The sequence below is a fragment of the Salmo salar genome, chromosome ssa22 (genome assembly GCF_905237065.1).
Source record: "Salmo salar chromosome ssa22, Ssal_v3.1, whole genome shotgun sequence".
Classification (NCBI taxonomy): Eukaryota; Metazoa; Chordata; class Actinopteri; order Salmoniformes; family Salmonidae; genus Salmo; species Salmo salar.
The window spans coordinates 51,794,087-51,866,175 of NC_059463.1; the positions used below are offsets into that span (position 1 = coordinate 51,794,087).

Sequence of the window (72,089 nt, forward strand, 5' to 3'; positions counted from 1 at the left end):
ATGTTCATTAATTGTTCATGGTTCATTGAACAAGCATGGGAAATAGTGTTTAAACCCTTTACAATGAAGATCTGTGAAGTTATTTGGATTTTTACGAATTATCTTTTAAAGACAGGGTCCTGAAAAAGGGACATTTCTTTTTTTGCTGAGTTTAGTTGAAGATCCCTGTCATAGGAGAACCGTTTTTGCTTCCAGGTAGAACACTTTTGCATTACATGTACCCCTCTGTGTAAAGGGTTCTACATGGAACTCAAAAGGGTTCTACCTGGAACCAAAAGGGTTCTACCAGGAACCTAAAAGGGTTCTTCAAAGGGTTATCCTATTGGGACAGCCAAAGAACCATGGTATCAGGTTCTACATAGCACCTTTTTGTCTAAGAGCATAGTCATCCTCTGTGTTCCCCGATAGGAAAGTGTTATTATGCGTCATGTGTGCCAATTGCTAACTAGCTAGACTATCACTAGTTAACAAATATCAAACCAGAACAGGGTTTACTTTGGAAAATACTGCCTCATTTACTAAAACAAGCATTGGGACCGCAGGCCGGTAGTTTTAGACCCCTGATCTAGGCTAAGGCCAGTTAACTTGGCTAATGGTGTGTTCAGATGGTTCATGGGATTTCGTCTCTACCAGTCGATGAAGTCATAACTACCACATAAATGCATTTGAGTGATTTTGAAATCAGAACAACTCTTCAACAAATGTGATTTGAGCAAAGCTACCTAATAAGAAGTGAATTTGCTTGCATTGACAATTTGTCAAACCATATTTTACATTTTAGCAGACGCTCTTATCCAGAGCGACTTACAGAAACATTTAGGGTTAAGTGCCTTGCTCAGGGCACATTGTCCAATTTTTAACCTAGTCGGCACGGGGATATGGACCAGTGCTCTTTTGGTTACTGGCCCAAGGCACTTAACTGCTAGGCTAGCTGCTGCCCATATAGACCATTTAGGTCAAATTAGCTTAAAAATGTGACAAGTGAAAAATCGTGAAGATGACTGATAATAATAATAAAATCGTACTTAAAGCTTATGTTAATTGGTTTTATTGTAATGGATCCATTGGGTGAACTATCACTTTAATATTAAACAATTGAATTCAGTCTGTAATATCTTTCTCATTGCCATGTGGAATAAAACAAAAATACAGTATTCGATAATTCTCATTTTGTTATCATACTGTCCACCGATAAACAAATGTTTTCATTTACATACAATAATCTTGTGGAGTTGAGTAGCAGCAATCTGATTGGTCAGTAAGAGGTGGATGGGTGCAGGACATGAACAAGATAGATGAGTATAACCCTCGCAAGGCTGCCGGCCCAGACGGCATTGCTAGCTGCGTCCTCAGAGCATGCGCAGACCAGCTGGCTGGAGTGTTTACGGACATATTCAATCTCTCCCTATCCCAGTCTGCTGTCCCCACTTGCTTCAAAATGTCCACCATTGTTCCTTTACCCAAGAAAGCAAAGATAACTGAACTAAATGACTATCGCCCTGTAGCACTCACTTCTGTCATCATGAAGTGCTTTGAGGTTAGTTAAGGAGGATCATATCAGCTCTACCTTACCTGCCACCTTAGACCCACTTCAATTTGCTTACCGCCCTTATAGATCCACAGACGATGCAATCGCCATTGCACTGCACACTGCCCTGTCACATCTGGACAAGAGGCATACCTATGTAAGAATGCTGTTCATTGACTATAGCTCAGCATTCAACACCATAGTACCCTCCAAGCTCATCATTAAGCTTCGGGCCCTGGGTCTGAACCCCGCCCTGTGCAACTGGGTCCTGGACTTCCTGAGGGGCCGCCCCCAGGTGGTGAAGGTAGGAAGCAACACCTCCACTTCGCTAAACACAGGGGCCCCACAAGGGTGCGTGCTCAGCCCCCTCCTGTACTCCCTGTTGACTCCTGACTGCGTGGCCATGCACGCCTCCAACTCAATCATCAAGTTTGCAGATGACACAACAGTAGTAGGCCTAATTACCAACAGTGACGAGACAGCCTACAGGAAGGATGTGAGTGCCCTGGGACAGTGGTGCAAGGAAAATAACCTCTTACTCAACGTCAACAAAACAAAGCAGCTGATCGTGGACTTCAGGAAACAGCAGAGGGAGCACGCCCCTATCCACATCGACAGGACCGCAGTGGAGAAGGTGGAACGCTTCAAGTTCCTCGACATACACATCACTGATGATCTGAAATGGTCCACCCACACAGACAGTCTGGTGAAGAAGGTGCAACAGCACCTCTTCAACCTCAGGAGATGAAAAATTGAGAGCATCCTGTTGGGCTGTATCACCGCCTGGTATGGCAACTGCACCGCCCGCAACCGCAGCGCTCTCCAGAGGGTGGTGCGGTCTTCCCAATGCACAACCAGGAACAAACTACCTGCCCTCCATGACACCTACAGCAGCCGATGTCACAGGAAGGTCAAAAAGATCAAGTACAACAACCACCCGAGCCAATGCCTGTTCACCCCGCTATCATTTTTAAAATGTATTTAACCTTTATTTAACATCCAGAAGGCGAGGTCAGTACAGGTGCATCAAAGCCGGGACCGAGAGACTGAAAAACAGCTTCTGTCTCAAGGCCATCAGCCTGTTAAATAGCCATCACTTGCCGTCTTCCAGCCGGTTACGCAACCCTGCACCTTAGAGGCTGCTGCCCTGTATACATAGACATGGAATCACTGGCCACTATAATAATTGAACACTAGTCATTTTTATAATGTTTACATACTGCTTTACTCATCGCATATGTACAGTTGAAGTCGGAAGTGTACATACATTTAGGTTGGAATCATTAAAACTCAATTTTCAACCACTCCACAAATTTCTTGTTAACAAACTCTAGTTTTGGCAAGTCGGTTAGGACATCTACTTTGTGCATGACACAAGTCATTTTTCCAACAATTGTTTACAGACAGATTATTTCACTTATAATTCATTGTATCACAATTCCAGTGGGTCAGGAGTTTACTAAGTTGACTGTGCAATTAAACAGCTTGGAAAATTCCAGAAAATGATGTCATGGCTTTAGAAGCTTCTGATAGGCTAATTGACATAATTTACCTGTGGATGTATTTCAAGGCCTACCTTCAAACTCAGTGCCTCTTTGCTTGACATCATGGGAAAATCAAAAGAAATCAGCCAAGACTTCAGAAAAAAATGGTGGTCTCCACAAGTCTGGTTCATACTTGGGAGCAATTTCCAAAGGCCTGAAGGTACCACGTTGATCTATACAAGCAATAGTACGCAAGTATAAACAACATGGGACCACGCAGCAGTCATACCGCTCAGGAAGGAGACGCATTCTGTCTCCTAGAGATGAACGTACTTTGGTGCGAAAAGTGCAAATCAAACCCAGTACAACAGCAAAGGACCTTGTGAAGATGCTGGAGGAAACAGGTACAAAATGATCTATATCCACAGTAAAACGAGTCCTATATCGACATTACCTGAAAGGCCGCTCAGCAAGGAAGAAACCACTGCTCCAAAACCGCCATAAAAAAAGCCAGACTGCACATGGGGACAAAGATCCTACTTTTTGGAGAAATGTCCTCTGGTCTGATGAAACAAAAATAGAACTGTTTGGCCATAATGACCATCATTATGTTTGGAGGAAAAAGGGGGATGCTAGCAAGCTGAAGAACACCATCCCAACCGTGAAGCACGGGGGTGGCAGCATCATGTTGTGGAGGTGCTTTGCTGCAGTAGGGACTGGTGCACTTCACAAAATAGATGGCATCATGACGAAGGAAAATTCTGTGGCTATATTGAAGCAACATCTCAAGACATCAGTCAGGAAGTTAAAGCTTGGTCGCAAATGGGTCTTTCAAACGGACAATGACCCCAAGAATACTTCCAAAGTTGTGGCAAAATGGCTTAAGGACAACAAAGTCAAGGTATTGGAGTGGCCATCACAAAGCCCTGACCTCAATCCTATAGAACATTTGTGGGCAGAACTGAAAAAGTGTGTGCGAGCAAGGAGGCCAACACAACTGACTCAGTTACACCAGCTCTGTCAGGAGGAATGGGCCCAAATTCACCCAACTTATTGTGGGAAGCTTGTGGAAGGCTACCCGAAACGTTTGACCCAAGTTAAACAATTTAAAGGCAATGCTACCAAATACTAATTGAGTGTATGTAAACTTCCTACCCACTGGGAATGTGATGAAAGAGTTTAAAGCTGAAATAAACCATTCTCTCTACTATTATTCTGACATTTCACATTCTTAAAATAAAGTGGTGATCTTAACTGACCTAAGACAGGACATTTTTACTAGGATTAAATGTCAGAAATTGTGAAAAACTGAGTTTAAATATATTTGGCTAAGGTGTATGTAAACTTCCGACTTTAACTGTATATTCTACTGTATTTTTGCCAATGTCACTCCTACATTGCTCTATCTAATATTTATATATTTCTTAATTCTATTATTTTACTTTTAGATTTGTGTGTATTTCTGTGAATTGTTGGATACTACAGAACTGTTGGAGCCACGAATCCAAGCATTTCGCTACAGCCTGCTAAATAACATCTGCTAAATATGAGTATGTGACCAATACAATATGATTTGATTTCTAGCAGGGTTGATCTCTGAGTTTACAGAAGAGGCTCAAATGACCATCCCATGTCCAACTGGCCGCCCGTGTGGCTGGCAACCCTCCCAGGGGGCAGTGGGGCCATGGAGTGACTGACCTCCTATAGGTATTACACATTGATGTGTAATCATCGCTGATGGTTAACTGCTCGCTGCGTAATCACGGCAGCAAGGACACTGTCTCTTGAACCTATTTTGTGTACTGTATTACTATTTAGACTTTGTAGCCATAAACTTGTTATTCCGCAGCGACCATGGATGACACATACCTGCAAAACAAACCCAGGGTGGGACATTTGAGTTTTGACATCTTTATTTGGTCACCTTGATAGGATCAGATTATTGTAAGGTTAATGGCATGGCAAATGGGTTTTCTGCAATCTACACTGTGGTGGGTCCTGGTGAAAACATGAATCTACACTGTGGTGGGTCCTGGTGAAAACATTAATCTACACTGTGGTGGGTCCAGGTGAAGACATGAATCTAGTATACACTGTGGTGGGTCCTGGTGAAGACATGAATCTAGTATACACTGTGGTGGGTCCTGGTGAAGACATTAATCTAGTTTACACTGTGGTGGGTCCTGGTGAAGACATGAATCTAGTATACACTGTGGTGGGTCCTGGTGAAGACATGAATCTAGTATACACTGTGGTGGGTCCTGGTAAAGACATGAATCTACACTGCGGTGGGTCCTGGTGAAGACATGAATCTACACTGTGGTGGGTCCAGGTGAAGACATGAATCTACACTGTGGTGGGTCCTGGTGAAGACATGAATCTACACTGTGGTGGGTCCAGGTGAAGACATGAATCTACAGTGCGGTGGGTCCTGGTGAAGACATGAATCTACACTGTGGTGGGTCCAGGTGAAGACATTAATCTACACTGTGGTGGGTCCTGGTGAAGACATGAATCTACACTGTGGTGGGTCCTGGTGAAGACATGAATCTACACTGTGGTGGGTCCTGGTGAAGACATGAATCTACACTGTGGTGGGTCCAGGTGAAGACATGAATCTACACTGTGGTGGGTCCAGTTGAAGACATGAATCTACACTGTGGTGGGTCCTGGTGAAGACATTAATCTACACTGTGGTGGGTCCAGGTGAAGACATGAATCTACACTGTGGTGGGTCCAGGTGAAGACATGAATCTACACTGTGGTGGGTCCAGGTGAAGACATGAATCTACACTGTGGTGGGTCCTGGTGAAGACATTAATCTACACTGTGGTGGGTCCAGGTGAAGACATGAATCTACGCTGTGGTGGGTCCTGGTGAAGACATTAATCTACACTGTGGTGGGTCCTGGTGAAGACATGAATCTACACTGTGGTGGGTCCTGGTGAAGACATGAATCTACACTGTGGTGGGTCCTGGTGAAGACATGAATCTACACTGTGGTGGGTCCTGGTGAAGACATGAATCTACACTGTGGTGGGTCCTGGTGAAGACATGAATCTACACTGTGGTGGGTCCTGGTGAAGACATGAATCTACACTGTGGTGGGTTCTGGTGAAGACATGAATCTACACTGTGGTGGGTCCTGGTGAAGACATGAATCTACACTGTGGTGGGTCCTGGTGAAGACATTAATCTACACTGTGGTGGGTCCAGTTGAAGACATGAATCTACACTGTGGTGGGTCCTGGTGAAGACATTAATCTACACTGTGGTGGGTCCAGGTGAAGACATGAATCTACACTGTGGTGGGTCCTGGTGAAGACATTATTCTACACTGTGGTGGGTCCTGGTGAAGACATGAATCTACACTGTGGTGGGTCCTGGTGAAGACATGAATCTACACTGTGGTGGGTCCTGGTGAAGACATTAATCTACACTGTGGTGGGTCCAGTTGAAGACATGAATCTACACTGTGGTGGGTCCTGGTGAAGACATTAATCTACACTGTGGTGGGTCCAGGTGAAGACATGAATCTACACTGTGGTGGGTTCGGGTGAAGACATGAATCTAAACTGTGGTGGGTCCTGGTGAAGACATTAATCTACACTAAGGTGGGTCCTGGTGAAGACATGAATCTACACTGTGGTGGGTCCTGGTGAAGACATGAATCTACACTGTGGTGGGTTCTGGTGAAGACATGAATCTACACTGTGGTGGGTCCTGGTGAAGACATGAATCTACACTGTGGTGGGTCCTGGTAAAGACATGAATCTACACTGTGGTGGGTCCTGGTGAAGACATGAATCTACACTGTGGTGGGTCCTGGTGAAGACATGCATCTACACTGCGGTGGGTCCTGGTGAAGACATGAATCTACAATCTGGTGGGTCCTGGTGAAGACATTAATCTACACTGTGGTGGGTCCTGGTGAAGACATGAATCTACACTGTGGTGGGTCCAGATGAAGACATGAATCTACACTGCGGTGGGTCCAGGTGAAGACATGAATCTAGTATACCCTGTGGTGGGTCCTGGTGAAGACATTAATCTACACTGTGGTGGGTCCTGGTGAAGACATGAATCTACACTGTGGTGGGTCCTGGTGAAGACATTAATCTACAGTGTGGTGGGTTCTGGTGAAGACATTAATCTACACTGTGGTAGGTCCTGGTGAAGACATTAATCTACACTGTGGTGGGTCCTGGTGAAGACATGAATCTACACTGTGGTGGGTCCTGGTGAAGACATGAATCTACACTGTGGTGGGTCCTGGTGAAGACATGAATCTACACTGTGGTGGGTCCTGGTGAAGACATGAATCTACACTGTGGTGGGTCCTGGTGAAGACATGAATCTACACTGTGGTGAGTCCTGGTGAAGACATGAATCTACACTGTGGTGGGTTCTGGTGAAGACATGAATCTACACTGTGGTGGGTCCTGGTGAAGACATTAATCTACACTGTGGTGGTTCTTGGTGAAGACATTAATCTACACTGTGGTGGGTCCTGGTGAAGACATGAATCTACACTGTGGTGGGTTCTGGTGAAGACATGAATCGACACTGTGGTGGGTCCTGGTGAAGACATGAATCTACACTGTGGTGGGTCCAGGTGTAGACATGAATCTACACTGTGGTGGGTCCTGGTGAAGACATGAATCTACACTGTGGTGGGTCCAGGTGAAGACATGAATCTACACTGTGGTGGGTCCAGGTGAAGACATGAATCTACACTGTGGTGGGTCCTGGTGAAGACATGAATCTACACTGTGGTGGGTCCTGGTGAAGACATGAATCTACACTGTGGTGGGTCCTGGTGAAGACATGAATCTACACTGTGGTGGGTACTGGTGAAGACATGAATCTACACTGTGGTGGGTCCTGGTGAAGACATGAATCTACACTGTGGTGGGTCCAGATGAAGACATGAATCTACACTGCGGTGGGTCCAGGTGAAGACATGAATCTAGTATACCCTGTGGTGGGTCCTGGTGAAGACATTAATCTACACTGTGGTGGGTCCTGGTGAAGACATGAATCTACACTGTGGTGGGTCCTGGTGAAGACATTAATCTACACTGTGGTGGGTTCTGGTGAAGACATTAATCTACACTGTGGTAGGTCCTGGTGAAGACATTAATCTACACTGTGGTGGGTCCTGGTGAAGACATGAATCTACACTGTGGTGGGTCCTGGTGAAGACATGAATCTACACTGTGGTGGGTCCTGGTGAAGACATGAATCTACACTGTGGTGGGTCCTGGTGAAGACATGAATCTACACTGTGGTGGGTACTGGTGAAGACATGAATCTACACTGTGGTGGGTCCTGGTGAAGACATGAATCTACACTGTGGTGGGTTCTGGTGAAGACATGAATCTACACTGTGGTGGGTCCTGGTGAAGACATTAATCTACACTGTGGTGGTTCCTGGTGAAGACATTAATCTACACTGTGGTGGGTCCTGGTGAAGACATGAATCTACACTGTGGTGGGTTCTGGTGAAGACATGAATCTACACTGTGGTGGGTCCTGGTGAAGACATGAATCTACACTGTGGTGGGTCCAGGTGTAGACATGAATCTACACTGTGGTGGGTCCTGGTGAAGACATGAATCTACACTGTGGTGGGTCCAGGTGAAGACATGAATCTACACTGTGGTGGGTCCAGGTGAAGACATGAATCTACACTGTGGTGGGTCCTGGTGAAGACATGAATCTACACTGTGGTGGGTCCTGGTGAAGACATGAATCTACACTGTGGTGGGTCCTGGTGAAGACATGAATCTACACTGTGGTGGGTACTGGTGAAGACATGAATCTACACTGTGGTGGGTCCTGGTGAAGACATGAATCTACACTGTGGTGGGTTCTGGTGAAGACATGAATCTACACTGTGGTGGGTCCTGGTGAAGACATTAATCTACACTGTGGTGGTTCCTGGTGAAGACATTAATCTACACTGTGGTGGGTCCTGGTGAAGACATGAATCTACACTGTGGTGGGTTCTGGTGAAGACATGAATCTACACTGTGGTGGATCCTGGTGAAGACATGAATGTACACTGTGGTGGGTCCAGGTGAAGACATGAATCTACACTGTGGTGGGTCCTGGTGAAGACATGAATCTACACTGTGGTGGGTCCTGGTGAAGACATTAATCTACACTGTGGAGGGTCCAGTTGAAGACATGAATCTACACTGTGGTGGGTCCTGGTGAAGACATGAATCTACACTGTGGTGGGTTCTGGTGAAGACATGAATCTACACTGTGGTGGGTCCTGGTGAAGACATTAATCTACACTGTGGTGGTTCCTGTTGAAGACATTAATCTACACTGTGGTGGGTCCTGGTGAAGACATGAATCTACACTGTGGTGGGTTCTGGTGAAGACATGAATCTACACTGTGGTGGATCCTGGTGAAGACATGAATGTACACTGTGGTGGGTCCAGGTGAAGACATGAATCTACACTGTGGTGGGTCCTGGTGAAGACATGAATCTACACTGTGGTGGGTCCTGGTGAAGACATTAATCTACACTGTGGAGGGTCCAGTTGAAGACATGAATCTACACTGTGGTGGGTCCTGGTGAAGACATTAATCTACACTGTGGTGGGTCCAGGTGAAGACATGAATCTAGTATACACTGTGGTGGGTCCTGGTGAAGACATGAATCTACACTGTGGTGGGTCCTGGTGAAGACATGAATCTACACTGTGGTGGGTCCTGGTGAAGACATTAATCTACACTGTGGTGGGTCCTGGTGAAGACATGAATCTACACTGTGGTGGGTCCTGGTGAAGACATGAATCTACACTGTGGTGGGTCCTGGTGAAGACATGAATCTACACTGTGGTGGGTCCTGGTGAAGACATGAATCTACACTGTGGTGGGTCCTGGTGAAGACATGAATCTACACTGTGGTGGGTTCTGGTGAAGACATGAATCTTCACTGTGGTGGGTCCTGGTGAAGACATTAATCTACACTGTGGTGGTTCCTGGTGAAGACATTAATCTACACTGTGGTGGGTCCTGGTGAAGACATGAATCTACACTGTGGTGGGTTCTGGTGAAGACATGAATCTACACTGTGGTGGGTCCTGGTGAAGACATGAATCTACACTGTGGTGGGTCCAGGTGTAGACATGAATCTACACTGTGGTGGGTCCTGGTGAAGACATGAATCTACACTGTGGTGGGTCCAGGTGAAGACATGAATCTACACTGTGGTGGGTCCAGGTGAAGACATGAATCTACACTGTGGTGGGTCCTGGTGAAGACATGAATCTACACTGTGGTGGGTCCTGGTGAAGACATGAATCTACACTGTGGTGGGTCCTGGTGAAGACATGAATCTACACTGTGGTGGGTACTGGTGAAGACATGAATCTACACTGTGGTGGGTCCTGGTGAAGACATGAATCTACACTGTGGTGGGTTCTGGTGAAGACATGAATCTACACTGTGGTGGGTCCTGGTGAAGACATTAATCTACACTGTGGTGGTTCCTGGTGAAGACATTAATCTACACTGTGGTGGGTCCTGGTGAAGACATGAATCTACACTGTGGTGGGTCCTGGTGAAGACATGAATCTACACTGTGGTGGATCCTGGTGAAGACATGAATGTACACTGTGGTGGGTCCAGGTGAAGACATGAATCTACACTGTGGTGGGTCCTGGTGAAGACATGAATCTACACTGTGGTGGGTCCTGGTGAAGACATTAATCTACACTGTGGAGGGTCCAGTTGAAGACATGAATCTACACTGTGGTGGGTCCTGGTGAAGACATGAATCTACACTGTCGTGGGTTCTGGTGAAGACATGAATCTACACTGTGGTGGGTCCTGGTGAAGACATTAATCTACACTGTGGTGGTTCCTGGTGAAGACATTAATCTACACTGTGGTGGGTCCTGGTGAAGACATGAATCTACACTGTGGTGGGTTCTGGTGAAGACATGAACCTACACTGTGGTGGATCCTGGTGAAGACATGAATGTACACTGTGGTGGGTCCAGGTGAAGACATGAATCTACACTGTGGTGGGTCCTGGTGAAGACATGAATCTACACTGTGGTGGGTCCTGGTGAAGACATTAATCTACACTGTGGAGGGTCCAGTTGAAGACATGAATCTACACTGTGGTGGGTCCTGGTGAAGACATTAATCTACACTGTGGTGGGTCCAGGTGAAGACATGAATCTAGTATACACTGTGGTGGGTCCTGGTGAAGACATGAATCTACACTGTGGTGGGTCCTGGTGAAGACATGAATCTACACTGTGGTGGGTCCTGGTGAAGACATGAATCTACACTGTGGTGGGTCCTGGTGAAGACATGAATCTACACTGTGGTGGGTCCTGGTGAAGACATGAATCTACACTGTGGTGGGTCCTGGTGAAGACATGAATCTACACTGTGGTGGGTCCAGGTGAAGACAGACATGAATCTACACTGTGGTGGGTCCAGGTGAAGACATTAAGCTACACTGTGGTGGGTCCTGGTGGGAAACTAAGTAGTTGACACGTGTTTAAAGGCTCATTCTGTCAACAACAGGCTTATCAGTGAACTCTCAATTACTTTTTTCCTGATGCCTGTGTGTGTGTGTGTGTGTGTGTGTGTGTGTGTGTGTGTGTGTGTGTGTGTGTGTGTGTGTGTGTGTGTGTGTGTGTGTGTGTGTGTGTGTGTGTGTGTGTGTGTGTGTGTGTGTGTGTGTGTGTGTGTGTGTGTGTTTGTCATCTGATGATCCCTGGCAGGGTATCTTGTCATGTGATAGTAGCTTCTCATGTCTTCTGAAACTAGAGCCATCATGCCTCCTACTGGTTACAGGGCTGCTATCCATGCAGGGCCGTATTCATAAAATGTCTCAGAGTGAAGTTTGGTGGCTGAGTTCCAAAACTAGAGTCATTATGTCTCCTACTGGTTACAGGGTGTTTACCCCGTGCCGGGCAGTATTCATAAAACGTCTCAGAGTGAAGTTTGGTGGCTGAGCTCCAAAACTAGAGTCATTATGTCTCCTACTGGTTACAGGGTGTTTACCCCGTGCCGGGCAGTATTCATAAACCGTCTCAGAGTGAAGTTGGGAGAAGATTTGCCTTTTTAGATCACAGCACAAGATTAGATGGGCAGCGGGGACCTGATCCCAGATCAGCACTCCTATTCTGTGATGCTTCATGAATAAGGGCCCTGGCTCAAATTAATACACTTTGGATTTAACATTCAAAGTATCCTTTGCCCCAAATGACGGATTCCACACAAGACATATTGGCTGTTGGGTAGGCTACGTGTAACAGTAGCACCACCCAATGGATTAGTGGCCATATTCATTCCACTTGTGACAGAAATCAGCCAAGTCACTAATATTATATTATGTTAACATGCTTCAAAATTAAACATTGTTTGTCCGGCTCAGTCAATTCTATCCTGTTTAATCTAAAACATAAAGTTAACTATGTACAATCATTTCTTAAATATATATATATATTTTAACCTTTATTTAACTAGGCAAGTCCATTAAGAACAAGTTCTTATTTACAATTACAGCCTACACTGGCCAAACCCTGACGACGCTGGGAAAATTGTGCGCCGCCCTATGGGACTCCCAATCACGGCCGGTTGTGATACATCCTGGAATCGAACCAGAGTGTCTGTATTTTATTTTTGACCTTTATTTAACTAACATTTATTTAACTAACTATTTAACTGTAGTGACTCCTGAGATGCAGTGCCGTAGACCGCTGCGCCACTCGTTAGCCTTATAATAGTGAAGTACAGCTTTGCTGCACCTTAAATACAACATTTAGTGGCCTTTTCTGTTTCTGTTCTATTTTCTGTTTTCTGTCTCTGTTATTTTATTGAGCAACAATCCAAATATATCATCTACATTTGCAGCCTCAAAACATTTGATACAAAATGACCCGACACAGTTACATCATCACCACAGAATCATCCGCCTCAACTAGGCTATGCAACAGAATAGAAACAGGAAGCAACATCGACAGCCTGATTTCTTTTTATGTGGCTGTCATATTTCATTTCAACCATTAGACTTCCGTTGTTGCAATTGCCTGAAGTTAATACAGAATCGTCGTGAAAAGCCTAAAGTATAGCCTAACATCAGCTGTTGTTTTGTCTCTCTTTTCATTTTGATAAATAATTTACGTGCTTATTAACATGACTTCCATCTACAAAGACAATGATCCACATTCTTTGGAGCTTGTGGAAGATCTTGGTCAAGATAACAGTCAAGAGGAGTTGGACTTTTCTTACCTGTTTTTGTACAACCCATCTGACGACTTTCGCGTGATTGAAGGTAAGAGCATCTTCCTGAAGTGCCGTCAAAGGCAATCAATCAATAATGTATGTTTAAATAGGAGTTTACAACAATTAGATGTTTATTCAGGATAACCAAGGTAGCCTAATCACATAATCAGATTTTGTACACTAGCCTACTCAGAAAAGATGGAAGATTTTAGAATATTCACATCAAAATCTCTCGCCTAAATACTCTGGTAGTCCAGTGTCTCTTTGATAATGCCTACACATCATGGTTTACCAGGAGCCCCAAACATCTAAAAAAAAGAAAGCTGTCAGCCAAACAAGCTTGTAAGATTTGTAGTTAAGTCCACCGTCATACTTATCTGGAGGTTGAGCATTTTTTTCGTCTCTATCTCTGCAACGTGTCTATATCTATGTAATTGTTTGCGTATTTATGTAAAAATAGGGACCACAATGGAAATAAGTCCCAGACTCTCTCTCTCTCTCTCTCTCTCTCTCTCTATATATATATATATATATATATATTTTTTTTTAACTGACAAACAAAATCAATCAATCGATCAATCCAAACTTTGCAGACCATCTTCCTGAAGTGCCGTCAAGAGCAATCAATCAATAATTTATGTTTAAATTGGAGTCTACAACAATTATTCGTTATTTAAAAAACAAAGGTCGCCTAATCACATAATCATATTTTGTACACTAGCCTAGTCAGTAAAGGCTACAGTCACACACCGAAATGTGATAGAATGCATTTGAATAGCTTTGTCATGCTGGTCTGTGGTCTCCACTGTTCAAATTCATGCATGGCTTTGTGATTTAGTTTATATTGAGGGACAGATCCGAATTTACTGTGAGGGGTGGTCCAAAATGGGGGAGGGCTGGCAACAAAAAAAAAATCGCTTTGGGGAGGGTTGTGTGTTTTTCCCTGGTTTATTCGCTCTTCTGCTCATATTTTCCCTATAAACAATGGCTTGGCTTACTTTTGATATTACCCTAATAAAGTTTAGAAGCGTCTGTGAAGGTTTGGTAGGGTGTGGTTATTATTAAGCTTTAGCTACTACAGGCCTATGATATGAAGGCAGTGAGCCCTGGCGCTCCAGCTGACTCCGACAGTTGAATTTGAGGTGAGGAAGACTGTTTCAGGTCTACCAGAGATACTCCTATAATCTAACAATATAATGCTTATCTTTAGAAAAATATTTCTGATAGAAAATTAACCAATTACCCTCCTTCTGTGCTTCTAAATCTGTATAGCAGATGCAGTAGCCATCTGACATAAAGAAATGCATGTCATGTCGTAGCATGCCACCAGCATATCTCTCTCTCCTTCTCTCTGGGGTTAGGCCTAAACTTCTCCTCCTTTATATATTTATTCTAATAGGAATATCATACAGTGGACACCTAACCCTATAGGCCTATGCATGCAATGCCTCTGACAGCTGAGCCGCGAGGTGGACAATTATTGTTTTAGGAAAGTAACCAAAAACAAAATAGAAAAATAGGCTATAAAGCTGTGCATATGCTACACATCGAAACACCAGGAATAGTGTTTTTGTAATTTGTTCTAGGCTGTTTTTAAGGACACGTAAATGTGGCTCATTTGGACAACATCCCTTGTTTATTGATGGCGCTGGCTGCCCCAGGGTGGATCTGAATGCATATGGATGTACATTACATTTTTCAAATGTTCGGTAATTTAAAATGTTCGCTGTCATGTTGTCCGCCTCCAAATTTTCCGAAAGGAAACTCTGAAATGGCATATTCTTTTTGGAAGATTTTCGAATATTGGAATGAAAATCTGTTGCCAATTGGAAGGAAACCTATACACCCCTTAAAGACTTTGGCAAGTACGCTAGTCCAGTGTCTCTTTGATTATGCAGCACATCATGGTTCACCAGCAGCCCCAAATACCAGACAAACCAGCTGTAAGAACTGTACTGAAACTCCCCCCTCAAACTCATCTGAAGGTTGAGCATGTTTTCCTCTCTATCTATGTAATGTGTCTGTATCTCTGTAATGTGTCTGTATCTATGTAATGTGTCTGTATCTCTGTAATGTGTCTATATCTCTGTAATGTGTCTGTATCTCTGTAATGTGTCTGTATCTCTGTAATGTGTCTGTATCTATGTAATGTGTCTGTATCTCTGTAATGTGTCTATATCTCTGTAATGTGTCTGTATCTCTGTAATGTGTCTGTATCTATGTAATGTGTCTGTATCTCTGTAATGTGTCTGTATCTATGTAATGTGTCTGTATCTCTGTAATGTGTCTGTATCTCTGTAATGTGTCTGTATCTCTGTAATGTGTCTCTATCTATGTAATGTGTCTGTATCTATGTAATGTGTCTGTATCTATGTAATGTGTCTGTATCTCTGTAATGTGTCTGTATCTCTGTAATGTGTCTGTATCTATGTAATGTGTCTGTATCTATGTAATGTGTCTGTATCTATGTAATGTGTCTGTATCTCTGTAATGTGTCTGTATCTATGTAATGTGTCTGTATCTATGTAATGTGTCTGTATCTATGTAATGTGTCTGTATCTATGTAATGTGTCTGTATCTCTGTAATGTGTCTGTGTCTCTGTAATGTGTCTGTATCAATGTAATGTGTCTGTATCTCTGTAATGTGTCTGTATCTCTGTAATGTGTCTCTATCTATGTAATGTGTCTGTATCTATGTAATGTGTCTGTATCTATGTAATGTGTCTGTATCTATGTAATGTGTCTGTATCTATGTAATGTGTCTGTATCTCTGTAATGTGTCTGTATCTCTGTAATGTGTCTGTATCTCTGTAATGTGTCTGTATCTATGTAATGTGTCTGTATCTCTGTAATGTGTCTGTATCTATGTAATGTGTCTGTATCTATGTAATGTGTCTGTATCTATGTAATGTGTCTGTATCTATGTAATGTGTCTGTATCTCTGTAATGTGTCTGTATCTCTGTAATGTATCTGTATCTATGTAATGTGTCTGTATCTCTGTAATGTGTCTGTATCAATGTAATGTGTCTGTATCTATGTAATGTGTCTGTATCAATGTAATGTGTCTGTATCTCTGTAATGTGTCTGTATCTCTGTAATGTGTCTGTATCTATGTAATGTGTCTGTATCTATGTAATGTGTCTGTATCTCTGTAATGTGTCTGTATCTATGTAATGTGTCTGTATCTCTGTAATGTGTCTGTATCTATGTAATGTGTCTGTATCTCTGTAATGTGTCTGTATCTATGTAATGTGTCTGTATCTCTGTAATGTGTCTGTATCTCTGTAATGTGTCTGTATCTATGTAATGTGTCTGTATCTATGTAATGTGTCTGTATCTCTGTAATGTCTGTATCTCTGTAATGTGTCTGTATCTCTGTAATGTGTCTGTATCTATGTAATGTGTCTGTATCTATGTAATGTGTCTGTATCTATGTAATGTGTCTGTATCTCTGTAATGTGTCTGTATCTATGTAATGTGTCTGCATCTCTGTAATGTGTCTGTATCAATGTAATGTGTCTGTATCTCTGTAATGTGTCTGTATCTCTGTAATGTGTCTCTATCTATGTAATGTGTCTGTATCTATGTAATGTGTCTGTATCTATGTAATGTGTCTGTATCTATGTAATGTGTCTGTATCTATGTAATGTGTCTGTATCTCTGTAATGTGTCTGTATCTCTGTAATGTGTCTGTATCTCTGTAATGTGTCTGTATCTATGTAATGTGTCTGTATCTCTGTAATGTGTCTGTATCTATGTAATGTGTCTGTATCTATGTAATGTGTCTGTATCTATGTAATGTGTCTGTATCTATGTAATGTGTCTGTATCTCTGTAATGTATCTGTATCTATGTAATGTGTCTGTATCTCTGTAATGTGTCTGTATCTATGTAATGTGTCTGTATCTATGTAATGTGTCTGTATCTATGTAATGTGTCTGTATCTCTGTAATGTGTCTGTATCTCTGTAATGTGTCTGTATCTATGTAATGTGTCTGTATCTATGTAATGTGTCTGTATCTCTGTAATGTGTCTGTATCTCTGTAATGTGTCTGTATCTCTGTAATGTGTCTGTATCTATGTAATGTGTCTGTATCTCTGTAATGTGTCTGTATCTATGTAATGTGTCTGTATCTCTGTAATGTGTCTGTATCTCTGTAATGTGTCTGTATCTATGTAATGTGTCTGTATCTATGTAATGTGTCTGTATCTCTGTAATGTCTGTATCTCTGTAATGTGTCTGTATCTCTGTAATGTGTCTGTATCTATGTAATGTGTCTGTATCTATGTAATGTGTCTGTATCTATGTAATGTGTCTGTATCTCTGTAATGTGTCTGTATCTATGTAATGTGTCTGCATCTCTGTAATGTGTCTGTATCTATGTAATGTGTCTGTATCTCTGTAATGTGTCTGTATCTATGTAATGTGTCTGTATCTATGTAATGTGTCTGTATCTATGTAATGTGTCTGTATCTATGTAATGTGTCTGTATCTCTGTAATGTGTCTGTATCTCTGTAATGTGTCTGTATCTCTGTAATGTGTCTGTATCTATGTAATGTGTCTGTATCTCTGTAATGTGTCTGTATCTATGTAATGTGTCTGTATCTATGTAATGTGTCTGTATCTATGTAATGTGTCTGTATCTCTGTAATGTGTCTGTATCTCTGTAATGTGTCTGTATCTCTGTAATGTGTCTGTATCTCTGTAATGTGTCTGTATCTATGTAATGTGTCTGTATCTATGTAATGTGTCTGTATCTCTGTAATGTATCTGTATCTATGTAATGTGTCTGTATCTCTGTAATGTGTCTGTATCTATGTAATGTGTCTGTATCTATGTAATGTGTCTGTATCTATGTAATGTGTCTGTATCTCTGTAATGTGTCTGTATCTATGTAATGTGGCTGTATCTATGTAATGTGTCTGTATCTCTGTAATGTGTCTGTATCTATGTAATGTGTCTGTATCTCTGTAATGTATCTGTATCTATGTAATGTGTCTGTATCTCTGTAATGTGTCTGTATCTATGTAATGTGTCTGTATCTCTGTAATGTGTCTGTGTCTCTGTAATGTGTCTGTATCAATGTAATGTGTCTGTATCTCTGTAATGTGTCTGTATCTCTGTAATGTGTCTCTATCTATGTAATGTGTCTGTATCTATGTAATGTGTCTGTATCTATGTAATGTGTCTGTATCTATGTAATGTGTCTGTATCTATGTAATGTGTCTGTATCTCTGTAATGTGTCTGTATCTCTGTAATGTGTCTGTATCTCTGTAATGTGTCTGTATCTATGTAATGTGTCTGTATCTATGTAATGTGTCTGTATCTATGTAATGTGTCTGTATCTATGTAATGTGTCTGTATCTCTGTAATGTGTCTGTATCTCTGTAATGTATCTGTATCTATGTAATGTGTCTGTATCTCTGTAATGTGTCTGTATCTATGTAATGTGTCTGTATCTATGTAATGTGTCTGTATCTATGTAATGTGTCTGTATCTCTGTAATGTGTCTGTATCAATGTAATGTGTCTGTATCTATGTAATGTGTCTGTATCTCTGTAATGTGTCTGTATCTCTGTAATGTGTCTGTATCTATGTAATGTGTCTGTATCTATGTAATGTGTCTGTATCTCTGTAATGTGTCTGTATCTATGTAATGTGTCTGTATCTCTGTAATGTGTCTGTATCTATGTAATGTGTCTGTATCTCTGTAATGTGTCTGTATCTATGTAATGTGTCTGTATCTCTGTAATGTGTCTGTATCTCTGTAATGTGTCTGTATCTATGTAATGTGTCTGTATCTATGTAATGTGTCTGTATCTCTGTAATGTCTGTATCTCTGTAATGTGTCTGTATCTATGTAATGTGTCTGTATCTCTGTAATGTGTCTGTATCTCTGTAATGTGTCTGTATCTCTGTAATGTGTCTGTATCTCTGTAATGTGTCTGTATCTCTGTAATGTGTCTGTATCTATGTAATGTGTCTGTATCTCTGTAATGTGTCTGTATCTCTGTAATGTGTCTGTATCTATGTAATGTGTCTGTATCTCTGTAATGTGTCTGTATCTATGTAATGTGTCTGTATCTCTGTAATGTGTCTGTATCTATGTAATGTGTCTGTATCTCTGTAATGTGTCTGTATCTATGTAATGTGTCTGTATCTATGTAATGTGTCTGTATCTCTGTAATGTGTCTGTATCTCTGTAATGTGTCTGTATCTATGTAATGTGTCTGTATCTATGTAATGTGTCTGTATCTCTGTAATGTGTCTGTATCTATGTAATGTGTCTGTATCTCTGTAATGTGTCTGTATCTATGTAATGTGTCTGTATCTCTGTAATGTGTCTGTATCTATGTAATGTGTCTGTATCTCTGTAATGTGTCTGTATCTCTGTAATGTGTCTGTATCTCTGTAATGTGTCTGTATCTATGTAATGTGTCTGTATCTCTGTAATGTGTCTGTATCTCTGTAATGTGTCTGTATCTATGTAATGTGTCTGTATCTCTGTAATGTGTCTGTATCTATGTAATGTGTCTGTATCTCTGTAATGTGTCTGTATCTCTGTAATGTGTCTGTATCTCTGTAATGTGTCTGTATCTATGTAATGTGTCTGTATCTATGTAATGTGTCTGTATCTATGTAATGTGTCTGTATCTCTGTAATGTGTCTGTATCTATGTAATGTGTCTGTATCTCTGTAATGTGTCTGTATCTATGTAATGTGTCTGTATCTCTGTAATGTGTCTGTATCTCATGTAATGTGTCTGTATCTCTGTAATGTGTCTGTATCTATGTAATGTGTCTGTATCTATGTAATGTGTCTGTATCTCTGTAATGTGTCTGTATCTCTGTAATGTGTCTGTATCTCTGTAATGTGTCTGTATCTCTGTAATGTGTCTGTATCTCTGTAATGTGTCTGTATCTATGTAATGTGTCTGTATCTATGTAATGTGTCTGTATCTATGTAATGTGTCTGTATCTATGTAATGTGTCTGTATCTCTGTAATGTGTCTGTATCTCTGTAATGTATCTCTATCTATGTAATGTGTCTGTATCTCTGTAATGTGTCTGTATCTATGTAATGTGTCTGTATCTATGTAATGTGTCTGTATCTATGTAATGTGTCTGTATCTCTGTAATGTGTCTGTATCTATGTAATGTGTCTGTATCTATGTAATGTGTCTGTATCTATGTAATGTGTCTGTATCTCTGTAATGTGTCTGTATCTCTGTAATGTGTCTGTATCTATGTAATGTGTCTGTATCTATGTAATGTGTCTGTATCTCTGTAATGTGTCTGTATCTATGTAATGTGTCTGTATCTCTGTAATGTGTCTGTATCTATGTAATGTGTCTGTATCTCTGTAATGTGTCTGTATCTATGTAATGTGTCTGTATCTCTGTAATGTGTCTGTATCTCTGTAATGTGTCTGTATCTATGTAATGTGTCTGTATCTATGTAATGTGTCTGTATCTCTGTAATGTCTGTATCTCTGTAATGTGTCTGTATCTCTGTAATGTGTCTGTATCTATGTAATGTGTCTGTATCTATGTAATGTGTCTGTATCTATGTAATGTGTCTGTATCTCTGTAATGTGTCTGTATCTATGTAATGTGTCTGCATCTCTGTAATGTGTCTGTATCTATGTAATGTGTCTGTATCTCTGTAATGTGTCTGTATCTATGTAATGTGTCTGTATCTATGTAATGTGTCTGTATCTCTGTAATGTGTCTGTATCTATGTAATGTGTCTGTATCTCTGTAATGTGTCTGTATCTATGTAATGTGTCTGTATCTATGTAATGTGTCTGTATCTCTGTAATGTGTCTGTATCTATGTAATGTGTCTGTATCTATGTAATGTGTCTGTATCTATGTAATGTGTCTGTATCTCTGTAATGTGTCTGTATCTCTGTAATGTGTCTGTATCTCTGTAATGTGTCTGTATCTCTGTAATGTGTCTGTATCTATGTAATGTGTCTGTATCTATGTAATGTGTCTGTATCTCTGTAATGTATCTGTATCTATGTAATGTGTCTGTATCTCTGTAATGTGTCTGTATCTATGTAATGTGTCTGTATCTATGTAATGTGTCTGTATCTATGTAATGTGTCTGTATCTCTGTAATGTATCTGTATCTATGTAATGTGTCTGTATCTCTGTAATGTGTCTGTATCTATGTAATGTGTCTGTATCTATGTAATGTGTCTGTATCTATGTAATGTGTCTGTATCTCTGTAATGTGTCTGTATCTATGTAATGTGTCTGTATCTCTGTAATGTATCTGTATCTATGTAATGTGTCTGTATCTCTGTAATGTGTCTGTATCTATGTAATGTGTCTGTATCTCTGTAATGTGTCTGTGTCTCTGTAATGTGTCTGTATCAATGTAATGTGTCTGTATCTCTGTAATGTGTCTGTATCTCTGTAATGTGTCTCTATCTATGTAATGTGTCTGTATCTATGTAATGTGTCTGTATCTATGTAATGTGTCTGTATCTATGTAATGTGTCTGTATCTATGTAATGTGTCTGTATCTCTGTAATGTGTCTGTATCTCTGTAATGTGTCTGTATCTCTGTAATGTGTCTGTATCTATGTAATGTGTCTGTATCTCTGTAATGTGTCTGTATCTATGTAATGTGTCTGTATCTATGTAATGTGTCTGTATCTCTGTAATGTGTCTGTATCTCTGTAATGTATCTGTATCTATGTAATGTGTCTGTATCTCTGTAATGTGTCTGTATCTATGTAATGTGTCTGTATCTATGTAATGTGTCTGTATCTATGTAATGTGTCTGTATCTCTGTAATGTGTCTGTATCAATGTAATGTGTCTGTATCTATGTAATGTGTCTGTATCAATGTAATGTGTCTGTATCTCTGTAATGTGTCTGTATCTCTGTAATGTGTCTGTATCTATGTAATGTGTCTGTATCTATGTAATGTGTCTGTATCTCTGTAATGTGTCTGTATCTATTTAATGTGTCTGTATCTCTGTAATGTGTCTGTATCTATGTAATGTGTCTGTATCTCTGTAATGTGTCTGTATCTCTGTAATGTGTCTGTACCTCTGTAATGTGTCTGTATCTATGTAATGTGTCTGTATCTATGTAATGTGTCTGTATCTCTGTAATGTCTGTATCTCTGTAATGTGTCTGTATCTCTGTAATGTGTCTGTATCTATGTAATGTGTCTGTATCTATGTAATGTGTCTGTATCTATTTAATGTGTCTGTATCTATGTAATGTGTCTGTATCTCTGTAATGTGTCTGTATCTATGTAATGTGTCTGCATCTCTGTAATGTGTCTGTATCTATGTAATGTGTCTGTATCTCTGTAATGTGTCTGTATCTATGTAATGTGTCTGTATCTCTGTAATGTGTCTGTATCTATGTAATGTGTCTGTATCTCTGTAATGTGTCTGTATCTATGTAATGTGTCTGTATCTCTGTAATGTGTCTGTATCTCTGTAATGTGTCTGTATCTATGTAATGTGTCTGTATCTATGTAATGTGTCTGTATCTATGTAATGTGTCTGTATCTCTGTAATGTGTCTGTATCTCTGTAATGTGTCTGTATCTCTGTAATGTGTCTGTATCTATGTAATGTGTCTGTATCTATGTAATGTGTCTGTATCTCTGTAATGTATCTGTATCTATGTAATGTGTCTGTATCTCTGTAATGTGTCTGTATCTATGTAATGTGTCTGTATCTATGTAATGTGTCTGTATCTATGTAATGTGTCTGTATCTCTGTAATGTATCTGTATCTATGTAATGTGTCTGTATCTCTGTAATGTGTCTGTATCTATGTAATGTGTCTGTATCTATGTAATGTGTCTGTATCTATGTAATGTGTCTGTATCTCTGTAATGTGTCTGTATCTATGTAATGTGTCTGTATCTCTGTAATGTATCTGTATCTATGTAATGTGTCTGTATCTCTGTAATGTGTCTGTATCTATGTAATGTGTCTGTATCTCTGTAATGTGTCTGTATCTATGGAATTGTATATGTATTTATGTAAAAAGAAATAGGGACCACAATGGAAATAAGTCCCCGACTTTATTGTGGAATCCCGGTCACTTGAAAACATCTTTGTGTATATATATATATTTTTTAACTGACCAATAAAATCATTCAATCGATCAATCCAAACTCTGCAGCGGCAAATTGAGGAATTGAAAGAGATATCTGTTACAGAACACCAAAACGTTTAATGACATTCGGGGATTGTCATGCTAAGCCTGTGTAACTGGGTCAGCCTTCAAGGTAGGGAGGGATTGACAATCAGTAGTCTATTTATTGTGGTGTTCAAAATGAAAACCATGGTATTGAAGTGCCTGACGTCGGTATGTTTTGTTTATTGGTTGTATGTTGCATTGGCACAGAAACCTGTTGGTGGAAAATGTGTTGCATATATTTAATTTAATTATAAATATGGCATCAAAATGTTGAAAATCTGATTTCCCCCTAGCCGGTTCTGATCGTAGTGTAATGAAACAGGCAGTGAGAGTGAGCTCGTCTGTGTTGGTCGGCAAACCCTCAACCTTTGGCCCGTAGCCCTACGTAGCATCGGCTGTGCCACAAAAGCATGCTGAAGTAGTTAAGTTCATATCCACGTTTATAAACACAGGGTTGCTACAGTTACCGTTATTTGTGGTCGTAAACATTACTCTGAGTTAATTCTACGAGGGGGGAGGGTGTTCAATGTATTTAAAGTACAAGGGGAGGGTCATGTGAAAATATTTTGGACTTTGGGAAGGGGGGTGCATTTTGTTTATGATACCTTGAGTTGGACCAGCCCCTCCACCAGTAAATGTTGATCTGTCCCTTAGCCGTATTTAACCCCTGTTGAATTATAGACTATCCAATAATAGAGGAACAGCCTACTCAGCTGTCAAATGCTTATGTTGTAAAATCCTCTACCCAGTGTAACTCTATGTCTATTTCACATGCCTGCTGTTTTAAGAACAAGTTTCCTATTATTGCTGGTAATTGCCTGATGTTCATAAAAAGATACTTGGTAACAAAATTTCTAAGAACAAAAAATATAGTCACTGAAATGGCAGGTGTTAGTTTAGAAGAAATCACCTTTCTGATCCTGAAATGTTGCAATACATAATGCCTAAATGAGTACTCCCTTCATCCTGCCATATTCTTAGCAGACAACTCAGGGGTTCCCCCTCGCGGAGATCACAACCCCTCATCTATGGTGCCCTACCCTTGTGACGGAAGCTCCAGTAACGCCCCTACAACCTCCAGCCAGTCCTCTTACCACCATGGGCCTGCCCCTGACAGCCTGTCTGGGCCTGGGTTTAACTCGCTGGATCTCCCCTCCATGCAAAGGGGTGCTCCCTCTCCTAGCCCCAGGATTGAGATCACCCCATCAGGGGACCCTCACCAGACTCATCCCCTGGACGCAAGCCCCAGAACCACGGCCCTGACTGTGCCTGGCTATGAGAACACGGCCTACCGAGAGCCCCAGAGCCCTGCCAGCAGCAACTCCTCCACTGGCTGGCTGTCTGAGGCCTACTCGCCCTGGGTCTCGCCTTGTGTATCTCCCAGTGGTGGTGGGGGCGTGGTTGGCTTGACCGCCTTGGACCTCCTCCCGGGCCTCCAGGGCATCCATACGTCCTCGGCCCACTCCTCCCCTGGGACCTCCCCGCGCACCAGCATCACAGAGGAGCCTTTCCTGGTACCGCAGAGACAGCGGTCTTCCTCGCCACACTCCCACAATTACCCCCGCTCTCGCTCCGCCTCTCCTCAGGGAAAACGCACCTACGACCAGTACAGCGGCCCCAATCTGGGGACCACCAGCCAGCAGCAGCAGCGCTCCCGGAGCCCAAGCCCCAGCCCCTCGCCTCACCACCCCCAAGGACGACCCTTGGCCCAGACTGACCCACAGGCCAATGCCCCTCAGCAGATGCCCAGCGTTGAAGAGGTGTTGAGCAGCCTCAACTCCAGCCTCAGCTCCAGCATGCCCAGGGCGGTCCCCTCCAAGATGGTGCGGCCCAGTGTTGAGTGCTATACGTATGGAGAGAGCCAGGGGGAGCATGGGCAGAGAGGCAGAGCTGGGGCTGAGACCTTCTACATCCTCCCTACATCTTTCTGGCCGGCTTCACTAGCCCATGGAGCCTTCAGGTATAATGTGCAATGTGCTTTGGTAATGATGATCCCTCATAAGAATGAAAAGTGACAGTCACATGAATCTGTAATGACAGGTAAAGAAGTAATGACAGTCACATGAATCTGTAATGACAGGTAAAGAAGTAATGACAGTCACATGAATCTGTAATGACAGGTAAAGAAGTAGTATTAAGAAAACCTTAGAGGAATTTCATTTGAAATTGTGATGTAATGTACTGATGTGTATTTTGTGTGTTATGGCAGGAAATGTTACGAGTGAAAACCCTCTCTCTCTCTTTCTCCCACACCCTTTCTCTCTATATCTTACTCATCTCTCTCTCTCTCTCTCTCTCTCTCTCTCTCTCTCTCTCTCTCTCTCTCTCTCTCTCTCTCTCTCTCTTTGTCTCTCTCTCTCTCTCTCTCTCTCTCTCTCTCTCTCTCTCTCTCTCTCTCTCTCTCTCTCTCTCTCTCTCTCTCTCTTTCTCCCACACCCTTTCTCTCTATGTCTTACTCATCTCTCTCTTTCTCTTTCTCTCTCTCTTTCTTTCTCTCTCTCTCGCTCCCTCTCTCTTTCTCCCTCTCTCTGTCTCGCTCATCAGTGGCATCCCTGTGCCATCTCTGCCCCCTCTAGAGTGGCACTTGCCCAGTCACTCCGACCAGTATGAGCTCTGTCTGGAGCAGCAGCCTAAACAGCACCACCGGGCCCACTACGAGACAGAGGGCAGCAGGGGAGCAGTCAAAGCGGCCAGCGGAGGACACACTGTGGTTCAGGTACTGGGTGTGGGATGGGGGAGTGTGTGTTTGTTTAACCTTTGTATGTATGTATGTATGTATGTATGTATGTATGTATGTATGTATGTATGTATGTATGTATGTATGTATGTATGTATATGTATGTATGTATGTATGTTATGCAAAAATTGTCAAAGACTACAGCCACCCTAGTCATAGACAGAGTATCGCAAGGCAAGCGATACTCTGTACCGGTACCCCCTGTGTATAGTCTCGCTATTGTTATTTTACTGTTGCTCTTTAATTACTTGTTCCTTTTATTTTTTATTCGCATTTTGTAAACTGCATTGTTGGTTAGAGGCTCGTAAGTAAGCATTTCACTGTTGTATTCAGCGCATGTGACTAATACAATTGGATTTGATTTGATGTGTCTATGTATATATGAGTGTTGACATGTGGAACACTTTCGACACCTTGTTGGATCCTTGCCCCGACAAATTTGGTATACTCAGTGTACAGTGCAGCTTTTACTCCTGTGTGTATGAATATGTGTCTGTGGTGGTATTTCCTTGTCATTACGTCACCATGTCTGTCTCAGGTGCCCAGCAACAATATGTAAATGAACAAATGTATCAGCCTGCATTATTATGACTAAACCCATTCAACCACAAAACCAGCACAGTTAAACCACCATAGGACGTTTTCATATGAAAATCGGTACGCTGGTTTGGTTTCCTGGAGCATTTGTGAGAATTACGTTTTGGTTTCACATGACCTGATAATAACCGATTCAGGGTATGATTTGCGAGACGCAAATTCAACATGACATTAGCAAGCTAGCTTGTTTACAAGGGGAAAACAGTTCCACGCGACTAACCTAATACCAACCTAATACCTGACACTCCAGTCCTGAATCCTGGACCTGCTACTGACGCAGGGTTCCAGGGTTCCTTTGTGTTTCACACACGCTACATAGAACGGACCAGGGTACCAAACGCTCCGGGCTCTTTACCAATTAAGCCTGGGATCGAGGTTAACTTTCAAGTATATTTTAAATGATAGAAGATCCACCCATATGAAGTCTAAAGTTCAGGGACATATTGACTAAGCCATGCTGGTTTTAATGTATAGTTACTAACGCAGTGAGCTGTCTTCTCATCTCAGGATGTGAAAGCCATTTCTGGGTCCAGGGCAACAGTAGTGATGCTATCCTTCTGCTAACCATTAGCCACACGCTACATATGCAAATAATTATGTCGGGAGTTGGCCTTTCGTAACCTATGAAGTCATTTTCTTTCATTATGTAACAGAATTCAACTGTGATATTGTTGGAGGTAATTAACCCTTGATGTTCTCAAAGTAATTATGGACGTCTCCAATTTCAACAGTTTTATAAGTTAATATTTTGCTAAGTACATTTAGAAAAATGGGTTCCAAAAGGGTTATCCTATGGGGACAGCCGAATAACCCTTTAAGGTTCTAGATAGAACCTTTTTGTTCTAAGAGTGTAGAATGAATTATGGTCCCGTGGATTACATATTAGAATGACGTGCACAGTTCAAAAGTAACAATTTTAGTCCGAGATATGATTATTTACTGTCATGTATAAAAGCTGTAAGAATACTGTAGCTCTGCAGTACAGAGGACACAGTATTGAATTCAACAGTATCAACAATGTTAAATGGATACACTCCAAGATCGAAGTGTGTCAGTTGTTTTTAGACCCCACATACAATGTCACTGACTGTGTAGAGTCAGCTCTGCCTCAACCACAAATGAATGGAAAAGATAAGCAGCCAATAAGATTTGTATATTACATGGTGTTTATACCTTTTCCATTCATTTGGGGTTTTGGCACATAGGTGATTCTACACAATAGATGTCTTGGGATGTGGACATATCTCAACACAAGACCACTATTGAGGTCTGAAAACGTTGTTTTTGGAGTGTAACGTCCCCATAAAGGTAAAACGTTTTGTTTGGTTGTATCTCTCGACAGCTTCATGGGTACAGAGGCACTGCTCCACTGGGCCTGCTGGTGTTCATCGGAACGGCTGACGAGAGGCTCCTCAAACCCCATGCCTTCTACCAGGTGCACCGCATCACGGGGAAAACGGTCACCACACCAAGCCAAGAGAGAAAGGTCAATGGCACCAAGGTCCTGGAGATCCCTCTGGAGCCCAAGAACAACATGAGAGCAGTGTAAGGAGAGCAGTCAAGTTAGAGACAGTACATGCACACACACACACACACACACACACACACACACACACACACACACACACACACACACACACACACACACACACACACACACACACACACACACACACACACACACACACACACACACAAACAAACATACATACATATATATGCACACACACACACACACACACACAAACATACATATATATGCACACACACACACACACATATGTTTTCAGAGCTAGGGTATAAAATAATTAATAAAACATTGTTTTACTTCCCTTGTAAAGGATTGACTGTGCTGGGATACTAAAGCTGAGAAATGCTGACATCGAGCTCAGGACAGGCGAGACAGACATGGGACGCAAAAACACCTGTGTCCGCCTTGTCTTTCGGGTCCATATTCCTCAACCAGGAGGACAGTATGTCTCTCTTCAAGTGGCCTCCCTTCCCATCGAGTGTTGTAAGTGAACTTTTGTTCCTGAAACCCAAAATTCTATTACTACTACAAATAATAATAATAAATATAGCTGCGAGCAGCAATGAACGGGGTTCACAGGATGACAGAACGGACACAAGATCAGTTGGATATCAAAGCAAGCATGTAGGAACTATCTTCCTTTATGTGCGATCAGGGAAGGCATTACCATGATTATCTCTCAATACCACAAGGATGACGCAGGTGAAGTGTAGTCTAGTACTGTAGGTTGGTTATCTTTGAATTCAAGTCATTAATGTATTGAGTTTATATATAAATATTAATATTTATAATATATATGCGCTGACTGCTCAAGCGGCACATATTCTGGTTTCTAATTTTCCTAAATAAAGATCCACTTTTCACTACGTTCAGACCACATAATAGGGCAACACTATGTGATTATACAGATACAATGCATTCGGAAAGTATTCAGACCCCATCCCTTTTTCGGAAAGTATTCAGACTCTTTTCCTTTTTCAAAATTTTGTTACGTTATAAACTTATAAAATTGATCCAATAATTTTTTCCCTCATCAATTTACACACAATACCCCATAGTGACATCACAATACCCCATAATCACAAAGTGAAAACTGTTTTTTAGAATTTTTATGCACATTCATTAGAAATAAAAAACAGAAATACCTTCTTTACATAAGTATTCAGACCCTTTGCTATGAGATCCGGAACTGGGCTCAGGCACATCCTGTTTCTTTTGATCATCCTTGAGATGTTTCCACAACTTTCTTGGAGTCCACTTGTGGTAAATTCAATTGATTGGACATGATTTGGAAAGGCACACACCTGTCTACAGTATATAAGGTCCCACAGTTGACAGTGCATGTCAGAGCAAAAACCAAGCCATGAGGTCGAAGGAAGTGTCTGTAAAGCTCAGAGAGAGGGTTGTGTCAATGCACAGATCTGGGGAAGGCTACCAAAAACTTTCTTGAAGGTCCCCAAGAACACAGTGGCCTCCATCATTCTTAAAAGGAAGAAGTTTGGAACCACTAAAACTCTTCCTAGAGCTCCCTGACCAATAACCCAATGGTCACTCTGACAGAGCTCCAGAGTTCCTCTGTGGAGATGGGAGAACCTTCCAAAAGGACAACCATCTCTGCAGCAACCCACCAATCAGGTCTTTATGGTTGAGTGGCCAGACGGAAGCCAGCACACACATACCAATTGATTGATGGACTGCTCAATGTATATATTTCTTCTCTTGCTTTGTTTGCTATTTTCCAAATCTCTGATAAGCTACCCAGGAAATGGCTGAAAATAGCCCATATTAATATATGTAGCCTTAGAAATAAGGTTCATGAGACCAATAACTTGCTAACATCAGGTAATATTCATATATAGTATTAGCCATTTCTGAGACTCACTTAGATAATTCATTTGATGATACAGCAGTAGCAATACAACGACATACCATCTATAGAAGAAACAGAAATGCTTATGGGGGAGGTGTTGCTGTATATATACAGTATATATATTCAGAGCCATATTGTCACAGGCGTCGAAAGGATTAGACCAAGGCACAGCGTGTATACTGCTCATTCTTGATTTATTTTATGAGAACACTTAAACAAAATAACCAACGACCAACAGTTCCGTCAGGTAAAACAACTAAACGGAAAATAACCACCCACAAAACCCAGAGGAAAACAGGCTGCCTAAGTATGGCTTCCAATCAGAGACAACGAAAGACACCTGCCTCTGATTGGAAACCATACTCGGCCACACGTGGAAAATGAAACATAGAAACTGAAAACTAGAACAAATTCCCCTAGAAACAAACCAACCCCAAAACACCCAAAACAACCCCCCTGCCACGCCCTGACCATTCTACTATGGCAAAATGACCCTTTTCACTGGTCAGGACGTGACACATATCCCTGTAATGCTTAGAGAAAATCTCATGTCAAGTGTTATTGAAGTGTTGTGGTTGCAGGTTCACTTGGCACATCTAAAGCCTTTTCTTTTGGGTTGTTGCTATAGGCCACCAAGTGCTAACAGTCAGTATCTAAATAATATGTGTGAAACACTTGATAGTGTATGTGATGTAAACAGAGAGGTCTACTTTCTTGGGGACCTGAATATTGACTGGTTTTCATCAAGCTGTCTGCTCAAGAGGAAGCTTCTTTCTGTAACCAGTGCCTGTAATCTGGTTCAGGTTATTAATCAACCTACCAGGGTGTTTACAAACACTACAGGAACAAGATCATTCACATGTATCAATCACATTTTTACTAATACTGTAGAACTTTGTTCTAAATCTGTATCCGTACCCATTGGATGCAGTGATCAGAGTATAGTGGCTATATCCAGGAAAGCCAAAGTTCCAAAAGCTGGGCCTAAAATAGTGTATTGGAGATCATATAAAATATTTATCTGTGACTCTTATGTGGATGATGTTACAAATATTTGTTGATCTGATGTGATTAATAAGGTGCATCCAGACGCTGCACTTGCTGAAATTATGAAATTGCTTCTTCCAATTTGATAAACATGCACCTGTTAGACTGCTAGAACTGAGTGTTAGAACTGGCTAATAAGTCTGGCTGCTTATCGGACTGGCTGACTTACTGCAAATTGAGAAATTATGTAACTAAACTAAACAAAAAGAAGAAACTGTATTATGAAGCCAAGATCAATGATATAAAGAATGACGGAAAAAAACTTTGGAGTACTTTAAATTCAATTATGGTCAGAAAGACAAATTCAACTCCATCTTTCATCGAATCAGATGGCTTATTCATCACAAAACCATTTGATGATGCCAATTATGTGTAAAGTGTGGTGTACCACAGCAGCTCTCTAGGACCTCTACTATTTTCTATTTATACCAATGACCTGTCACTGGCATTAAACAAAGCATGTGTGTCCATGTATGCTGATGATTCAACCATAAACACATCAGCAACCACAGCTAATGAAGTCACTGAAACGCTTAAAAAGAGTTGCAGTCTGTTTTGGAATGGGTGGCCAGTAATAAACTGGTCCTGAACATCTCTAAAACTAAGAGCATTGTATTTGGTACCAATCATTCCCTAAGTTCTAGACCTCAGCTGATTCTGGTAATGAATGGCGTGGCTGTTGAACAAGCTGAGGAGACTAAATTACTTAGTGTTACCTTAGATTGTAAAAAAAAAGCAAGTCCTGCAAGTTTTGTCTTATCTTGATTATTGTCCAATTGTGTGGTCGAGTGTTGCAAGGAAATGCCTAGTTAAGCTGCAGCTGGCCCAGAACAAAGTGGCACATCCTGTTCTTCATTGTAATCAGAGGGCTGATATAAATACTATGCATGCCAGTCACTCTTGGTCAAGAGTTGAGGAGAGACTGATTGCATCGCTTCTTCTTTTAATAAGAAACGTTAATGTGTTGAAAATCCCAAATTGTTTGCATAGTCAACTTACACACATCTCTGACACATACACTTACCCCACCAGACATGCCACCAGGGGTCTTTTCACAGTCCCCAAATCCAGAACAAATTCAAGAAAGCGTACAGTATTATATAGAGCCGTTATTGCATGGAACTCCGTTCCATCTCATATTGCTCAAGTGAACAGCAAACCTGGTTTCAAAAAACAGATAAAGCTACACCTCACGGGACAATGCCTCTCCTCTATTGGTTCTAGATAGTTTGTGTATATGTATTGATATGTAGGCTACGTGTGCCTTTTGTCATTTTTTATTTATTTATGTAGTTCTGTCCTTGAGCTGTTGTCTATTAATGTTCTGTATTATGTCATGTTTCGTGTTTTGTGTGGACCCCAGGAAGAGTAGCTGCTGCTTTTGCAACAGTTAATGGGAATCCTAATAAAATACCAAATACCACTCCTCAGTAAAAGGCACATGACAGCCCACAGTTTGCCAAAAGGTACCCAAAGGACTCTCTGACCATGAGCAACAAGATTCTCTGGTCTGATGAAACCAAGATTGAACTCTTTGGCCTGAACGCCAAGTGTCACATCTGGAGGAAACCTGGCACCATCCCTAAGGTGAAGCATGGTGGTGGCAGCATCATGCTTTGGGGATGTTTTTTAGTGGCAAGGACGGGGAGACTAGTCAGGATCAAGGGAAAGATGAACGGAGCAAAGTACAGAGAGATCCTTGATGAAAACCTGCTCCAGAGCGCTCAGGACCTCAAACTGGGGTGAAGGTTCACCTTCCAACAGGACAATGACCCTAAGCACACAGTCAAGACAACGCAGGAGTGGCTTTGGGACAAGTCTCTGAATGTCCTTGAGTGGCCCAGCCAGAGTCCGGACTTGAACCTGATCGAACATCTCTGGAGAGACCTGAAAATAGCTCCCCATCCAACCTGACAGAACTTTAGAGGATCTGCAGAGAAGAATGGGAGAAACTAATCAAATACAGGTGTGCCAAGCTCGTAGCGTCATACCTAAGAAGACTCAAGGCTGTAATCGCTGCCAAAGGTGCTTCAACAAAGTACTGAGTAAAGGGTCTGAATACTTATATAAATGTGATATTTCCGTTTTTTATACATTTGTTAAAATTTCTAAAAACCTCTTTTTGCTTTAGATGTGGGCTATTGTGTGTAGATTGATAGATTAAGGCTGTAACATAACAAAATGTGGAAAAAGTCAATGGGTCTGAATACTTTCTGAATGTACTGTATACAAATCACAATATCTTACATTCTCTGTCTGCATAATTTAAATCTAACATTCATTTGCATTAAATCGAACATTAAAGTTCACTTGAGAAATAGTTATTGCTCTAGTATCCTATGGTGCAACTGGTGTCAATGACATCCACAGTGCCACAAACGTTTCTGGTGCAGCCATCTAAAGTTGCAGTGGCTTTATATTCACACAGCTTCTAAGGACTACATAACATCTACATAAGGTTTACATACCAAATTTCATGGCCCCATGTGCATCGGTTCAGTTCTTATAGTCTTGGTGTGATATGGTACCATCTAGTGGTCTAGCATTGCCGACTTTGAATGCAGCAAATAATCATTCTTAAATTCATTAGAAGCTAATTCATTGAGTTTATATACTAAATCTGGAGTCAATATAACTCGTGGTTCATGAGTATTTTTAGCATTAGCATATGTGCTAACGTCCATCTATAGGTACAGTGCAGCCATATTTAAATGCAGCAACAACAAAAAATCTCAAAACCATTAAAGACTGATGTAGTCTAAATATAACATTTGGAGTGAATATGACGTATGGTTCATAAGGAGAAGATTATTACCAAATTCAGACAGGTTAATCTTAGGGACGTCCCTGATAGCGATGACACGTTTTAAATTGATAGGCCACTGTGGAGTGGATTTACAGTGGTTTAAATGGACATGTAAAATCAGATTTTTGATTTGTCACTAACTCAAGCCATCTTTTGACCGATCCATTAGCTTTTCTCTAACTTTGTTGATTACATTCCAAATTTGGTGTCATTTGGTCTTACGGCTCATGAGAAGAATATTCATTTGTTTGCATATTTTATGTGCTAATATTCATCTACTGCTATAGTGTGGCCATCTTTGAATGCATCAACGTTATTTTCTCAAACGTTATTTTCTCCAAAGATACAATTTGGAGTGAATCTGACTTTTCGTCCACGAGAAGAAGATATTTTATGATTATTTTAATCATAAGAATGATATAGTCAAAAAAGTGAATTGTTAAAGGGATACTTCGGGAATTTGCCAATAATGCCTTTTATCTACTTCTGATCAACTCGTGGATACCATTTCTATGTCTCTGTGTCCAGTATGAAGGAAGTTAGAGGTAGATTTGCAATACAATGCTAACTAGCATTAGTTTAATGACTGGAAGTCTATGGGTATCTGCTAGCATGTCTTTCCACCCTCTGTGGAAAGGGTTCTACCTGGAACAAAAAGGTTCTTCAAATGGTTCTCCTATTGGGACAGCCGAATTACTCTTTCAGGTTCTAGACAGCACCTTTTTTCTAAGAGTTTATTCTTGAGTTATTTGTCAAGAAAAAAAGAAACAAAATAATACAGAGAATAACAATAAAGCTTCGCTATCAACCACAAAAAATCATCTGCAGAGCGATTGAATTAGAAACTTTTATTCATTGATGTGCTTTAAAAGGAGGGGATTATACAACTGGAATTTAGTAATCTACGTCATGATGAGTCATTTGCATTGGAATGGATAATATGCCTTCATGTCTTAGTTGAAATGGTTAAATGCGGAAAACACATTTCAGTTGAATGCATTCAGTTGTACAACTGACTAGGTATCCCCCTTTCACTTTCCCTTTACACTTATTTTACTCACAGCTTGTGCAAAACGTTGCCCTCAGAATGTGACTCATGTTCTCCTATGGTTGTTCTAATGTTCTCCTAAAGACGTTCTACTGTCGTTCCACAGCCCAGAGGTCGGCCCACGAGCTTCCCACTGTAGAGCGCCAGGACGTGGAGCGCTGCTCGGTTCTAGGGGGACAGCAGGTGATACTGACAGGACAGAACTTCACCTCTGATTCCAAGGTGGTGTTCACAGAAAAGACACCTGGTGAGGACTTTACAATCAATCAATCAATCAATCAAATATATTTATTAAGCCCTTTTTACATCAACAGTTGTACTTTACAGGAGCCTTGCCTAGACTCCTAAGAGCAAACAGAAGGGCAAAAGTAATTGTATCTTATAATGGCATACTGTACACCTCCTTTAGTAATGTTCAGCATCATGGTAGTAAATTAGAGAAATGGGCTAAGCCTTTAAGTCTTTTCTTCACACAGCAGTTAGTAGCCTTGGGTTGTGTGAGCCCGGAGCATAGCGTGAGGCAGCTTGATGTACAAGTACACTCCCTGAACAGGATGCTATAGTCTATCTATAATCTATCGCAGGGCCTTACCCCGAATTGGGGTTGAATGCCGGTAAATGGGTTACCGAGATATACTGAGATATCCCTCCCAAAACCACTCCCTTTTCCCCGGATAAATAACTGCGAGAATTATAATAAATTATTTATATGAACAGCATGACGTGAAATGGAACTGTTCAATTATATGAGATGTCTAAATATGTTCTTCTCTTTGGCCTTCGCTCTGCTATCTGCATGATCAATGATCAACACTCAGGGTGGGGACAGACAGCGCATGTTTAATCTCATCATGGTAACGTTTTTTTCTTGTGACAGGTAGGCCCTACATTTGCTCCAGCATTGCCTTTGCTGCAGTAACATAAGGACTGAATGCGCATCTAATTTACATGTCTCCGTCTGGCTTTCGGGGGCCACCATATCTTTTTATTGTACTTTATTGTAGTTGTTTTAAATCAGTGCATACAGGAGCACACTCTCGTAGTCTTTCTCTCTCTCCAACAATTCCATTCAAATTCCAGCCAATCCAAATAGACCTTTACAAAAAAAGATTGCAGTTTTGAAACTGCAGTAAATGTACAATAAATGACTGTAGTATTTTGGACCCAGTAATTGCTGAATAACTGCAGTGTTATCCTGCACTCTAACTGCACTTACACTACAAAATGACTGCAGTAAAAAAACACAGTGTTATTGTGGATGTCACGTCCTGACCATAGAAAGCTGTTATCTTCTATGGTAGAGTAGGTCAAGGCGTGACAGGTTTTTTTTTCTAGTTTAGTTTTTCTATGTTGTTATGTTCTAGTTTTGTATTTCTATGTTGGGTTTTTGTTTGGGATGATCTCCAATTAGAGGTAGCTGGTCATCGTTGTCTCTAATTGGAGATCATACTTAAGTAGGTGTTTTTCCCACCTGGGTTTGTGGGAGATTGTTTTTGAGTTAGTGTATGTTTCACCTCTGCGTCACGGTTTGTTGTTTTTGTTCTTTAGTTTATGTGTATGTATTGCATAGTTTCACAGTGAAAATAAAATGTGGAACGACACACACGCTGCACTTTGGTCCGCTCCTTCCTACGACAACCGTGACTGAATCTCCCACCACCAAAGGACCAAGCAGCGTGGAATGGACCAGTGGACTTGGGAGGAGATACTGGACGGGAAAGGACCCTGGAGGCAGGCTGGGGAGTATCGCCGTCCTAAAGAGGAGATTGAGGCAGCGAAAGCGGAGCGGTGATATTATGAGGCACTATACCAACCACGAGGCAGCCCCCCCAAAAAAATGTTTTGGGGGGGGGGGCACACGGGGAGATGGAGACCTGAGCCAACTCCCCATGCTTACCGTGGGGAGCGAGTGACGAAGCAAGCACCGTGTTATGCGGTGATGCGCACTGTGTCGCCAGTGCGCATTCACAGCCCGGTGTGATCTGTGCCCGCGCCCCGCATTTGTCGAGCTAGGTTGAGCATTCAGCCAGGAAGGGTGGTGCCTGCTCAGCGCTCCTGGTCTCCAGTTTGCCTTCTCGGTCCAGGATATCCTGCGCCGGCTCTGCGCAATGTCTCGCCAGTCCGTATTCACAGCCCAGTGCGTCCTGTGCCAGCGCCCCGCGTTTGCTGGGCGAAAGTAAGCATCCAGCCAGGATCGTTTGTGCCAGCTCTATGCTCGAGACCTCCAGTGCGCCTCCACGGCCCAGTATATCCTGTGCCTGCCCCACGTACCCGGCCTCCGGTGAGTCTATCCAGCTTGGTACGCCCTGTGCCTGCTCCTCGCACTTGCCCTGAGGTGCGTGTCACCAGTCTGGCGCCACCTGTGCCAGCCCCACGCATCAGGCCTCCAGTGCGCCTGCCCAGTCCGGGGTGTCCTGTTCCTGCTTCCCGCACTCGCCCTGAGGTGCGTGTTACCAGTCTGGCGCCACCTGTGCCAGCCCCACGCATCAGGCCTCCAGTGCGCATTCCCAATCCAGAGCTTCCGGCGACAGTTCCCAGTCCAGAGCTTCCGGCGACAGTTCCCAGTCCAGAGCTTCCGGCGACAGTTCCCAGTCCAGAGCTTCCGGCGACGTTTTACAGCCCAGAACCTCCTGAGATGGCCCGCAGCCCGGAACCTCCGGTGATGGTCCGGGTCCTTCGGCGACGATCCAGGGTCCGGTGACACAAAAGCAGAGGGATCAGCAGGCGGAGCAGGGGTTACGCCCCGAACAGGAGCCACCTCCTCTGCTGGAGGATCTGCGGGATGAGAAGGTTCTGCGTACTGCACCCGAGCCGCCATAGACATTAGTCACCCTCCCTAACCCTCCCTTTTTTTTTTTTCCTTTTTTTTTTTGGTTATGTTTGGAGTCCGCACCTTTTGGGGGGGGGGCCGTACTGTCACGTCCTGACCATAGAAAGCTGTTCTTTTCTATGGTAGAGTAGGTCAGGGTGTGACGGAGGTGTTCTAGTTTAGTTTTTCTATGTTATGTTCTAGTTTTGTATTTCTATGTTGGATTTTTGTTTGGGATCTCCAATTAGAGGCAGCTGGTCATCGTTGTCTCTAATTGGAGATCATACTTAAGTAGGTGTTTTTCCCACCTGGGTTTGTGGGAGATTGTTTTTGAGTTAGTGTATGTTTCACCTCTGTGTCACGGTTTGTTGTTTTTTTGTCATTCAGTTTATTTATGTATTGCATAGTTTCACAGTGAAAATAAAATGTGGAACGACACAGACGCTGCACTTTGGTCCGCTCCTTCCTACGACAACCGTGACAGTGGATGCAGCATACTGCAGTTACACTGCACTCTGACTGCAGTTATACTGCACTCGAACTGCAATCTTTTTTTTGTAAGGGGATAACTTGTTTCATATAGATGTCCTAGCCTACCGCTTTCAGATAATACATTCATGCAGTATTAGCCATTTATCTAATGAATGATGGGTTATTCATAAGTGGATAATCTCTGTCTCTTGTGCAATACGAATTTTGGCTGGAAATACTGGGTTACCTGGGAGAAAAGTGATTTATTCTCGGGATGGCACATTTGTAAAATATACAACCCTACCCCAAATCTATCTCCTTAATGCTGAGTGCCAAGTAGAGATGCACCGGGTCGGATTCTTATGACTATCAAACTCCCACCCTTCCGATCTCAGGGCAGACACTCAAACCACAAGGCCACTGAGTTCCTACAGCTCTAATTGATCATTATTTTTGTAATAGTTGTCCTATTGACATGACAGTTGCCAGAATGGTATTTTTTGTATATATATATTTTTTTACCTTTGGCTCACTCTTTCTCTCGCAATTTTACTCTGTTGTGATCCAGAATGAATGTACTGCATGTTCTGAAACCAACATGCTCAGCTTTCACCTGCTTAGATTTGTATAGATTACTGTTCTCAATGGACTGGTTTCAATGGACTCCAAGCTCTCAATCATCACCATGGCTGTACAATGCAAAGATTTATTTCAGACCACCACTACTAGCCCAACATGGATATGATTATTATCATCTAGTTTGTTTATTTGTATTCCCATCTTGTTTGCATATTGCCAAGGCAACTGTTAGCACTGGAGCCATAGTACAGGGCAGTGATATGTCTAGTTCAGTCGTAATAACACCCTGACTGCAATACAGGAAGGGGAACTAGATAATCGGTTTACAGTGACGCACTACTCCCAAAAGCTTGGAGTTGGAACAGTCACAAAACAGTTATGCACTGCACATGCTCAAAGAACACAAATCAATCAAATATGCCAGTTAGCAGACACTTTTTTCCTGTGGGAATTGAACCTATGATCTTAGCCTGGCCACTGCTACGCTCTTCCTGAGTCACATAGGACAGTCATTATTTAAATTATTCATTTTCATCATTGCATCGTCATTACAGGATTATGACGCCTCTGTGCCGTGTCTTCTAACATAGAGGTGTTAGGTAACAAGGTCTGGGTCTTCTAACATAGAGGTGTTAGGTAACAAGGTCTGGGTCTTCTAACATAGAGGTGTTAGGTAACAACGCCTGGGTTTTCTAACATAGAGGTGTTAGGTAACAACGCCTGGGTCTTCTAACATAGAGGTGTCAGGTAACAAGGGCTGGGTCTTCTAACATAGAGGTGTTAGGTAACAAGGTCTGGGTCTTCTAACATAGAGGTGTTAGGTGACAAGGTCTGGGTCTTCTAACATAGAGGTGTTAGGTGACAAGGTCTGGGTCTTCTAACATAGAGGTGTTAGGTAACAACGCCTGGGTCTTCTAACATAGAGGTGTTAGGTAACAAGGTCTGGGTCTTCTAACATAGAGGTGTTAGGTGACAAGGTCTGGGTCTTCTAACATAGAGGTGTCAGGTAACAAGGTCTGGGTCTTCTAACATAGAGGTGTTAGGTAACAAGGTCTTCTAACATAGAGGTGTTAGGTAACAAGGTCTGGGTCTTCTAACATAGAGGTGTTAGGTAACAAGATCTGGGTCTTCTAACATAGGTGTTACTAACATAAGTGTTAGGTAACAAGGTCTGGGTCTTCTAACATAGAGGTGTTAGGTAACAAGGTCTGGGTCTTCTAACATAGAGGTGTTAGGTAACAAGATCTTCTAACATAGAGGTGTTAGGGAACAACGCCTGGGTCTTCTAATATAGAGGTGTTAGGGAACAACGCCTGGGTCTTCTAACATAGAGGTGTTAGGGAACAACGCCTGGGTCTTCTAACATAGAGGTGTCAGGTAACAAGGTCTTCTAACATAGAGGTGTTCGCTAACAAGGCCTGGGTGCAGAATAAAGGCACTGTTATGAGCTTGTAAACTGCTCTCTTGTTTAGCATGTGGTTTAGTGCGAGAGGATGTGGTTAGACAAACATCGATACCATCTCCAAGCAGACAGACGTTTCTGTCTCACTTTACTCAAAACGTGGTCTGTAAGCAGGAGGTAAACGTTGAGATGGGAATATACTAGAACAGAGATCAATGGCAATCATTACTGATACTGCCTACGTACCAGTTTCTGAGAAGAACATGGGGGTGGATATGCGGTTTTCATATAAATCTTCATCACCATTATAGGTTTACAGATGCCTGCTTAACATTGTGAAAATTGTTTTTGTAATTGCTAAGTTTGATGCTACCAACACAGACCTGTGTTTGTTGGTGAGTGTTCATGGGATGTTAAAGCTTCTATCTGTAAATACACCAGCTAGCTTGTCTTATGCCCTTATATTTTAAATAATAACAATAAATTATATTTCTAGTTTCTAGTTGCCTTAACACTCCTGGCTTCACACTCCTGCCTTCACACTCCTTCCTTCACATTCCTGCCTTCACACTCCTGCCTTCACATTCCTGCCTTCACACTCCTTCCTTCACATTCCTACCTTCACATTCCTGCCTTCACACTCCCTCCTTCACATTCCTGCCTTCACATTCCTGCCTTCATTTTCCTGCCTTCACACTCCTTCCTTCACAGTCCTTCCTTCACATTCCTACCTTCACATTCCTGCCTTCACACTCCCTCCTTCACATTCCTGCCTTCATATTCCTCTCTCTACTTATTGTATGGTTTGTTCATATCAATCTCTGCTCCCCTCCTGATTAAGGTACACTGCATTGTGTTTCTTTCAGACGGGCTGCAAATCTGGGAAGCAGAAGCTACAGTAGACCGAGACAAGAGCCAGAAAGTGAGTTACTGTCCTATCACCTTTACCAACAGTACTAGCTAACTCCTACACTGTAAAAATAGAAAGTCTCAAAACACCATGACTGTGTAGTGAAACCACGAGAAGTAGTGCACCTAAGCTGAGATCTGGTGTTTGGAGGGTGTTTCAATCTAAACCCAATATAACAGTTATGATACACTGAATGTGTTTTAACGCTGTAATATCTAACTTATTGGGTGACCCGACCAAATTCACATAGAAATGTGAGTTAAAGATCTATCATTCTCATTGAACGCAACTCTATGTGCGCTATTTCTATGCTTCCCATTCTTAAGTTTTTGTACACCAGCTTCAAACAGCTGAAAATACAATATTTGTGGTTATTGAAAATATATTTCACAGCGGTTTATATGGTACAATGATTCTCTACACGTTGCTTGTTTTGTCACATAAACTGAAATTAGGTGAAGTACTAGAATTTTAGCAACCAGGAAATGACGGAGCAATGTCTGCATATTGCACCTTTAAAACAGAAAATAAGTACTCTGAAACACCCAAAGTGGTTCTTCAACCTGAATATTGGTGTTTTTAAGAGAGTGTTGTGAAAACACTTTTGGGGGTTTCAGTGCATGTAAAAGTCAGCGTCAAAACACAAAAACGGTGTTTTCTCATACAATCAATGGTTTACAAAGGCTACTAGTTTATAGCCTAAATATCAATATTTTTTGGTGAAATTCCACCTTTATTTGTTCAACGCTTTATTTAGACAGATTAGAAACAGGAGGGGCAGTAAGATGGTACATTTAGTTAGAATTTTACTCAATCAACCTCAGCCACAATGTAAGAAATTATTCTGGGGTGAATTTAAATGGACCAACATATAGTATAGTAAAAAATGTATAATAAAAATGAATGCAAGTGGTGCAGAGCCTGTGGTCTAGCGGTAACGCCTCCGGCATAGACACGTCACCCCTTTCCACACCGAAGACCAGGGTTAAATTCCCTGCTACAACCCTTCAGTCTGTTTCTCCCATCTATCTGTATCCCCTCTGTCATTTCAGAACTGCCTCAATGAAGTGTTAAAATATATTTTCATTTTTTTTATTCATTTCAATGATTTGTTAATTTAATTTTACCAAAATAATGTTAGAATACATCCAACTTAATATGTTGCTCAATTTATTTAATGACGATAACCAAAGAGACTGAGAGAGAACATTGAGGGATTGAACTCATTGGAAGTCTTTGGTTTTAATTACCTTGCTTTTCCTATCTTGCCACATGACTGTTTTTAGAGGATTGTGTGTAATAAATTCTTTCTAACAATGTTGTATGCATGTTTGAAGAAAAAAAAAGTATATTAGTATGAAGCTTGTGGTGAGGTGTAATGGAGGTGTAATGGATCATGATGAACGCATATCAAAACCGTCAGTCAAATTTACATTCTATTCTTGCAGTTCAACCTCCAGCTAGTGCTGGTTGTTTGAACACTGTACTTGATGATGCCGGCCAAAAAATGTAAGCTTTAAGACACTTCATAAAAAGGGATCTAATTCTGCCCTAAATGGGATTTAAAATATCATAATGGTGTTTAGAAGCTTTTAGAGAGTGGAAACAACACCAAAATAGAAGCTATCTAATTCTGCACTAAACAGGACTCGAAACACCAAAATAGTGTTTTAAATTTGCTGTTAGTGCTGCTAGTCCCTGGCAAGGTGTTGCACAACACTTGATTAAGTGGTGTTACAACACACCATGTAATGTTTCAGAACATCTCAGGATGATGTGTTTCAATACTCCAGCAAAGATAAGGTTTCGTCTCCTTCAAGTTGGTGGTAGCTCAGTTGCCACTAGTTGTGGTGTTACAAAGCGCTTCATTTTAACAGTTTACTTTTCCTTGTCAATGTTCTTCTACATGATGTCGTACAGTCTCAGTATAGATATGTCCACACCGTCGCCCAGTGATACTCTCTATGACAAATGACTGATTGACGTTCATCTGCACCATATGTTATATCTAGAGCATGCTGTTTGTGGAGATCCCTCCGTATCGAGATCCCACCATTCATCACGCGGCTAAAGTCAACTTCTATGTGATCAACGGGAGGAGAAAACGCAGTCAGGCGCAGCACTTCACCTACACTCCTTTAACCGGTGAGTCCATCCTTGCTCTATCCTTACATCGTTTAGTCATCATTAGAACTGGATACAGCCACACCTTACATTGCAAATTTCATCACTATCCCATTGATTACTAGTTGAAGGAATAGTTCAGCCAAGTTACATATTGACAATGTGTCATTTTTTGAAGTGTGAACACCAACTGTTAATTATAACTCAAATCATCCAAAATCTGATTTAGAGTTGATGTCCTTTTCAGTTCCCGCCATTAAAACGGAACCCGTAGATGACTTCCAGTTCGGCCAGCTGGGCTGCGCTGTCTCCCAAATCCTAGGAATGTCATCCAAGTCCTACCACCACACCCCCAGTAGCCACCTCAACCCTAATAGCCACATAGTGGCTGGCATGACATCCTTGGCATCCTGCCAGCGTGCGAGCCATCATGATCCCAATGCCTATCAACCACAGGACCCATCTGTCTATTACCCCAGTAAAAGCCGAAGCCTGGGTAGCACCCCTGTCCTGAATCAAGATATGAACCACCACCCAGTGATGGTCCACAGTGGTTCCCCATCTCAGATGTCCTATACCCAGCACTACTCCAGCCAAGTGTCCCAACCCTTCCACCCCTCTCGCTCGGCCACCAATCAGCGAGTTGTCAACGTAGCTGTCCCATTGGCCCAACACCAGCACGCCACCATGGTTGGTGATGGGTACCGGGCTGCAGCTTCATTATGGAAGGTTGGTGACTCGCCAGAGGCCTGTTCCTCAGAAGGCCAGTACCAGGGCTTCATGCACTCGGTGGTGCCTGTCTTGAGCAGGTCTCCACCACGACACAGCCACATCCTGACCCAGAGAAGTCCAGCCGCTACAGGGAGCCAGAGTGGGCCAGTCCCTGGGAAGGTGACAGCGAAGCAAGAAAACCTGAACCAAGCCTATCTGGATGATGGTGAGTTAGTACAAAACATATTGGATACTGCAGAAACGTACTGTACCCCAGGCTCCTCTAACTTGTTTTAAATTCGTGACAATGTGTATGGTTAAATGGTTATTGATGCTGGAACTTGGGATGGACTATACTGATATACAGTGCACAGCAACATTTTCAAAGAGACTCTGATATGTTTGAAATCGGAAACTCATTTAGCCATATCCCTAAGCGTGACTACAGTTTGTACAAAGGAGATACAGATGATGAACAAACAGAAACAGAACATGTACACACACAAACAAACGTTCTAAATAGTACCAGATAGGGGTTCTATGTCTTGTAACCATAGCGGAAGCCTGTTTTTAAGGTTCAATAAAGAACCATGCTCATAAGGTTCCAAATGGAACCTGTATGGTGCTGTAAAGAACCTTTTTCCTAAGGTTCTATAATGAACCATTAAAAAAGGTTCTATATAGTACCAAAAAAGGGTTTTGCAATGGTTACAACCCTTTTTTATGGTTATTTATAGAACCTTTATGGAGAATGGATCTATAAATAACCACAAGACACCGTCACTGGCCATAGTCATATATAATATCTAATGGCATAACACAACACTTTAGGTAAACTGGAATGACACTCATTCGAGGTTGCACAAAAAGAGCTGTGAGCAAACCATGCCACAAAATATTCAAATGAGCCATCTCCCATACATTATCACTAAAAGATCAAACAACCCTTTTATGAACTTTAAGGAACCATTGAAGTGCAACAAGAGTTCCACATAGAACCATCACCCTTCCCAAAGAACCCTTGAGGAACCTTCATTTTTTTGTGTGTAGAGCACATGTGAAAACAGTCAGTATGTGAATGTGTGCCAGCAGTAGCCTCCCATTATCAACTGCCCTAGCCTTTGGGCCTTGACAGAGGAGGGATAGGGTCTTCTACTCTGAATCCGTCAGCATCAAATCAATTCCTAGACCCAACACTAGATTCAGGGTTTTGGCAATGAGGCCCTTTATCTACTTCCCAAGAGTCAGATGAACTTATGTATAACATTTTTATGTCTTTGCGTACAGTTTGAAGTCGTGTTAGCATAGATACCCATAGACTTCCAGTCATTCCGTTAACGGTAGTTATCAAAACTATCTCTAACTTCCTTCATACTGGACACAGAGACATAATGGTATCCATGAGTTCATCTGACTTTGGGGAAGTAGATAAGGGGCCTCATTGCCAAAATCCCGAAGTATCCCTTTGAAAGATTGGATAGCTCTGAGTAACCCCATTTCCATCCACAGGTCGTATGTGAGTAAAGTCACAACGTATAAAGAAAATCATGACAGCTGTGATGGAAACAGGAAGTTTCATTATAATTTTTGAAATGCCGAGAGATCATTTGTTCGTTCGACATGGTGGGATCTTTTTGTTTCGGTAAAAAGTATTATGCGAGAAATGGTGGTGGAAACGCCTTCATGCCAAATATTGATATAATAACCATCATATCGAAGTAAACTTGCAGTCATGCAATGATATGGTGTGTGGTCCTCCCACTACGACTCGGGAAACTATGCAGTTTATTAGGCTACATATAGTGCCTTGCAAAAGTATTCATTCCCTTGGCGTTTTGCCTATTTTGATGCATTACAACCTGTAATTTATATGGATTTTATTTGGATTTCATGTAATGGACATACATAAAATAGTCCAAATTGGTGAAGTGAAATGTAAAAAATAACTTGTTTCAAAAAAATTCAAAATGGAAAAGTGGTGTGTGCATATGTATTCACCCCCTTTGCTATGAAGCCCCTAAATAAGATCTTACCTTCAGAAGTCACATAATTACTTAAATAAAGTCCACTTGTGTGCAATCTAAGTGTCACATGATCTGTCACACGATCTCAGTATATATACACCTGTTCTGAAAGGCCCCAGAGTCTGCAACACCACTAAGCAAGGGGCACCACCAAGCAAGTGACACCATGAAGACCAAGGAGCTCTCCTAACAGGTCAAGGACAAAGTTGTGGAGAAGTACAGATCAGGGTTGGGTTATAAAAAAAGATCTGAAACTTTGAACATCCCACAAAGCACCATTAAATCGATTATTAAAAAATGGAAAGAATATGTCACCACAAGAAACCTGCCAAGAGAGGGCCGCCCACCCAAACTCACAGACCAGGCAAGGAGGGCATTAATCAGAGAGGCAACAAAGAGACCAAAGATAACCCTGAAGGAGAGAAAAGCTCCACAGCGGAGATTGGAGTATCTGTCCATAGGACCACTTTAAGCCGTACACTCCACAGAGCTGAGCGTTACAGAAGAATGTCCAGAAAAAAGCCATTGCTTAAAGAAAAAAATAAGCAAACACGCTTGGTGTTCACCAAAAGGCATGTGGGAGACACCCCAAACATATAGAAGAAGGTACTCTGGTCAGTTGAGACTAAAATTGGCCATCAAGGAACACGCTATGTCTGGTGCAAACCCAACACCTTTCATCACCCCGAGAACACCATCCCCACAGTGAAGCATGGTGGTGGCAGCATCATGCTGTGGGGAAGTTTTTCATCGGCGGGACTGGGAAACTGGTCAGAACTGAAGGAATGATGGATGGCGCTAAATAAAGGAAATTCTTGAGAGAAACCTGTTTCAGTCTTCCAGAGATTTGAGACTGGGACAGAGGTTCACCTTCCAGCAGGACAATGACCCTAAGCATACTGCTAAAGCAACACTCGAGTGGTTTAAGGGGAAACATTTAAACATCTTAGAATGGCCTAGTCAAAGCCCAGACCTCAATCCAATTGAGAATCTGTGGTATGACTTAAAGATTGCTGTACACCAGCGAACCCATCCAACTTGAAGGAGCTGGAGCAGTTTTGCCTTGAAGAATGGGCAAAAATCCCAGTGGCTAGATGTGCCAAGCTTACAGAGACATACCCCAAGAGACTTGCAGCTGTAATTGCTGCAAAAGGTGGCTCTACAAAGTATTGACTTTGGAGGGGGGAATAGTTATGCACGCTCAAGTTTTCTGTTTTTTTGTCTAATTTCTTGTTTGTCTCACAATAAAAAATATTTTGCATCTTCAAAGTGGTAAGCATGTTGTGTAAATCAAATGATAGAAACCCCCCAAAAATCTGTTTTATTAATTCCAGGTTGTAAGGCAACAAAATAGGAAAAATGCCAAGGGGGATGAATACTTTTGCTAGCCACTGTATTAATTAAGTTATGATGAACTTCACAGGGTGGTAAAAGTACACGGTGATCTTACATTTACATTTACATTTAAGTCATTTAGCAGACGCTCTTATCCAGAGCGACTTACAAATTGGTGCATTCACCTTATGATATCCAGTGGAACAACCACTTTACAATAGTGCATCTAAATCTTTTAAGGGGGGGGGTTAGAAGGATTACTTTATCCTATCCTAGGTATTCCTTAAAGAGGTGGGGTTTCAGGTGTCTCCGGAAGGTGGTGATTGACTCCGCTGTCCTGGCGTCGTGAGGGAGCTTGTTCCACCATTGGGGTGCCAGAGCAGCGAACAGTTTTGACTGGGCTGAGCGGGAACTGTGCTTCCTCAGAGGTAGGGGGGCCAGCAGGCCAGAGGTTGATGCTCCTTTCCAATAAATATCAAGGGTTTGATCCTGATGACATATTCGATGCTTGACTGCCATTTGACAAATAAAAATATTCCATATTTATCCATAATAGTCTCATCATGTAGTCTAGCCTACCCACATTGTATCTGTGAGCTGTTGGCTAGAGAGCACGTGCCAAGACCAGAGTAGACACATTTGCTATTTAACACAACAGTTTGTGACAAAATGTGATGGAAACACATTGAACTTCAGATTTCTATTCGGTACATGAAGACTTAAGCGAAAAAGTATATTTTGTGTGCACTATGTCATCACGCACTGATTTTTATACACAACAAGTCCGCTTGGTGGAAACACACCACTGGTGGGAAAATGCGCATATTTTCTTTATGCAGACTTTTGATATTCACATGAAAATCTGTTGCCAATTGGATGGAAACCTAGCTTGTAATATGGTGACAATTCCACTTAGTGTATCAGTGGGCAAGAGGGAGTTACCAGGGTGTTGCTTACACCTATTCAGTTCTCTCAAATCTACAAGTACCTAGACTGGGGTGTCTGAAGGTTTTAGATTTTTCCTTTCAATTAAGACCTATACAACCAGGTGAGGGGAGTTCCTTACTAATGTTACGTTTCCACAAGACAAACTCAGTGTCGTTCACAACAAAGGGAAATAACAAAGAAAAATACATTTTGACAACCAAAACAAAACAGAAAGGGGATCAAAAGGGGTTCTGAAAAGGCACCCATGTGGGTGCCCACTGGATGTTGGCAAAGCCACTAGTAAGGGGTTCTAAAAGACACCCATGCCCACTAAGTTTGCCTCCCGAAAAGATAAACTAAAATAAAAACCCACAACAACTTAGGACAGGGAGTAAAAAGAATATGGAGCGAAACAAACAGGGATAATAACAAAAATCTGCCTTTTTTCAAACTTAAATGGTTGAGCTCGAAACTGCACCTCAGTTGCCGTGAAGTGTAGCTTTCCCAACATCTCTCAAGCTCCACTGGAGCACTGGGCCAGTCACTCTTAAATATCACCTGGCTAGCACAGGTGAAACACCTTCTGACTAACGAGATGGACAAGCCAGCACAGGTGAAACACCTGACTAACGAGATAGACAAGCCAGCACAGGTGAAACACCTTCCCACTAACGAGATGGACAAGCCAGCACAGGTGAAACACCTTCCCACTAACAGAGATGGACAAGCCAGCACAGGTGAAACACCTTCCAACTAACGAGATGGGCAAGCCAGCACAGGTGAAACACCTTCTGACTAATGAGATGGACAAGACAGCACAGGTGAAACACCTTCTGACTAACGAGATGGACAAGCCAGCACAGGTGAAACACCTTCCGACTAACGAGATGGACAAGCCAGCACAGGTGAAACACCTTCCCACTAACGAGATGGACAAGCCAGCACAGGTGAAACGCCTTCCGACTAACGAGATGGACAAGCCAGCACAGGTGTAACACATTCTTAATAACAAGGTGACACAAATCAGTGCTCCCTATGTGCTAATGTGCTACCTTGAAAATAGAAATAGAAAAACCAAAACCTGTAACACTAATTATCGTGTCAAGTACAAGGGTGGAGTGAAAACCCGCAGACACTCGGCCTGCCGTGGAATGAGTTTGACACATACTGTATGACCCAGGAGGCAGGGTGGAAGGGTGTAGGGGTTGATATGGGATTCAGAGTAACACTTTTTTTTGTGGATGCTCCTTTTCCCTTGCTTGTCCAGCTATGTGGGTCAAAGCTTTAAATAGTCCCCAGCTAAAAGCCAGCTGAAGTTGTTTATCTGTGTGTGAACCGACACTAAGCCTGGCAAGGTCAGTGAGAGTACACGCTATCGATCATTTCAGAATGGATACAATTAGGCTCCCCTAGTCGCTAAATGTGCTTTGGCATCCAAATAATGACGATTTAGCAAGCCTTCGTCATGACTAAACTCTACATGTTGTGTAGAAGTTATTTGTGTATTGTGTTGATTATTGCAGAGGCCTGTTACCTTGTGTGTTCATTTATGATTCATTGCTTTTCAGAGGTAAATAAAATGAAGTTGAGCATGTGATCTGGACAGAATTGACATGCAGTTCTCACCATATGTATTTGGACAGTGAAGCTAACATTTGACATTTTGGCTCTATACTCCAGCATTTTGGATATGAGATCAAGAGTACAGTGTCACCTTTTATTTGAGACAATTTTCATAAATATCTGATTTATCATTTAGAAGTAAAAGCACTTCATGTATCTAGTCCTCCCATTTGGAGAAGTCATAAGTACATGGACAAATTCACTTAAAGAAGTAGTCAGAAGAATATTTGGTCCCATATCCATTGCACGCAATCACTATACCAAGCTTGCAACTGTACAAACTTGTACTGTGACCTCATATTCATAATTTCATCTCAAATCCAAAATGCTGAAGAGTAAAAAAGTATTAATTGTTAGTATTAAAATGTTTGCTTCACTCTTCTAATATGGTGAGGACTGTATTAGGCAAAAAGAAAAAGGCCATATGTTAGAGTATAATACGTTACAGTACGATACGTTACAGTACGATACGTTACAGTACAATACGTTACAGTACGATACGTTACAGTATGATACGTTACAGTACGATACGTTACAGTACGATACGTTACAGTACAATACGTTACAGTATGATACGTTACAGTATAATACGTTACAGTACGATACGTTACAGTACGATACGTTACAGTATAATACGTTACTGTATAATACGTTACAGTATGATACGTTACTGTATAATACGTTACAGTATGATACGTTACAGTATAATACGTTACAGTATGATACGTTACAGTATGATACGTTACAGTATAATACGTTACAGTACGATACGTTACAGTACGATACGTTACAGTATGATACGTTACAGTATGATACGTTACAGTATAATACGTTACAGTATGATACGTTACAGTATAATACGTTACAGTATGATACGTTACAGTACGATACGTTACAGTATGATACGTTACAGTATAATACGTTACAGTACGATACTTTACAGTATAATACGTTACAGTACGATACGTTACAGTATAATACGTTACAGTACGATACGTTACAGTACGATACGTTACAGTATAATACGTTACAGTACGATACGTTACAGTACGTTACGTTACAGTATGATACGTTACAGTACGATACGTTACAGTACGATACGTTACAGTATAATACGTTACAGTACGATACGTTACAGTACGATACGTTACAGTATAATACGTTACAGTACGATACGTTACAGTATGATACGTTACAGTACGTTACGTTACAGTATGATACGTTACAGTATAATTTATTCATTCTGTTTTATTAACACATCAATGACAATATATAACCATTAAAATTCATTAAAAATAAACAACAAAAAAAGCTAAATTCTGTTAATGTTTTTGGAAATACACTTACAAAGTATTTGAAAATACTGAAATACACTGACCCAAATACACTCCCATGCATTTAACCCAGGTATTTGAAAATAGTATTTGAAATAAGCATTTGAAAATACTCTCAAATATAAATTACCATTACAATACTCAAATAAGAGTACTTGTTTTGGACTGTGTATTTGAAAATGCTCAAATACACAGAAAAAAGTATTTTACTACCAGATACTCATATACATATGTATTTGAACCCAGGGCTGATACATTATAATAGTTATGCTACAGAATGTGGTTTAACATGGAAACAATGCCCTTGGTTAGCTTATACTGTAGGTGTCGGAAAACACATACAGCTCTGTACATTCTACCCTATTTACAAAAGGATGCGGGAGAAAAGTTTCCATTTGATCTTATGTAGTACAGAAACAGGAAGCACTACCAAATAAAGTGAGTACCTGTTGCAAAGATGATTTCTGCCTGTGGTTGCTAGGAAAAAACAATGATATGACACCTTGTGGAGCATAAGTGTCAATGCGATTTGTAAACTACAAGTACAACAGGCCTATGTGTTACACTGTCCTAACCATTATCCCACACTTTCTTGTTCTCCAGTGAATGACATCATAAGAAATGATCTGACTGCCCGCAGTAACGAGCAGTAAAGAGCATCTATATTGTGACCAACAATCACACGGGCTCCAGAAATACCATGCCGTCATTCTACTGTCTGATTGCCCCCCTTCGTATGTACTGTATATAGGGTGTTAAGTCAAAATCGCATCTTTTGACAAATGGGTAGAATAATATGTTAATTGTATAGATAATCCTCTAAGAAAACAAATGGTCCAAACCTCATAATATGTTCACAAGTTATTGGAGTTTTTACCCTTGTAGGATGGCCAGAATTACGGTGACTATATCAATGGACGCCAGAGTAAAAAATCTAAAAAGTTAGGAATCAGGAAAATTGCATCGAATCAGCTAGGCTGGACTCTGGGCTACCGGCTACCTGACAGGCTCACTTTTGATAATTGCGTTGTTTGCTCTATAACCCATTCGTTCATACGCCACCGTGATATACAATAAGGCCCGTGACAACAAAAAGACAACAGTCACACAGTGGCGGAATAAATTCAACTACACATACGTTTGTTTCACAAAACCGGAGAGCAACATCTGTCCAGTGAAGTCCACAAAGCAAATATTGCATGTAACAAACAGTTAAATCACCTGCAGCATAGTCAAGCAAGTTAATGTTTTCCACAGTTTACTAAACTACTGATTTAGAACCACAGAGTTACCGCAAGTCAGCACAAAGACATCAGGAGCACTGCCTCTGCTATTTCAGCACCATTTTAACTTAAACATTTAAACATCATCAAATCAACAAGGCTATATACAGTGCCTTGCGAAAGTATTCGGCCCCCTTGAACTTTTCGACCTTTTGCCACATTTCAGGCTTCAAACATAAAGATATAAAACTGTAATTTTTTGTGAAGAATCAACAACAAGTGGGACACAATTATGAAGTGGAACGAAATTTATTGGATATTTCAAACTTTTTTAACAAATAAAAAACTGAAAAATTGGCCGTGCAAAATTATTCAGCCCCCTTAAGTTAATACTTTGTAGCGCCACCTTTTGCTGCGATTACAGCTGTAAGTCGCTTGGGGTATGTCTCTACCAGTTTTGCACATCGAGAGACTGACATTTTTGCCCATTCCTCCTTGCAAAACAGCTCGAGCTCAGTGAGGTTGGATGGAGAGCGTTTGTGAACAGCAGTTTTCAGTTCTTTCCACAGATTCTCGATTGGATTCAGGTCTGGACTTTGACTTGGCCATTCTAACACCTGGATATGTTTATTTGTGAACCATTCCATTGTAGATTTTGCTTTATGTTTTGGATCATTGTCTTGTTGGAAGACAAATCTCCGTCCCAGTCTCAGGTCTTTTGCAGACTCCATCAGGTTTTCTTCCAGAATGGTCCTGTATTTGGCTCCATCCATCTTCCCATCAATTTTAACCATCTTCCCTGCCCCTGCTGAAGAAAAGCAGGCCCAAACCATGATGCTGCCACCACCATGTTTGACAGTGGGGATGGTATGTTCAGGGTGATGAGCTGTGTTTCTTTTACGCCAAACATAACGTTTTGCATTGTTGCCAAAAAGTTCGATTTTGGTTTCATCTGACCAGAGCACCTTCTTCCACATGTTTGGTGTGTCTCCCAGGTGGCTAGTGGCAAACTTTAAACAACACTTTTTATGGATATCTTTAAGAAATGGCTTTCTTCTTGCCACTCTTCCATAAAGGCCAGATTTGTGCAGTATACGACTGATTGTTGTCCTATGGACAGAGTCTCCCACCTCAGCTGTAGATCTCTGCAGTTCATCCAGAGTGATCATGGGCCTCTTGGCTGCATCTCTGATCAGTCTTCTCCTTGTCTGAGCTGAAAGTTTAGAGGGACGGCCGGGTCTTCGTAGATTTGCAGTGGTCTGATACTCCTTCCATTTCAATATTATCGCTTGCACAGTGCTCCTTGGGATGTTTAAAGCTTGGGAAATCTTTTTGTCTCCAAATCCGGCTTTAAACTTCTCCACAACAGTATCTCGGACCTGCCTGGTGTGTTCCTTGTTCTTCATGATGCTCTCTGCGCTTTAAACGGACCTCTGAGACTATCACAGAGCAGGTGCATTTATACGGAGACTTGATTACACACAGGTGGATTCTATTTATCATCATTAGTCATTTAGGTCAACATTGGATCATTCAGAGATCCTCACTGAACTTCTGGAGAGAGTTTGCTGCACTGAAAGTAAAGGGGCTGAATAATTTTGCACGCCCAATTTTTCAGTTTTTTATTTGTTAAAAAAGTTTGAAATATCCAATAAATTTCGTTCCACTTCATGATTGTGTCCCACTTGTTGTGGATTCTTCACAAAAAATTACAGTTTTCTATCTTTATGTTTGAAGCCTGAAATGTGGCAAAAGGTCGAAAAGTTCAAGGGGGCCGAATACTTTCGCAAGGCACTGTATGCTTAGTTTAATACACTGAAGACAAACTTAAAGATACCAAAAACTATTTAGTCCAATCAATGTTGCTAAATATCATGTGGCTGTCCATGGTATTGATTTCTGTCAGTGTATGTATGTGTGTATGTATGTGTGTGTGCGCATGCAAGTAAAACAAAAAATGTGGACTCACCCAACTGGCTGACTAGTTGAACGCCAATGCCATCCTCCTCTCTTTCATGTAGGCACAACGGTCAAGGGCTCCGTCATACAGTACACTTTTAGTTTTGTTGTTATAGGCTACCTAGTTAAAATGCTTGCTAGCCTAACTTCCTCGCATGGGCAACAATGAACCAGCTAAGTTAGCTAGCTAGTTAATATGAGCCTACTAGGCTACATCTAGGCTACATATTGAACTTCAATCGTCTCAGGCCAGTGGTACAACATATTAATTTATGGTTAGATCAGAATCGTCGTCATTGGCCTGTACAGAGAATTAAGTCAAAACCACAAGTCTAAATCCACATCTCCATCCATGGCTTAGGAAAGGGCCAATTTAGCAAGCTAGCTACTGCAGTACATCAACACAAGCAATCCAGAAAATCTGATTTTATTGGTGTGAAGCCAAATCTAAACTGGCCTCCCTTGGGGGGCGTTTTGCTGCACCAGGACAACCCACAGTTGAGCTTAGTGCAACGATGATTGGCTAATTCTTTTATTTTTTTAATCAAGAGAGGACAAATGCTTGCTGGCATCAATTAATCAATTGCTACAGCGTCAACATGTTATACTCTTTTGTTCCAGACAGCATCAGATACATGGGCGAAACATACTGAGACAGAGGGGCGCTGTTTCCCTCACTCGGATGAGATTTCTCCAGTGAGATTCAGCCACTTGTGAATTGAAGGAAAATTATGAAAACACAGAGAGAAGAAAGATGTATTGGTCAAATATTTGGGGAAGCCTGGCTTCCCTTTGCATTCATGAATACACGCCACTGAGCATATACCAAACGTTTTATTTTCAAAGCCTTTTAACATTTAATTCAGTTTGTGTCATGCTAATTTAGATTTTTGTGACCCGCGGAAACAACTTTAAAGGTGACGACCACAAAATGTAAAATCCTCAAAAGTTGTTAAAAGAAACCTGCACGGCTATGCCAACATAGCTCGGTGCTCATTATCGAATGTATTACGTACAAATCCAACTTTTTTTATATAATGCTAAGGATATGTTAGAGGAAGACCCCACTGAACGATTCAGAACATGAATAATAATTTGTCTTGGTAAAATGTATTTTATAACATAAGGAAGTTACATTTCATCACCAAAGAGCGTTTTCACCGACACCATACTGTATATACTGTATTGTGGATGCAGATGGAATCCAGTTAGGGGTATGCAGTGCCGAATTTCAATAAGTGTGTTGACCATGGGCTACCTTTTAAACAGTTGTATTATTTTATCATGTGTAATCATGTATGTGGCCTCAATGTAAGCTTTTGTAATTGTAAATAAAAACAACTTCATGAAAATGGCTGTATTTACTAAGAAAATTATGAAAAAAACTGAATATGATTGAGAAACATATTTTTTCTGTCATGATGTTGGCAATTTCATTTTATTTTTTTATTTTATTATTTTATTTAGTCTGCCTGTCATTAAAATATATATTTAAAATCTTCTTGTTTGTTGATTAAATGGATCTCAAAATGAATCAATGTGTATATGTCATGAGTTTAAAAGTCCAAAAATGGATGTAGCAATCACAGATTTCCATTGATTTGTAATACCAATGCAGTCAATCTAACTGGACATAACCCAACCCTACCAAAGGTGCCATACCTCTTCTGGATGATGAATTTTAATGTAATCTAATAGACCAAAAATGGTATCCAACTTTGCACCGCCCCATTGGTCTCCTGGTCGCAGTTGGCTGGGACAGAGCCTGGACTCAAACCAGGATCTCTAGTGGCATAGCTAGCACTGCAATGCAGTACCTTAGATCACTGCGCCACTCGGGAGGCGTCAGATAAATGTCGTCAAAGCTGTACATTTCATTGTATTTTCTATAAGACTTCTAACGATTGTTGGTTGTAGTTTAATATTACACCCCTTATTTATGAGGAAATAGTGCACGCTTTTCATTGATGAAAAATAAATACACAAATAACTAACATTTGTTTAATTAAATGAACATCAAGGTGAGGATGTCTAAACAAGGCTGAACCAGGAGGGGTTCTCCAATAACACCAAGGTGAGGCTGTCTAAACAAGGCTGAACCAGGAGGGGCTCTCCAAGGAACATCAAGGTAGGCAGTCTAAACAAGGCTGAACCAGGAGGGGCTCTCCAAGGAACATCAAGGTAGGCAGTCTAAACAAGGCTGAACCAGGAGGGGCTCTCCAAGGAACATCAAGGTAGGCAGTCTAAACAAGGCTGAACCAGGAGGGGCTCTCCAATAACACCAAGGTGAGGATGTCTAAACAAGGCTGAACCAGGAGGGGTTCTCCAATAACACCAAGGTGAGGCTGTCTAAACAAGGCTGAACCAGGAGGGGCTCTCCAAGGAACATCAAGGTAGGCAGTCTAAACAAGGCTGAACCAGGAGGGGTTCTCCAATAACACCAAGGTAGGCAGTCTAAACAAGGCTGAACCATGAGGGGCTCTCCAATGAACATCAAGGTGAGGCAGTCTAAACAAGGCTGAACCATGAGGGGTTCTCCAATAACACCAAGGTAGGCAGTCTAAACAAGGCTGAACCAGGAGGGGCTCTCCAATAACACCAAGGTGAGGCAGTCTAAACAAGGCTGAACCAGGAGGGGCTCTCCAATAACACCAAGGTGAGGATGTCTAAACAAGGCTGAACCATGAGGGGCTCTCCAATGAACATCAAGGTGAGGCAGTCTAAACAGGGCTGAACCAGGAGGGGTTCTCCAATAACATCAAGGTAGGCAGTCTAAACAGGGCTGAACCATGAGGGGCTCTCCAATAACACCAAGGTGAGGCAGTCTAAACAGGGCTGAACCATGAGGGGCTCTCCAATAACACCAAGGTGAGGCTGTCTAAACAAGGCTGAACCAGGAGGGGCTCTCCAATAACACCAAGGTGAGGCTGTCTAAACAGGGCTGAACCATGAGGGGTTCTCCAATAACACCAAGGTGAGGCAGTCTAAACAGGGCTGAACCATGAGGGGCTCTCCAATAACACCAAGGTGAGGCAGTCTAAACAGGGCTGAACCATGAGGGGTTCTCCAATAACACCAAGGTGAGGCAGTCTAAACAGGGCTGAACCATGAGGGGCTCTCCAATAACACCAAGGTGAGGCAGTCTAAACAGGGCTGAACCATGAGGGGCTCTCCAATAACACCAAGGTGAGGCAGTCTAAACAAGGCTGAACCATGAGGGGTTCTCCAATAACACCAAGGTGAGGCTGTCTAAACAAGGCTGAACCAGGAGGGGCTCTCCAATAACACCAAGGTGAGGCTGTCTAAACAGGGCTGAACCATGAGGGGCTCTCCAATAACACCAAGGTGAGGCAGTCTAAACAGGGCTGAACCACGAGGGGCTCTCCAATAACACCAAGGTGAGGCAGTCTAAACAGGGCTGAACCAGGAGGGGCTCTCCAATAACACCAAGGTGAGGCAGTCTAAACAGGGCTGAACCATGAGGGGCTCTCCAATAACACCAAGGTGAGGATGTCTAAACAAGGCTGAACCAGGAGGGGCTCTCCAATAACACCAAGGTGAGGCTGTCTAAACAGGGCTGAACCATGAGGGGCTCTCCAATAACACCAAGGTGAGGCAGTCTAAACAGGGCTGAACCACGAGGGGTGATCAGATGTAGTAGGTTGAAAGGAAGGTATTTTCCCCTTGGCTGAGAACGTCTACGTTCCCCTCTGCCTTCTAGTGGCTGCTTCTTGCAGGTACCTGCACCATCACTCAGCTCATCCTTGGGTTTGAATGTTTTATATGCTGGAAGGTACTTCTCCTGTTTAAAAAAGGTTAAAAAAGATTATAAATAAACCAAAACTTAAATCTAGCTAATACAAATCTCGTGAGCAACATTTGAGTAATGACCTGGAGTAATAGTAGTGAATAACAGCATAGCAGGCTATTATTGTGTTTTTCTATCCCTATACAAATAGTCTCCAGAGGCCTTGGAAGCAGACTGTCTCTTCCTCTCTTGCCGTGTGATATGAACATAAATTGTTCTTGACGTCCGTTGCATTACCTGCCTGTGTGGTTCAGGTGAGGTGGTAATCAGAAATGATGGACAAACTATCCTTCTGTCGAGGTTTGAATTCCTCATCAAAATCAAATTATAGCTCAGAGACTATAGCTCAGAGACCAGGTCACTAGTAGATGAGATGTCACATTTTTTTGAATGCCAAGAGACGTTCCCATAGGCAGGAGATGGTGGAGGCACTGGGCTCCCAATCTGTACAGGAGATGGAAGGAGCCTCAACTGATGCACATTCCTGTATATATATACTGTAGCTCAAGCATAAAACAGGCTATTTTGTATCTGGTTAAATTGCTAAGTAATGACATCCTACAGTGACAATGTCTATAGGCCTGATTTAGCACCTTGATATCTCTTTCTACACAAAATGAACTGATGCAAAATCCTTACCAGCACAGAGCAGGGTGGAAACAGCAGTCATTATGGGCATCACAGCCCATGTTTAGATCCTGAATCAGGCCACTTGAAGCTGTTTCAGCACTGGGCTTGACGGCTTCATCTTTCAGGTCCTTCAGGAGGAACTGTATGGCAGAGGGTCAACCAATACTGTTGATTGGCTCCCACACATTAATCTCATCTCCCACACATTTCCCACACATTAACCTCATTGGCCTTCCCTGAGGCTCGGTTGGTAGAGCATGGTGTTTGCAACGCCAGCATGGTGTGTGCAATGCCAGGGTTGTGGGTTCGATTCCAACGATTCCAACAGTACAAAAAAAAATGCATGAAATGTATGCATTCACTACTGTAAGTCGCTCTGGATAAGAGCATCTGCTAAATGACTAAAATGTAAATGTAAACCAATGGAGAGATGTTATTAGATGCTTGGGAATATCTATCTACAGTACGTTTGGAAAGTATTCAGACCCCTTGACTTTTCCCACATTTTGTTAGGTTACAGCATTATTCTAAAATGTATTTAAAATGTATTGTTTTCCCTCATCAATCTACACAATTACCCCATAATGACAAAGCAAAAACAGTTATTTTTGTTGTTGTTGAAATTTTGCTCATTTATTAAAAATAAAAACCTGAAATATCATATTTACATAAGTATTCAGACCTTTTACTCAATACTTTGTTGAAGCAACTTTGGCAGCGATTACAGCTACAAGCTTGGCACACTTGTATTTCGGGAGTTTCTCCCATTCTTCTCCGCAGATCCTCGCAAGCTCTGTCAGGTTGGATGGGGAGCGTTGTTGCACAGCTATTTTCAGGTCTCTCCAGAGATGTTTGATTGGGTTCAAGTCCGGGCTCTGATTGGGCCACACAAGGACATTCAAAGATTTGTCCCGAAGCCACTCCTGCATTGTCTTGGCTGTGTGATTAGGGTCATTGTCCTGTTGGAAGGTGAAACTTCGCCCCAGTCTGAGGTCCTGAGTGCTGTGAAGCAGGTTTTCATCAAGGTTCTCTCTGTACTTTGCTCCGTTCATCTTTGCCTCGATCCTGACTAGTCTCCCAGTCCCTGCTGCTGAAAAACATCCCCACAGCATGATGCTGCCACCACCATGCTTCAACTTAGGGATGGTGCCAGGTTTCCTCCAGACGTGACGCTTGGCATTCAGGCCAAAGAGTTCAATCTTGGTTTCATCAAACCAGAGAATCTTGTTTCTCATGGTCTGAGAGTCTTTAGGTGCCATACTGAGGAGTGGCTTCCGTCTCTACCATAAAGGCCTAATTGGTGGAGTGCTGCAGAGATGGTTGTCTTTCTGGAAGGTTCTCCCATCTCCACAGAGGAACTCTAGAGCTCTGTCAGAGTGACCATCGGGTTCTTGGTAACCTCCCTGACCAAGGCCCTTCTCCCCCGATTGCTCAGTTTGGCTTGGCAGCCAGCTCTAGGAAGAATCTTGGTGGTTCCAAACTTCTTCCATTTAAGAATGATGGAGGCCACTGTGTTCTTAGAAACCTTCAATGCTGCAGAAATGTTTTTGCACCCTTCCCCAGATCTGTGCCTCGACACAATCCTGTCTCGGAGCTCTAAAGACAATTCCTTCAACCTCATTCCAAATCAATTGAATTTACCACAGGTGGACTCCAATCAAGTTGTAGAAACATCTCAAGGATGAACACTGGAAACACTATGCACCTGAGCTCAATTTCGAGTCTAATAGCAAAGGGTCTGAATACTTATGTAAATAAGGAATTAATGTTATTTATTTTTTTTGAACACATTTGCAAAAATTCTGAAAACCTGTTTTTGGTTTGTCATCGTGGGGTATTGCGTGTATATTGCTGAGAAAACGGTTTTATTTAATCCATTTTAGAATAAGGCTATAACATAACAAAATGTGGAAAAGGGGAAGTGGTCTGAATACTTTCCGAAGGCACTGTATAACACAACTAACAGGCCTAACTTAACACATACGCCTACCTTGATATAGCCTACCTTTCTTCACAAAAAACGTATTTCAATAATTTTAGAATTACCGAATTCATCTCACTTGATATAAGATCGTTCTCCATATTAGCTTTTTTTTATACCATATAATATTGATATTACAATTTAGAAACTGAGTAACGTGGTGTCCTGGTTGTTTGCTAAACCATGAATAATCGTATCTAGAGAATTCTGTGAATTGTGAAAATGATGACGATGCGTTGGTGTCACAGACAAAAGGGGAAACCCAGACACGTCACAGGGGCTATGAAGCTGAAGCACTCATTAAGAACCTTTTCTCGCCATCAAATATGGTAGTGAGAGGAAGTCTAGTCGCGGGTAGTGGGAGAGGATCTAACTAGGTGAAACTGGGCTGACAGTCTTCTAATTGTATCATCGATGAAACATCTGATCTCAATCAATTGTTCTGTTCCCAAAACTAAACTCTGTTACGAACACAGTATACTAACATTTATAAACCTGACGCTTTACCAACGTTTGAAAAAAATTGCGTTGGCTAGAAGGGAGTGCAAGGTCGAATTGTTCGTGCACACGAGCGCTCTACTGTTAGGCGTCCCCTAACAGAAACATGCAAATACACGCTACAACGCGCCAATAGGATCTTGCTAGCTCGTGCTTGGCTTTGCCCACCTCCTTGCTTGTTCTGCCCACTATGCTTAATTTGTTCCCACTGTAAACGACACAGATGAACTATCTTGGGGTAGTTATAAATATCTTTGTTTTATATTGTGAACCTGTATTGTCACATCCGCATGGAATTCTAATTACAATCAAGTGTTGGAGACCTGTAAAGTTCTGTTTGTTGAGGAAAAATTGAATTATGTCTCTTGTAGGCTCATTTGATCCTTTTAATTTGCTGGGCTATTCGTTATATTTTTGTATCACATATAATCGACCATGTTTTATACAGTGCAACTGTTTATCTAATCCATCATTCAAATATATGTCTTCATGTGACTTTCGTTTCTAATATTGTGAATTTTTGCATGTTATAAATATAATTTACAACTTATTTCCACGGTCTCAATTATTTTATCTGTCATCTTATTTGTCAGAATCTTTCCACTGTCTCAATTTAAAAAAATCTGTTATCTCATTTGTCAGAATCTTTCCACTGTCTCATTTTTCTTCTTCTCTTATCTAATTTTTTGCATGTTATAGACCTTAATATAATTTCCAACTTCATTCCATTAACTCATTTTTTTGTAATCTCTCATCTCATTTTGGTTAGATTATCTCTTGGTAAAAACACCACCCATCCCTGCGGGAGGGCAGCTCCTGCCCAGCCGAGTCAAAGCTCTTCCCTTTCCTGGGACCCCAATTGTGGAACAAGCTTTCTCCTATCTTCAGATAACGGCGCCCCTGACGACCCCCCCAATGTATGTCTTTTATTTTTAAGAATACAAACAAAGCACTTGTCCCTTTTCCACTAACACTGACTTTACTGATAAATACTTTGTTCAGGGAAAATGTACTTGATATGATTGTGATGTGTTGTGGTCTCACCTAGCTATGTTAAAATGAATGCACTAATTGTATATCTCTGGATAAGAGCGTCTGTTAAATTACTAAAATGTAAATTGTAAAAATAAATGACAGTAGAGGGCGACGTTTCCCAGGGTCGGCCCTACTGTAGTTACTAGAGACACAAAGTCAGAAACCCCGCCTATTTCTACAATCTATCTTCTTAAAATCTTATTTCAAACCTATCCCAAACCTTAACCATGCTGCTAACCGTATGCATAACCCCAACCTTAAATCAAGACCAAAAATAACATGTTTGTTTTAACAGCCAATTTGGACTTTGTGGTTATGGTAACTAGTGGAAACCCTTTATCGGGAATTCACATTAAATTATGAAAGGAAGCGGATTCGGCCCACAGTGACTTGACTTCCGATGCAAATGTTAGCGCTGTATCATCATTTTTGCCCTGATTAAATTACATTGAACTCACGAACACTCAATGTTGTGTTTGGTGCTGTAAAAAGAACGAATGACGAATTGAGTAAGTGTCCTGGTAAGCTTTTCTTTGAATTTGTATGGTTGATTCGCCGACTTAGTGATGGGCATTCCGGCTCTTTTCAGTGAGCGGGCTCGTTCGGCTCAGCTCACCAGTTTTGGCTCCCAAACGGCTCTTTAAAAGAAATATGCTTTGTATTTTTTCAAGTCAAACAGTTTGCGATAGTTTGACTATGATTGGTGTTAAAACAATTGTAATTAAATTATTAAATGAAATCATACTCTACCTTAACCACAATGTATTTAAAAATGCATTGGTTTGTTATGAAAAAGAATGCTATTAAACATTTGCATTTAAAGTATAACTTTAGTGCATATAAATCTAACCATTCAAAACGAATACAATCTGAACAGCATTATAGAATATTGCACCATACCAAAGAAAAATAAATAACAATTTGCAAAATTGCAGCATCCAACAAATTGAAATAAATGTAAAAAAGAAGGATGCTATTACACATGTGCATTTAAAGTATAACTTTTTTAATGTATATAAACAAAGTACATATAAATGTAACATTTCAAAACGAATACAATCTGAACAACATAATAATAAAATATTGCACCGTATCAAAGAAAAATAAATCACAATGTGCAAAACTGCAGCATCCCACTTAAAACATTAAACTGGTCCCTCTTTTCTCTCTCTTTATTGCCATGTTTTAACCAGCACACAGCAATGCTGACCATATTTTGCTTTTCTGAGAGATTTGCATTCAGAAATGCAAGCTGCCTCACTTTAGAGGGGCTGATGCGGTTTCTTCTCTCAGTAATTATTTGTCCTGTTTTCGAGATGACCCTCTCAGAGGGAACGGATGTGGCCAATATGCAGTCTCCCTGTCATGACTTTAGTAAGCCGTGGGTAGACAGAGGCCTTGTTCTTCCACCAGCTCAGAGGATCTGCAGATCTTTGGGGGAGGGGCTCCTCCAAATCGGATCGGACCTCCATTATGGCATCTACTGAGGGATTCCTTCGTGCTGCATCCCCAGTTGCTCTCTCGTCAAACAGCATCCAAACAGCAGACATTTGTGGCACTACTGCTGATGCTTTTGCTCCATCTGATCCCTCTTCTTCCTGATGCCCTGGTGCCTGAGCCAGCTGACTGCTGGGGCTGTCCCTCCATCTGATCCCTCTTCTTCCTGTTGCCCTGGTGCCTGAGCCAGCTGACTGCTGGGGCTGTCCCTCCATCTGATCCCTCTTCTTCCTGATGCCCTGGTGCCTGAGCCAGCTGACTGCTGGGGCTGTCCCTCCATCTGATCCCTCTTCTTCCTGTTGCCCTGTTGCCTGAGCCAGCTGACTGCTGGGGCTGTCCCTCCATCTGATCCCTCTTCTTCCTGTTGCCCTGTTGCCTGAGCCAGCTGACTGCTGGGGCTGTCCCTCCATCTGATCCCTCTTCTTCCTGTTGTCCTGGTGCCTGAGCCAGCTGACTGCTGGGGCTGTCCCTCCATCTGATCCCTCTTCTTCCTGATGCCCTGTTGCCTGAGCCAGCTGACTGCTGGGGCTGTCCCTCCATCTCATCCCTCTTCTTCCTGATGCCCTGGTGCCTGAGCCAGCTGACTGCTGGGGCTGTCCCTCCCTGCTGCTGAGGTTATTCTTTGAAGAGCCTCATCAATCTCTCTGGCATCACTGAAGGATAACTTCTTAAACCTGGGGTCAAGTGCAGCGGTTTCTGATAGCACGTGATTATATTCCATTCTGTGGAACTTTCTGTCCATTGATGAACATAGGGTGTCCGTCAACTCTGTCACATGTCCTGTGGTTACATTTGCTTCTCTCTGGCGGCTGGCTGTGATTCGCTGCAGACCCTTACACAGGAGTATCATTTTTGAGGCCGTCACAAAGCTGAAAAGAGAGAACAGTAACTTATTATTCCGGTTCATATTTTGTCAACTGATACTACATTCTCATCTACTGCTCATATACATATATAATACTGGATTAAATAATGATGTAGTAATAACTGCTTACTGTACCTCTCTCCACTGATCTCCACAGTGACCTGCTCAAAGGGTTCCAGGACTCTGCACACCTCCTCCACTACCTCCCATTCCTCTTGGGTCAGAGCATCAACAGGTGCATTGACAATGGCCAGGGTAGAGATGATGGCATCCTTTGACTCAAGAAACCGATTCAACATATAAAATGTTGAATTCCACCTTGTAGTGCAGTCTTGTTTAGGCCTCAGCTCAGGCATCCCCATCTGGTGTTGTGTAGACTTTAGTTTGCTCCTGTGGAAGTATTCCACAGCTGCTTTCACTTTGTCCACAGTGGGCTTCATCACCTTCAGAGCATCTCTTACAATCAGGTTGATTGTGTGGGAAAGACATGGATGATGGGTCTATTTGAACATTTTCATGGCTTTGGTTATGTGAGCTGCATTGTCGCTAACACAACAGACCACTTTTCCATCTACTTGCCATTCTCTGGCCACTCTCAACAGTTCCTCTGCCAAGTTCTCTGAGGTGTGTCTGTCGCTGAAATCAAAGCAGTCCAGAAGACAGCTAGACATCGAAAAATCTTCAATGAAGTGACATGTAACCGACATGTAAGAAGTGGTTACCCTTGATGTCCAGCAGTCAGTAGTAAGGCAACCTGCAGTAGTTTTTTGGACTCTTTCCCACACTGAAGCCTGTGTGCTCTGGTACAGTTGTGGAATAAGTGATTTTGAAAGGGTTTTCCTTCTTGGAATTGTGTACATTGGATTTAGACTATTGCTATCATTTCTAAAACCTCTGTCCTCCTCGATCTAAAATGGCTGGAAATTGGTGGCAATCATTTTAGCCAATGTAATATCAATTTTGACTTGTTTTGCTACAGACATAGACGTTGGCATAAACTGGTCCATAGAAGATTGCGTTGCTGTGGGTCGCGGAGTAGGTCTACTGGACTGAGTGGATACCGGCTCCACCACTATCACTAGCAGGCTCCGCTACAGCTAGCTTCACAGTTGGGTGCACAGTTCACATATGCCGGTGTAGGTTGTGCATAGAACCGGCTTTATATGAGATTTTGTTTTGGCAAATTCTACACTGTGCTCTAACATTGTCTACATTATTAAAATGCATCCAAATGCTGCTGTGCTTCCGACTCATTTTCCAGCTGTTGTTTTCACAGCTGTCCTTCCTCTCTCTCCTTGGCTGCTAAGTGTGTGACTGTGAGTCAGTTGGCTCGGCCCTCCCTCACGCATCTTTGGTTCATTGGTTGACACTGCGTGTCTGATTGACAGGAACAACAGGTGAGGCTGTTAGTCTGAGCAGACAGTCAGAACGAATGTGTGTGCGCTTGAGCATTTAGGCCTATATTATTTTCTTTCTTTCTTTGAATTAGTTAATTCTATTCATTTAAATATTTGGATTATTCATATCTTAATTTTTTAATTTTTTTATAAATAGATAAGGCTCTTCTGATATGTGAGCCGGCTCCCAACATTCACCTACAAGAGCCGACTCTTAGCGCCGACTCGTTCGCGAACGACCCATCACTAAGCCGAACAGCAAATTGTTCTTGGTGTTGTATCGAGGCTGAGAGATGCGTGTCAACATTGTTGTAGCCACTGTTACATTGCAGTTGTTGTAAACAGCAACGTGGGCAAAAGTACTGCATGTATTACAGTATGGTCTTTGATGATTTTGCAAATATAGTTTAGAGTTTTGTAGCCAAACAATGGAAAATCACGAAAGCATTGCAGGCTAATCCTTGTTTACACAAATGTCATATTCTTGCACACAGGGAACAGAAAGTAGGCTACTATGTCCGCAGAACTAGACCTTTCACCTCCAGACCTACCTGAACCCACCTTGCTCGAGAGCCTCCTGCACAATGGACTCTTTCTGGGAGCTATTGTCCAACTCCTCTGCATCTTGGCTGTCATAATACCCACCTCCAACTGGTATGAACAGGTATAGTAGACGGTTCTTCTGTTGGCAGTTAACATTTTGTAATAATAACAATAATAATAACAATAATAATAATAATATTGTAATTGTTTAATGTAGGTTTACTTATGGCATTATGTGTGAAAGCCGTAGCCCTGTAGGCCTGATCATTTGTATTTTTCCCTTTTGTCCTATTGTAACCTCGTCCCCAGGCTCAATTTGCTGGCGCATAGAGCCTGGTAACACTGTGCCACAAAGTGGGACTTGAAAGGGGTTTGCCTAAACAGCAGACTGTTACCATGGTTACCCCATGGCTATTCAGTCTGAAAGAAGTCTGACTAAAAAAGACACAAGAGTCTCTACAAGCCAGAATGTTGAATAAAATTATATTCACACTTTACCGGCTGTCTGTGCTGTTGGTCCTTTTGACGGTAGGAGGTGGAGATAGGGTATCCACGGGAAAGTGTTGTTTACCCTACTTTTTGCGGCGCCGGGAGGTTCTGTTGCTTGTAATTTCAATCTCCTGAAGCATTGCATGTGATGCACAATATGTAAACAGTAACCGAATGTAGTCGCCAAAGCACGTTTCCTCGCAATCAGCAGGAAGTGTTTGGGAAATTTACCAGCTGATGGGACAATATTCAGTCTGTAGTTCAGTTAGACTTGGCCATATTGTGCAAGTGTTTGTCTGGTGCGAATTGTGTCAGTATTGAAATTAGAAAACCGGAAATACAGACCATTGTCCTGAACAGGGATGCAAACTAGTCACCTTTTGGCGAAATTCAGCGTTTTTAATCCAAATTAGGTGACCTACGTGAATCGTGTAGATCCGATGAGAAAAGTTTGGGAGGGGGGGATTTGGATCTCTACTGGCTGTAAGCGAATGAGTGATGCGCGTTTGTAAGCGAACGAGTGGTGCGGGTTTGGTGCAATACTGGCTCTATCCAACCAAGGCTCAGCCAATCGTCCACATACCAACAGAATGCAGCATGCAACTGAAGAGAGAAGAGACAACCAATTTGCTAGATACAGAATCACTGCACTCTCTTAAAAGACAGCAGTTTGCCAGTTACAGCAGCGCGTCCCTGAACGATAACGAAGAGGTAGGTGAGAAGCCTGACCACAGAGACGAAGGTGAGAAGGTGATGTAGCGTACTTCATGAGCTGTAACCGAAAAACAACTGGCATTTGGAAAGTTTGAGGTGAGGGAGAAAGTATGGTAGAACAAGTATTGTTAGCATTGTTAAGTATCTTGCTAGCTGGATCAAGTTCTCCATTAGTTAGCCAGAGAAATGTTGAGCAACATTAGCCAACTTAGCTGATCAAATAATTGAGTTTATTGTTTGAAAATTAGCTCGCTGATGAAGTCAGACAGCTAGCTAGTTAACGTCAGATGAGCTAACATTAGTAACCTAACCAATCTGCTATAGTATTAGCTGGTATACGACCCCTTGCCATTCTTCAAGTTATAACATTTACATTTTAGTCATTTAGCAGAATTCATCACCTAATTTGCGTAATTGGCCATGTGCATGTAATTGTGATGGACGCTGTAGGAGAGAGGAATAACGTTGTGGGAGAGATAAAAAGTGAGTAAAAAACACCCTAAATATGTTTAGAACTACAAATGAGCTTTCTTCTGTCGATTCACAATTCCAACCCTCCTCCTTTATCCGGGCTTGGGACCGGCAAAAGTGACCCAAAAGAGACACTCTGGCGGAGTTACTTATTTATTTATATAAAAAAATGTTTTAGTTTAGTTTTCATAATTTGGTTTGGTTTTTAACCTTATGGTCCACTTAGGAGCCTACAACAAGTCACAGTAAAACATGAAAATGTTTAACCATAACATCTTTTACATTTTTTTTATATACAATCTAGCAAAAAGAGACAATAGAAAAAACTGTCAATGTGTGAAAATTATGGTAACTAGTCTGGCCCTAATTCAGGTTAATTGATTTCTTTAAATGTAAGCCAGGGCGGGATCAGCCAGCGGCGGCTTCCCGCATGCACGATTCATTTGCAGTCTGGACGCGGAGGGGTGAACATCTCCTGCTCTGACTGCAGCTGGGAGGGACTGCTGCGCGAGGACTGGGCCGCCTGTGAGTGCTTTGGGACTGGGGTGGGGCCTACTGCAGCACCCGCTGCTCGTTGAGAAGAGTAAGAACGATACGTGCTTTCACGTCAGAGTCTGCAAAAAAACAGAAAAAGTCACTAGATTTGTCGCTAGTCGCTTTTTCAAAATGTGTCGCTAGGGGGGTCTGAATACTCGCTAAATATAGCGACAAAATCGCTAAATTGGCAACACTGGCTGGGCCTAGCTTATGCTGGATGCCAACAGAGGTGAAAGAAACGCCACACACTTTCCCTCTTTCAATACAGTGGATAAAAGGGGTTATGCCAGGTGTACTCTCTGCCTGAAAGAGATCAATTATGCCAACAAAGGGTATCATGCTCTGCTGGCCCATTGTAGAACAGATGTCCACAGGCAGAAAGTGTACAATGTGATGTGTAGCCCAAAGAAATTGCTTTTGTTGTGTTGAACATGACAGTAACACTTTTGTGTGAGTGAGGGGGAATTATTCAATTTTTTACTCAGTGAACGTTATTTTTGCACACATGTAGCCTTGTGCACTTGATCGATGTCTACTATAGTGGCCACTATAATAGAGCAAAAATAGAATGCCTGTTTGTTTCATTCTATTTCTACTTTTAGAAGTTTTTTTCCCAAGTACAATATTTAGATGTGTGTGGTCACAAGCATTCTATAATAAAGGCTGTTATGGCTAACTGCAATATTAGTGTATTGTTTTTCCTCAAGACTTGAGTGTTATTTGCAGTAAAGTCTAGGCAACAAATAACATTGGATTGTTTTCTTTACATGTTTTAGCTGTGAGTTAGGTTCACATTAACCTCTATTTATTTTACACACAGAGACTGATCATGTAGATCATATCATAGCGTCGTCTGGGTTCGGCTGGTGCAGGCCATTATTGTAAATAAGCATTTGTTCTTAACTGACATGCCTAGTTAAATAAAGGTTATTTAAAAAAATGTAAACCTGCATTTCCCCCTAGCAGGTTTTTTTGTTGTTGCATGTTTCAGTGTCACCTTTTTGGGCCCTCAACAGTTTGCATCCCTGACTGAAGATCGTGTTAATAACTCTTCCCTGTGGATATTTTGTATCAGATTACCTCCGACAGGTAAAGTACGCTAAAATTAAGATTCTTCAACAATGGGACAGTTTGGGAATGCTGAGCCTACATGTTAAAGACGAGTGTAAGTATTTCATTCTCTGATTCTGAAAGAGGCTAGAAAGGGGTGTGGTTAAAATTCATGCGGGAGCGAGCCTGCTACAGCTGTATTTGATGGGATTTTGACAAATGGTAAAAATCTACAATAAAAAATAAAACAAAATACCATATTATATTTGGGGTGCCCAATTGAGTTCGGTCATAGAATGTTTATATGTGAAAACTATTTATAAGATGAGCTCACTTCCTTGGAAGTCCACATATGTTGTAATGGGGAGGTTCTAAGGGTTATCCTAGATGGTGATGGACAGAGAGATCATCCAATTAAAACCGGTGGCTGTTTTTGCCGCTCCTGTCATAGAGAGGATTCGATTAATCTCTCCCGGGCACCTGGCTAGGCGTGTTTTTGCACAGGCTGAAAGTTGATTGCATTCGATTTGGAACCTGGCTGCCTCTAGGGGTAAGCCAAGTGCCCATTTCAAAGCCCACGGCGAAGTCAGCTCAAAACAAAAGTGACATAAGTAAGTGGAGTAATGAGTAGGATTATGTATTTTCATATGCAAAGGTGATTGCTTTTCATCCCAATGAAAACTAGTTTGAAATTTTAAACATTTATTTTCTGGACAATGCACCATGTTGCCTTGTTGACAACATGACCAAGCGGCTCAGATTACTGTTCCATTTGAGAAGGGCGCTCCTCCCTCCCCGCTTTCGCCCGATGTACCCTGGGCCAGATTAATTTAATCCGCCTGTAGACTCTCAGTCAAATTCCGTTCTGAGGCGCTGCGAAACCAGACGTCTTGACAGAGAGAGAGACGGCTGGTGGGTGAGAATAGTCCGATTGTAGTCTGCTTATTGACTTTTTTAACTGCTACTGTTCCACATGTCTCTAAAACATTCATAGATGCTAACTACCTTTAGTGCCTATTGATGAAGATATCAAATCAAATTTATTTATAAAGTCCTTATATTAGCTGATATCTCAAAGTGCCATATCTCAAACCCAGCCTAAAACCCCAAACAGCAAGCAATGCAGGTGTAGATGAACGGTGGCTAGGAAAAACTCACTAGAAAGGCCAGAACCTAGGAAGAAACCTAGAGAGGAACCAGGCTATGAGGGTTGGCCTCTTCTGGCTGTGCCGGGTGGAGATTATATCAGAACATGGCCAAGATGTTCAAATGTTCATAGATGACCAGCAGGGTCAAATAATAATAATCACAGTGGTTGTCGAGGGTGCAACAGGTCAGCACCTCAGGAGTAAATGTCAGCTGGCTTTTCATAGCCGATCATTCAGAGTATCTCTACTGCTCCTGCTGTCTCTAGAGAGTTGAAAACAGCAGGTCTGGGACAGGTAGCACGTCCGGTGAACAGGTCAGAGTTCCATAGCCGCATGCAGAACAGTTGAAACTGGAGCAGCAGCACGGCCAGGTGGACTGGGGACAGCAAGGAGTCATCAGGCCAGGTAGTCCTGTGGAATGGTCCTAGGGCTCAGGTCCTGCTCCGAGAGAAAGAAAGAAAGAAAGAAAGAAAGAAAGAAAGAGAGAGAATTAGAGAGATCATACTTAAATTCACACAGGACACCGGATAAGACAGGAGAAATACTCCAGATATAACAGACTGACCCTAGCCCCCCGACACATAAACTACTGCAGCATAAATACTGGAGGCTGAGACAAGAGGGGTCAGGAGACACTGTGGCCCCACCCGACGATAGCCCCAGACAGGGCCAAACAGGCAGGATATAACCCCACCCACTTTGCCAAAGCACAGCCCCCACACCACTAGAGGGATATCCTTCAACCACCAACTTACCATCCTGAGACAAGGCCGAGTATAGCCCACAAAGATCTCCGCCGCGGCACAACCCAAGGGGGGCGCCAACCCAGACAGAAAGATCATGTCAGTGACTCAACCCACTCAAGTGACGCACCCCTCCTAGGGACGGCATGGA

The 72,089-nt window shown here is 41.8% G+C and overlaps 1 protein-coding gene across 2 annotated transcripts; it reads left to right on the top strand.

The window, feature by feature from the left end:
* Nucleotides 1–13,067: 13,067 nt before the first annotated feature.
* On the top strand, nt 13,068–56,056 carry LOC106583670 (nuclear factor of activated T-cells, cytoplasmic 2). 2 transcript variants are annotated; one of them, XM_045705441.1, is made up of 10 exons: nt 13,068–13,331; nt 24,447–25,425; nt 26,010–26,181; nt 28,142–28,344; nt 28,641–28,813; nt 35,208–35,348; nt 41,229–41,284; nt 43,285–43,417; nt 43,644–44,333; nt 55,154–56,055. In XM_045705441.1, exons 1-10 carry the CDS (start codon nt 13,193–13,195, stop codon nt 55,183–55,185), a joined length of 2,718 nt encoding a protein of 905 aa, XP_045561397.1. In that variant the 5' UTR covers nt 13,068–13,192; the 3' UTR covers nt 55,186–56,055. The 2 variants fall into 2 exon arrangements, with proteins under 2 accessions (XP_045561397.1, XP_045561398.1); XM_045705442.1 differs by having other exon boundaries at nt 13,078–13,331; nt 24,450–25,425; nt 55,154–56,056.
* Nucleotides 56,057–72,089: the final 16,033 nt, after the last annotated feature.

Bases quoted from the DNA above. Each gene is read 5' to 3' on its own strand.
- LOC106583670 (XM_045705441.1), top strand. From the start codon at position 13,193: ATGACTTCCATCTACAAAGACAATGATCCACATTCTTTGGAGCTTGTG. The intron at 28,345-28,640 runs GTAAGGAGAGCA...TCCCTTGTAAAG, and splicing joins AAGAACAACATGAGAGCAGT to GATTGACTGTGCTGGGATAC. The intron at 28,814-35,207 runs GTAAGTGAACTT...GTCGTTCCACAG, and splicing joins CTCCCTTCCCATCGAGTGTT to CCCAGAGGTCGGCCCACGAG.